Raw genomic sequence first — 72,089 nt, 5'->3', positions numbered from 1 at the left:
ATTTTTAGCAATGTTGTCTGTGAAGGTCTCCCCTATTTTCATATGGTCCTTTTTTGCCTCATTGGGCTGTTTGTATTCTTTTCTCTTCAGCAGTCACACAAGGTGGCATATGTGCAACAATAGAATGATTACTTCAGGAATGGTTCTGTGGATTTTAGGGTGTCACATCAATCCTATATCTTTATCACTATGACAAGCGTGACAAGGGCAGGACAAGAGTCCCGTCATTAATGCTCTGACCTACTCTGGAGTATGTCCTTGGCCATTTAGCATTTGCAGAATCTCTCATGGAGGTAAGGTGCCAACGCATGGACAGGTGGTGGGGTTTGGTGGACGGGCGCAGTTCAGGCAGAGGATGCAGCTTTTGACTCCCCGCCCCCTGCATTTGGATCCTCTCCTCCAAGCACACAGTGATGACGCAAATGCGCCAAGCTGGAAGTGGCTGGGTGCACCAGGATTGGGGGCATGGCCTCGGGAGGGCAGCTCCCTGTCACATACTTGTGGGAAGGTGGGGAGGGGATCCAGCAGCGGGAAAACTGCCATTTCCAGGGCAGCTTGAAGAGGGAGAAATAATTTCCTCCTCGGTGATCCCGGCACTTGTGCCACACTTTGCTGCCTCAGATTCTGCCTGCATCTCTTCTTTGCCGACTGAAATTCCTCTGAATTGCTGCACTGCCTCGACCTTTGTCGCTGCCACCACTGAGTGTCTTCTTTGTGCCTCCCCTTCCTTGCTGCCTGGTAATGGTCTTGCTGCTTGAGGCCTCCCTGCTCATTTCCCCTGGTCCAGGGCCGATTCAGCTGTTGTCAGAAGCGGATCCTGACCTGCGGGATCCAGACTAAGTGAGTGCTCGCAGGGGCACAGCGTTAGGCCCTGTGATGGTTTACAGGGATTGGTAGGTCTGGCTTGGGGCCTCGCGTCGTGGGGCTGCAGTGTTCAGTCAGAAGTTAGTTTGGTGTGGTTGTTGCTCTGACTATTGGGCGAGGAGCTTGTTTTGTTGATTGGGGGAACACATTTGTAACATCAGCGATTGGGGGCAGGGAGGCACTGAGTTTGATAGAATTGTTGGAACACCAGTGCTGCATATAGGCCCTTCTTTCAGCCTGTTGCCAGGGTTTATGGGCTATTGCTGCTAGTCAGCCACAGCATAGCGCCCATTCTTGCATGAAAGCTCCAGTGCTTCCCTGTGCAGTTTGCTAGTGTTTTCAAAGATTGTACATTTCTGGAAGGTAGTAATGGATGCAGCGCAGTTTAGGACACTTTCTGCCATGGCACAGGAGAGAGGGATGGACAAGGTGATGTCTCAATTTGGGGTTGCACAGTGCTATCAGGGACAGGGCACTCAACTTGGGGGGAGCAAAGGGGTCTTGTACAAAGAATGTTCCCCACAAGGAAGCCTTTCTGAAATTAGAAAAGTGAAAACAACAAAGAAGGGAACATGCTCAGGGTCTCCTTTAAGAATCACATTCATTGCAGTCCTGGTGTCTGGATCGGTGCAGACTCATTCTGCCGCTACTCTGGATGTGGATCCCGGGAATATGAGGAAAGGAGTGGGGTCTGCACTGTCAGAAAGGCCAATAAGCACAGCAGTCCCTACTGCCCCAGGGGCAGGATCCCTGCAGGCTCCTTCTGCCACCGCAGAGGGAAGGGTTGTGGTGAATTTGGATGAAGTGACTTAGTATGCACATGCAAATGTAGCAGTGGAACATGCTTCCACAGGCATTGGGTTGGAATCCGGTGTTCTCTGGGTGCGGTTGAAGGCCAGCGCAACAGGCGGTGTCCCTCCCTGGGGTCAGCAGAGGGGGGCAGTCCAGAATAGAACGTATGATTGGGTATGGCACAGGGTTGCTCAGGCATTCAGGGGTCAGGGTTACAGGACACCTACCACTTCGGTATCCCTGTGGGACAGGGGTCTCCCCAGCCTCTTGTTTGGTTGCTCCTTGGCCAGGGCAGCATGGTGCTAAGCCTTCAGGATTCCTAGGCATGGAAGGTAGAACATCTGGGATGGGAGAAGTGGTGAACGCAGTGGGATCAGGGAGGCTTCCCTTCCCAGGCCAGCTACCATGACAGGAGGGCCAGGAAGTGGTGGGACGATGCAAGATAGGCAGGCACTTCCAGCAGTACATATCACAAGTTCAGGTTCCGTTTACACCAAGGCTGGGCCTTCCTCAATTCTGATGCAGTCAGATATGCTTACTAGGCACATAACTCCTGAAATAAAGGAAAAGATCTGGAAGGATAAGTTTATTTATCTATTCTCTTTGCTAGAACATTTGGCATCTGAAGACAATAAAGAAAATAAGTCAAATAGAAACACATTGACACCCTTGCTTCTGCTCTGGCTAACTTCTGCAACCTCTCGTTCACCTCTGGAGCCTTCCTCTCCCATCTAAAGCATTCTCTTGTGCACCCCCTTCTCAAGAAACCCATAGCCAACCCCTCATGCCCGGCCAACTACCGCCCGATCTCCATCACTTCTTTCCTGGGCAAACTCCTGGAAAAGCTGGCCATCTCCCAGCTTAATCTTCATACTGACTCTGTTGGTTGTCTTCACGATCATCAGTCTGGCTTTAGACCTGCCAGAAGCACAGAAACCGCTCTCCTGAACGTCCGTGAAGACCTGCTCTCCAACCTGGACTCTAATATCCTTTCTGTCCTCATCCTACTTGATCTCTTTTCTGCCTTTGACATAGTCAAACATGCCACCCTGCTCAACCGTCTCCGTGATAACCTGGGCATCACCGATCAGGCCCTGGCCTGGCTGACCTCTTACCTCTCTGATCGACCCTCCCAGGTCCAACTTGGGTCCTTCCTTTCCTGTATCTCATTCTCTACCTGTGGTGTTCCCCAAGAGTCTAACCTCTCTCCCTGGCTTTGCACAGAATACCTGGCACCGCTTGCCCACTGCATTGAAACTCTTTGATCCAACTTTCAGTGTTATGCGGATGGCTTCCCTCTGCCACCTATTCTCCTTCTCTCATCTCTGACTGTCTGTCTGCTAACCAGGAGTGGTGTGCCGCCAATGATCTCTGCCTTAATGTCAGTAAGACTGAGATTGTCCTCATCGGCACAGCTGCACCCTCCTTCCCTATATCTCGCTTGTCAGCCTCCCTTGGCCCTCTTCCTGCTCTGAACCGTGAGGCTAAGAACCTTGGGGTCATCTTACACTCCACACTCTCATTCTCTCCCCACATCTCTGATGTCTCTAAGAAGTCAAACTACCAACTGCACCTCCTCAAAGGTATTCTTCCTTTCCTCTCCTTCCCTCAGAATCTTACTGTCTCTAGAACTCTGGTTCTCTCCAGGCTGGACTACTGCAACTGCCTCTTTCTAAATATGCCTGCCTCCACTCTCTGCCCCCTACAACTCATCCAGAACAGGACTGCGAGACTTGTCCTTGGCCTCAAGCCCTGGAATAGTATCTCTCTTCATTGGGTCCCAGTGGCTGCAAGGATTAAATTCAAAACCCTCTCCATTGCCCACAAGGCTTTCTGTGGCCTAGGTCCAAAAGACCTTCAACTATCCCTCCATAAATGCCTTCCGACTCGAGCTCTATGCTCCTCCACCTCCAACTCCCTCAGGGTCAGTCGCTTCTCTAAGCAACAAGTTGGGAGTAGATCTCTTTCTTCGGCTGGGGCCTCCCTCTGGAGCAGCCTTCCTGCCACTCTGATAATTCAGGAGAACCATCTCTGGTTCTGCAAGTGCCTCAAGACCTTCCTCTTTGCTTTGCCTTCTCTCTTCCTCTCCCATGCTAATCTCTTTGGTACTGCACTCTGCACCTGGTTACCCCCTGATTTCAAGCCCAGGTCCCTGCCCACCCTGCCGCACACATGCACTGTCTCCTGGCAACCCTTGCACTTGGTCTGTATCTGCAACCCTACAGTCCCCTTACCTGCACTTATCAGGCACCCCTTGCCTGTGCCTTAACCTTGCACTTCCCACCTTGTGGCTGCACTAGCTTTAGTGTTTGTATCCCATGCTCAGCACTTTCCACTTCTCCCGTCTACCTTCCACTTTCTCCCTTCCACTGCACTTGCAGGTTCTCAATGTCACTGGGTCTAGTACGATTGTTGTGTTTGTTCACCGTTGTTCCCCTCCCTTGCCTCGTCGCGCCCTGAAACACTTGTGTATGAGTGCGATACAGATATAATATCATATCATAATATGATACAAGCGTATTATAAATGACTTATCATAGCATAACAAAGATAATTGGACTTTGGGCTTTGCGATGTTTGCAGCAGTGATGGTTGAGAAGTATCCCCTGAGTTATACCCAAAGTTGTTTTCATATATGCATCGTATAGTGAGTGTGTGCATGGGGCATGTTTGACCTATGATGAGAGGTTTAGAGGGGCAAAAGCAGAAAGCATTGCCCTGGACTGAGGCAGTAAGGCATCCTAACATAACTGCCACTTAATGTCTCCCATTAACAAAACTACTCCTTTGCGCATTACTAAAATCCTGACTCCCATTACATTGACTAAGGGTAGCAGGGGCTGCAGAAGTGTCCGCCCCTCCCCTGAGTTGGGGTAATGGGGGTCATGGGTTGCAGGGGTGTCCCCCATTGCCATTAGATGGAGAGCAGTAGACAAGAAAGTTTTAGAAAAAAAAGAAGGAAAAAAAACGACTTTGTGTGCCGCTGAGAGGCTAAGTGCATGGGGGGGGCAGGTATGGGGTTAGAGGGCATGTGATCACTGCACCGCGCTGTAGTGGAAGTCGCCATTTGCGTGGTAGACATTATGGGTGGCGCAATAATCACATAGATAAGGCAAGGAGGCCATTGATATTTGCGTGAATTGCGCTGCAGCAAAACCTTAAGCTGCAAGTATTGGGGATCCTGGGTTCTCCAGGGTGGGACACTAATTTCGGATCAGAACACATTCACTTGATAGGAGGTTGTCATGTTGAGCGTTCAACAAAAACGCATGCTCCAAGTCCAATTTCAAGTTCAAGCAGCTTTGTTCTTGCTGTGGTGTTAGTAGCCACCCAGAAGTGCAGTGCCACAAACGGGCAAGGGAGAAAGAAAATAAATAAAATGGTTCTGGACCCGTGGCTTTGACGTGGCACTGCACAGATGGGTATGAGATTGATTACACGAGTCCAGCTGGATCTGTTAAGGGTATGGGGGTGACTGATTATTCGAATGACGCTTTGCTGTTGCTGACAGGTTTCTCATGTGGTTTTCGTATTCCAGTTTAGCTTCATTACAACGAGGGCAGCCACGGTATGAACAGTGCCGGTAAGGGATCGGCACCATTCATACCAGGCTGCCCTATTACGAGTTCTGCAAGGGGTCTGCTCTTCACGCCTGGTCAGACCAGACGTCTATAGTGGGACCCGCTAGCAGACCCGGATTCTAACAACGGGCCCGTCATTAACAAGCCCGTTGCTAGCATCCTCCCCATTTCCATTGAGCCCTATGGGGGCTCAAATGAGAATGGGGATGTACCGGGTCCAGGTCCAGTGAAAGGGAATTACCGGGTCCTCCAAGGTCAAAATGGCCCGGTAAGTCCTCTTTTGCGGGACACGGACCCGAGTTTGGAAGTAGCGATGCCGCTAAATATGGCATGGCTACCTCCAAACTCGTAATGAAGCCCATTTAATGTCTATTCCAGATATCCCTAGGAAGCAGGTTTCGACTTTAAGGAAGCAGAAAGTAGTAAGGGAAAAAGTAGAAAAAGAAAGACCTTCAAGGAGAATAGCATACCATTTTGCGAATCCCCACCCCATTGAATAAATTAGTTTGTTCCTGCATGTGCGTGGAGGGAAAGTTCTGCTTGATTCGCAATCCGTCCATCCCAAAGAGGGTTTCAGTTAACGATGCCAGGGATGAGAACACATACACATTGTGATGTGCTTCCTTCGATAGAGCACTATCTCAGCTCCAGCAGCTTGGTTAGGGTGCTCTGTTGGCCAAAGCCAATGTGGAATATGCCTTTCATCTCCTACCAGTGCATCCTGAGGATTAGACCTTTCTTGGTTTTCAATTAGATGGGTGCTTCTATTATGGCAAATGCATACCAATTGGATGTTCTGTCTTGTGCAGTTATTTTGAGAAATTCAACAAACTGCTACAGTGGGCCATTACGTGGACAGTAAGAGTGGCCCAGGTGCTTCATCATTTGTATTTTGGGGGAACCTGGGAACATGGCAGTGCGAGGCCACATTCCAGACTTTTCAGTAGGCTGAGGGTACCTTTAGCTACCTACAAGACGTATGGCCCAGTCACCACTCTTATGACATTTGAAGGCATAGAAATTGATTCAGTGCTGAGTGAGTATTGTTTGCCAATTGGGAAGGTGAGGAATGTCTGTGAGTCTGTGCGAAGCTGTATGCGTGACAAGAAGGTGACCCTGGGGCAGTCGCAGCAGTTAGTGGGTAATTTGAACTTCACCCTGTGTATAATTTCCATAGGCAGGACCTTTTCCAGGTCGATCCCAGGGGCAATGACAGGGATGACAGAGAAACATCATCACACAGGTTGTCCCGGGTGATGAATGAGGACTTGAGGGTCTGGGTAACTTTCTGGTCTGACTTTATTCAATCTAGGATTTCACCTGAAAAGGAGACTTCAAATGTGGAGGTGGATCTAAATACCGACACAGCTGGCAGTGTGGGCATTGGAGCAATTTTGGAACCCAAATGGTGCGGGAGACAAAGGACTCCCTAATTGTTTGGGTGTGGCTTGGTGCGGAATGTTACATGTGTGGAACTGTTGCCAATTGTTGTAGTGCTCACGATTTGGGAGGGAGCACTACAAGACAAGAGTATGATCTTTTGTTCTGATAGCATGTGTGGTGCAAGCCATCAACAGTCAGAGTACTTCTTGTCCATTGGTTTTGAGTATATTGAAACAACTGGTGTTGTTGTGTCTCATGTACAACCTTCGGTTCCATGCGCGGCATGTCCCTGGTGTGAATAATAAAACTCTGGAGGCTTGGTGCCCAGCTCTTTCCCTTTTGATTGCGGGCTCTTTGGTCGCTAAAACCAAGATAACCTATCAGGGTGCAGTTAAGGAATTCAGGGCCTTTTATCAGGAAGTGGGCATATTTCTTGCAATACTATGGGTGTTTGCAAGGTTCAGAGGTACCAACACTCTGGCGCATAGGTATGTACCTGCAAAGCATTTCTTTGCCAGTCTGCAGGGGGTGGACAGCCCGTTAGTGAATTTTTCCATATGCAAGGCACTGTCAGATTGAGGTATGCTGAGGGTGCAGAACTATGGCAGAATGCTTCTGGGCCCTTCAAAATTACTGGACATTGTTCTGGCCTCAGAACGGATGAATAGGGACAGATACACATGCTTGCTGTCCAGGGTCATGTTTGTTGCTGCATTTTTTGGGGTCTTTCACATTGGAGAGCAGGAACGGGGGGCCTCTCCACATTGAAGTCTGTGCTGACATAGCAGTACACCAGTGGATCATGCAGTATAAGACGGATCAGGAAGGAAAAGGCCCAACGCTATCATTGGGTACTTACAGTGAAACCCTGATTTGTCCTGTGTAGGCCATATCTGACTTGCTGTTGGCAAGTGGGGCGGGTGCAGGGCTGTTATTCAAACATCTGGATGGCTCGTGCTCATCTCGCTTCTGAGTCAGGAAGGTTTTCCAAAGGGGTCTAGTAGGTGCGGGTCTTGATGATTGGGTTTTGCCACTCACTCCTTCAGAATAGGGGCAGCCACCACGGTAGAGGGTTTTAGTTAAGACCACAGCAAATTATGAAATTGGGGATGTGGAAATCAAATGTACTCAAAGGTCACAGTCAGCCTCACCAGTTGTGCTTGTGCAATACAAGGCCAAGGCATGCGATTGCAGTGTAGCAGGGGGTGGACGATTCTGTCTCAAGCCTTGAGTGGATGGTTGTAACGTATGTCATTGTATATCTGTGGGATGTTTTTACCCATGCATCCAAGCCCTACAATAAAACTGTGCAGTACTGGTATGGAAAACATCATGATGGCCAGAACTCCCCAGAGAGTGCACAGGGAAAACATGAAGAATAGGCTGCCACCCATTTTTGCCTATGTTGTGAGCACAGGAGGGCACTGCCTAAAACCACCAGTGGGCTACAAACGCAGTAGCCTGAAACCATTGGGAATGGCAATGCTGATTGCCAAAAAAGCAACTCAGAACTGTGGGGAATTCATTTTCTTAATCCCAAAAATGGTTGCATTACCAGTACTCACTACTATCAGAAAGCCGGCGTTTTAAAACCACCAGACTTTTGTGTAAAACTGAACAAATGAAACAAAACCAGACCAAGGAAAGACTTGCTAAGAGGTGGATACAATGTAAAACTATATTCTGAAATGACTTGAAGGAAGTAATTATTTAATGTATATGTAAAAAGTGTCAGTTTGATTTGAATGTAGAAAACTGGGAACAAAAAGTGACATTTAGCTAAAACCTGGCTTAATGAAACTGGATTCTGCCTGACAACTACCCCCGACAGGAGTTAAAACCTGTTCAGCCACTCCCCTTGCCAAAAGGAGTTGTCACCTCTCTGATTAGATTAGGGGTGGAGCAGCTGGGGACTACAGGGAGTTGAACAAAGGCCTGTCCTGGACTAAGGCAAATGTTATATTGGGGGGCCGTAAAGTGGCTTCCTCTTAGGGGAAACTGGGAGGGGCAGTGCCTCTGCTAGCAGCTGAGCTTGGGGGAAGTGGATAAACCAGTTATTCCACCCTGTGATGTGGGAAGCCACACCCCTTTTTGACCAGGGCATAATTTTAAAAAGATAGATAACTCATAGTGCGGACTTGTCAGAATTATATAAGTAATATAATTTTTCTGTGAACATTTTAAGAGTCGGTAGGACCCTGTGGTGTATTCTGGGGGGTTGCTAGCGGAAAATAGGGTCTCACTCCAAATGTCTGCATGTTAAAAATCTGACACTTCATCAATTAATGTCCATACTCCTTGCGCACATGTGTGTAATTTTGGGTAAATGTCCGATATTGCAAAACCAGTTAAAAAGCGCAAAATTTTGTCATTTTTGAATGCAAGCCCCCAGGAAGATCAGAGGCGGACAAGCATGGACCATAAGGAATATATAATGTGCACATGTAATTTCAACAAATTGTATATCTGGGAAGGATGTATTTGAATCAAATATAGATTTGTGGGCAAACTGACCAGGGGAGGATCCTCTGACCCATAAACAGACTTCATCATGCTGACAATCTATTTCCTTCCCCCAATCATGGGAGAGGGGAGAATTGGGCCAATGACAAGTAGAGAGGGGCAGGCTTAGCTAGGCCCAGGCACACACCCATTTTCAAAACACATAAAAAGAGACTGCTGCGACAGGTAGAGACATTCAATTCCATTTGCTGCAGAGCATGCTGACCGACGACTTCACATCCAGAGATCCAGACTTCAAATCCATCAATCTCCAAAGACCAGAACTTTACTTCAGAACTTAAAGCAAGGGCCTAAAGCCACAAACTGAGAACTCTTCTCAACAGGCCTCAGCAACCTTAAAATAATTTGCGAACTATTCCACAGCCGGGCGAGCTGTTTGAATTCTTTTGCCAAGAACAATTGCCAGAGACCAGAGACCAGACCAGAGATCCAGAGTGACCCAGACCGCTGTGAGCAGAACCAGAGAGCTGACCCAGATCACTGTGAAGTGCCAAGACCAGAACCGGAGTCCAGTCCAAAACCTGACCAGATCCGTGGCGAGGCCTATTTCAAATTTATATTGTGAGTACCTAGCAGAACTGTGCAGAACCAATCTCTTAGTTAAAATAATCTAATCCAAGCTATTTTAGCCTAAGTAGAACTGCCTCCTAGAAATCGTATCATCTGTCATTTTTACAGCTGCACAACTGTCACCTGTCAATTCTGCAGCTGCAAGCTGTCACCTGTCATTTTGAGTTTTACTTTAAATCCGAAAAACGACCTTTACAAAATCGTTCATATCTCTGGAACCGTTTGTCCTAGGAACTTGCTTTAACTTTCCTCTGAAAGCTTAGAATCTCAGCTATTTGCCATCATCACGATTCACGCACTGGCGAATTTTGCCGCGATTTGTAATTTGGCCTGATTTCTTTACCTGTAAAAAGATAGCAGCTTTTTGCTTTCCTTTGCTAAAAATTTGTTTGCCTCTTAATAACCATCCCTGAATCATTGCTAAAGTGAGCCTGAGCTCATCCCAAGTATCTCTCACTCACCCTGAACCTCCTAAAGGGAATTAAAAGCATGTTCAGCATATTTCTCACTTCATTGCCACCACATTCAAAGCACTTGGGCCTGTGTTTTAAAACTCATACCTGTTTTCTCTAAGCTTGCTGGGGTGGGAATTGAATTTTGTATTGTCTTTGATTGTATTCCTGAGAACTGTGTGCTCCTCCTTCCATCTCCTTCCATTTCTTACATTGCATAGGGGAGGGGGGTGAATTGCCAGAGAAAAAGTGATTATCTTATCTTTTGCTAAAATCATATCAAGTATTTCTGTACTACATTTTATTCCTCATTGCTTTTCCCTTGAAATCATAAAAGTATTTTCGCTGCCTTATCCATCCTACACCAACTCCTCATTGATTATAAAGAAGTGTGCCAGTGTCAGATTACCCATTGTTGATTAACATTATATTTATAAGGGCGATATCAATTATTAATTTGTTATAAAAGCGCGGTATCTATATTTTGTTTTATTTCTCAAATAAACCTTTTAAACTTGCAAAACAGAACTACTTCTTGGCTCAGTGGGGTCAGGGGGATTCTAAGAGAGGGGTGTTATATAGGGGTAGTCATCCAGAACTCATGAACTGGACATAAAGATATATCAATAAGGGTTTCCATTCAGTATCCCAGACTATGCATTGACTTAGCTGTAGTGTTGAATTGAATCCCCTTACATATCTCACATGTTGTTTTCTCATCACTCTAGATGATGGCGATGAGGCGAATGGCATGGATCATCAGCCAGTCTTTCATCAGGAGGATGTTGACAAGTGTCTTTGTAAGGCCACATCTCTTAAAAGGTCCCTACATCTCAGTGTGATGGATTGGTGTTGAGGTCCTGCAGCTACAGCAGGTCCAGGAGGTCATGGTGAAAGACTGTGCCAGGTGAGGGATGATGGAAGTTATGGTGTCTGTGGTGAACCAGAAGAAGGATTTGGAAAAATGGTAGACATGATGAATCTTTTAATTGAAATAATAAGGGAGCATACCTATTGTCCCCTACTGCTATTGGGAATAGTCCTTGCCTAACAGAAATAAACAAGGGTACCCCTCTGCCAGGAAAAGTCCAAAATGAAATGTACACAGTCCAAACCTTTACTTCTAACTTGCCATATCACTGAAAGTAATAACTAAAGATTGCAAGTTTGTATTCTCTCTGGCACATTCCCTTTTGGCCTGCTGTATCTGAGGTCTTTCCTCCAGGGTTTCTCCACAAGAATGGTTTCTATTATCTTTGTGTTTTCAAAATCAGTCAATAAGTAATGTTAGTCCAGGCGCTCACAAAGTTTCTCATGAGCTCCTGTAGCTCGTAGTACACATTTTGTGTTACTATTTCCTGGTATATCCCAGACTTCCTCAGGACCTTACAGTCCATCTTATTTTCCTTCTGAATAAAGTCTGCCTCTGTTAGAACTTGGTTTATCTTGCTCCTCCTTTTCACTTGGTGGTTGCACCACAGCTGGGGCCTTTACACTGTTTTACCCCTATCATGTTCTCTTCTAATGACAGACTTTATACTTGAGCTTACTATCAAATGGCTTTCACTGCCTTTCCCTACAATGTTCCAATGTTTGACAAATATAACACTTGGCAACTTTCTGGGTTCCTCCCAGTACACACTGTCGCTCTTTCTCAGGGTTTCAGATTCATTCTTATATTTCATTTCATATATTGTTTGTAATCTCTGTTGCCTTCCTCTCTCTTGCACTACCCCAGAACCTTCATTCCTGGGGTTTAGATTCCTGGGGTCTGGCGTGGAGGCCGAACGGATTCACTCTGGTTCTGCTGCTGTCTTCCTGACTCTTCCACGTAGTCACTCTGAGGGGCTGGTGAACTTGGACTGTTCAGCATCACTCATCCAGCGTGAGATTTCACTGAATTAGCTCCTGTTGGTTTTGGTGCTGTTCGTAGCTCATGGCCAAGCCACTACAATGGACAGTCTCCTGGTTTCCATCCTGCCAGTGGATTTGCCCCTTTCTTGCAACACCAGTCTTCAGGCGTTCTCGGCAGACTTTCTCTCCTTCACTGACAGCTGCGAACGCCGTTGTTCCTCACTGTTCCGCACTTCCAAGGTGAAGCAACTTCAGAGGCCTTCCCTTGGTCTGGCTCTCTCTTCTGAATGCAAATGGGCATTCTGTTTGGCTTCAGATTTCATAGTTAATCCAGCATTACCAAAAGTCTACTGAAAAGAAGACGTTTGACATGGTACAGAAGATAATTCCATACAAGCAGATGTTATTACTTGTATAGGGAGTTCATCATGGGAATCAGAGTCTTTGTCCCCTAGAGCAGAGTCACTCCCAGTTAGGTTCTACTTTCCCAGACCACTATGGGGGGGGGGGGGGGTCGAGCGGAGCAGGCTCACCTCCATAACCTTACAGGGGGTAGCTCCCCCTGGTGACAAGGGGCAAATAATCTTGATTTTTCACATGTTCCTCTTCTCACTGATCGGTAGGTACTGCCCCAGAGCAATCATTGCATGGTCCCAAATCATTCAATGGACCCAGTGGGGGTGGGGAATGGTGGCACATCTCTTGAACATTTCCGCCCAAAAGCTGAACAATGGACTGGCCCAGCTGGCATTCTGACACTGGCATTCAGGATTGTGGCCAATGGTTTAGTGAGAAGCACGTCTTACTTCCATCGTGATGGGGTTTTCCTGAGCAGGGAACTGAACTCTTTTTGAGAAATGTCCTGACTTTTATAAATACCACTTGGGGTGGGAGAGTGGCCCAGACCAGCAGGTCTTGGTCTCTGTGGCAAGGGGTGCAGTTCAGAGAGGACAGTGAGTTGCCCCTTTGGGGGGGGGGCACTGTGCATGCAGTCAGCCGGTGGTGTTGGTTGGCTGCCTCTCACTGGGTGGGACGGGAAAGGAGGAAGTTGATATAGGTCCAGGGTATGGGGCCTCCTGGTACTGCTCCCAAAAGGGCGTGGCAGGGGGCCCGTGGGGGTGTCTCACCATCATGCACTGCCAAGGAGGCAGAATTGATCACATGTCATCAAAAGAAATTCAAACTAGAATTGATATGTATAATGTTTGCTGCTTCTTTCTGAATATTATTTTACATATCACATTTAAGTGTGCAATGCTAATAAATGTGGCCAGTTTTCTTCCAAGGTTGGTTTGTGTATGTTTTCTGCCCAGGTATGCTACCCCCTTCTCAGCCCACCGGATTCATCTCATGTTGGTATTTTCTCGAAAGCTGTTTTTTCTCTGCCCTGCGATGATGCGGCTCTGTGGTAAATGCATGGTGGGTGATACCATTATCACCCATACTGGGTATATTCTAACACCACCTGTCGATCATTATTGCTGTCTTTAATGCTCACTAGAAATGTGTGTTTTACGATGACTGAAATGTTTCAGATGTCCCTCCTGTGCTGACAAAAGAGGAGGGGATCGGACAGTTTCCTTCCTCCAGACACTTGTCCTAACAATGCTATGATTTCTTTTTTCATTATATATTAATGCTTTTTCGATCTTGTTTAATATAGCCCGAGATCACCACTGCGTACTCCCAGAAGGCTTGGGCCTTTGTACTGCCGTTGGACCTCCACCACCAGGGCTATTCTGACTTTTCTCTGCTGAAGAAAAGAAAGCAGGGAAAAGAAGTGGATGTTAAAATGGTCCTGCACTATAGGAAATGGAAACAGAGGTAGGGTACTTCAAGGAGTAAATATTGGGCCAAAAGCTCCTATGGAAAACATAGATGTAATTTAAACCTGTGTTATTGCAATCTAAAAAGTAATGGTACTTTGTTCATTGTACACCATGTCACTTCGTCGGCATGTGCAAAATGTATCGACTTTTTTCACTTGCATGTGTGTTTTTTAGTGCTTGCTTGTTGATTTACCTAAAATTATATATTCAATTCGTATCCATTCATCAATAGTGCACAATGTATTCATAGAACATGCAGGTGTGCTTTTTTTTAATGCAGAGACTACCACTGCAAGCGAAAGAACGAAACATTCAAACTTCGCAACATCTTTTTTACGCTGAACGATTTACGATGAAGACCATTACTTTTTCGTGTCAAGGCTGTGTTAAATTGCCATTTGAATGTTGAGTCTTGTACAGAATGTCAGAAAGGTCCAGCACAAATGTTCTTTGTGATGGAAAAGTCTCAATTTAATGGACGATTTTCAGCACCCTGTACAAAAGAATATAGCAAGCCCTACTTCTCGGAGAAGCATTTTCTGACCTGGATAGAGAGAGGAAAAAAGATTAATGGAGATTTCTGAAATCATATGTCTGCTTCCTTTCATAAGGTCCGTTCGCTTTTTATCACGAATCATGAAAGAGAGGTGTTTTTCCCCTCTCTTAAAATATGCTGAAGACTTTTTACTTGGGTGAAAGTTTCAAGCCCATGGGGTCTGAGTGCAAGTAAGCACTGAAGATTAAAATCATGTTTATATATATATTTCATTGAATAATAGACATTACGATTATGTTATAGGTTGCATCGTGCATGCCTGATTAACTATATACAGAACATGTTTATCATACAACATGCATTGAAAACTGATTTTAAGTTTATTGGAGAATGTTATTAAGAGCTATGAACGAAAACTATCTTGTAGACAAATGCCTGATTCACGAAGTATTTTTCAATTAGAACATCCTATTAAAGAATGCCTTGTGATTCAGGTCCAACATGTTTTAAGGAAACTTATTTGAGGATACTGTGTTGAAAAAGTAAAACACAAAGTAATTTAATATGCACTCGATGCATTTTCGTAGATGAAAAATAATAATGTATTTCTTGTACCCATATTCACAAAATACAATGTGATGAATCGTCCTACATTGCTGCAAAAGAAATAGTTTTAACCACAGTAGGTTGAATTGCTGGGAGCAGACCTGCAGTATCGTTTCTTGATTAAGTCTTGACGAGTAGTGTCAATATTATATTTGCCCTACTAAAGTACAGCTTCATTTACACAACACAATGGGGTGATCTTCGAAGCATGACACTTTAAGCTGGCTAATACATAGTTTTGGTTATCTTTCCAAAACATGTAGTCCTCTTTCTCAAGTTGTTATGACACATCTGAAACTTAAAGAGAACCACTATAGGGTAGAACACACCTGTTGCATTTTACAGTGTTACAAAAGGGGAAACCACATTTGGAAAACAAATGACCAGGAGAACTATGTTAATTTCTGTGTCTTGTGTTCAGTTGTCACTCAGAGCAACTGCCTTTAAGAGAAGGTCAAAAGCAACATGTTTTAATTTCTATATTTTTACGTTTTATAACATTGCACATTACAGAACAGCTGCTTTGAAGCATGCAGCTAGGTGAATAGTAGGATAGGAAACACAAGCTAGGGGGTTAGATAGTGCTAATAATCATATTAAAAAAAAATCCTTATAATCAGAACGATTAGTATACCCCAAGCACATTATTACCCATGAGATAGGTGGAGGCACTGGGTAGGAGACTGAACACCCAACCCTGACATTATTGTCAGTACATGCTAATGCATTAATTAATTAATTAATTAATATATTAATTAATTAATTCATAGGTATGGTCTCAATGCTCTGCAGGATGTACAACTTCTGAGGTACCAAAGTCCAAAATATGGGAAATTAAGAGAAGTACTAGTGTCTGCATTACAGCTATTACAAAATGATGAGGGGTTGGCCAAGTCCCCACTAGCCACCCATGTCTAATTGGCATGTGTATGCGCGGGCAGAGGTAGTCTAAAGACTAAACTGGAGTGGTGAGTCAGAGGATAGTTATTATGTGTGTAGCTACAGTTCACATTTGTGTTGTGAAAGGTGGCTGTGTTCTTATGGCAGAGGTGTTGTTCAATGTGTCATTCGAGTTGTGTGTGCAGGCGGATGCATGTGGGTATGCTGTCGTCTTCAGACACAATTCTGTAAACAAGGAGTGCAATTGGTATAATTAGTATCTGGCGAGGGGGGTGGCACCTTCCAGCCAATGGTGAGACTCAGAACGGGGACATTACCAGATGTTAATCCCGCCGCCCTGAGCATCTTCAAGGCTGGAGGCCACCATCTCCCCTGCTCGGGAATGAGGCAAGTGGCATCCCGCCCTTCCTCTCCTTTTTCCTCATATTTCCCTCCCTCCCGCCCCACTTACCCTATTTATTTTGGTCTGGATCGGGAGCAAACGCGCCGGGTTCACTTCTGTCCCCTAGACGTCTGCTCCCCATCTGTGACACACCACCATGGAAAGGGAAGAGGGACTACAAGTAGTCCCTTCTCCTGTTCCATGGCGGGTATTTTATTTTTTGTTTGTTTATTTTTTTTCAATCTTCTTGATGGCTGCCAAGTAAAAGGATAAGGGGCTACACATAGTTGTTTCTCCTGTTCCATTTTGGCCATCTTCTTTCTTTACTTTTTTTACTTTTTTCATTGGGCGCCATGAAAAGAGAAAATAGACTTCGTTTTCCATTCCATGGCGGCCATTTTTGTTTGGTTGAGAAACACTTAAGCCTCTCGCAACCGAAAAAATACACTATTAGTGCCCTGATCTAACGGACCGTGGGTACTAAGAGCAATAAGCCACTCAATGGGCGGGGGGCATTACCACATCAGGAAATGCCCCCGGGCCTTCATTAAGGCCCTCGCTTTGCTCAGCATGTAGCTATGGGCCCTTGAGCATTATCTGATGCAGTAATGGCCTCCAGTCTTGGGGCTTATTGCTTAAGTGAGGTGGTTCCACTCTAACGATGCCTAGGATTAGAATATTCGCTATATTTGAAGCATTGGTTACAATTCTACATGATGCCCAATCATAAAATGACTCTTAGGAACTAGGTTTAAAGCACAGTCATGGCTAGGTGCCAACTGCTCCATTAGCCAGCCTAGTGGGGGAGAGGCACTAAAATTACTTAATTATGTGTTGGTTTATTACTACATTGAGACAGTGGATTCCCCAATACTAGTCACCTTCAGCCTTAAAATTCATTGTATATTCAAGGGTCATAATGGGACAGTGTCCATACTCCTACCCTGGATGCCCAGCGTTCAAATCCAAAGACCTGACTGACGGGCTGAGCCAAAAAGGGTCTCTTATGGTTTTGTTATGGCCTAATGTCCAGTGCCAATGTGTTACAACCATTGGAACCCACCACTGCCAGGGTTCCACCTCAATGCAAGTTGAATTTTATAATTGAGGTAGTCAGTAAGTTGAGAGTGGAAGAGCAAAGGTTTCTACTAGGTGTATGTTTTCAAAGGCTTCCCTTCAGGTACTACTTTATGCCGTAGGGTTACAAGAAATGTGTGGGCCATGCCTAGTGTTTTGTAATTGATCCTTTGTTCGATAGGAATCCACCACACCTGCAGAGGCCGGTGAAATTGCATCATAGGGTTTCATGGCACAGGTCATTCTTCCTGCTTTATTTATGAGTAATTGCAAGAGGAGGATCAAATTGCAATCTGGGAATCATATGGGAGGACTTGCAATGCCCTGGTGCATTTCAAGGCCAGAAGGGCCTCAGTCTTATGCAGCAGTGAATGATGTTCTTAATCACATTAGGTTGCTAATGAGTTGCTTGCAACCTTCGATTGATTTGTGGGCTACACCAAAAAAAAAAGATTGCCAAATAAAATGCACAACTTTTTATCTTTAAGGATGGCAATGCAGTCCATAATGCATAGGTCATTTCAAACCTTGGTGAGGGTAATTTAAAGATGATTTGGATCACAACTTCCCATTAGCAGAAGAGAGTCAATGGAAATTGTACACATAAAAAATATGTTTTTCAACATATTCAAAATATAATGTTCACTCTAGTTTTTGCCTTATGAAGGTTTACATTTGGGCACTGCTGGTATCATGATTGGATGGAATTTAGTAAAAATCTCCAAGCCACTTCTAAAGGATTGAGTAGGTGTTATTTCCAAATAAAAATAAATTTTATTTTAAAGTGCATGATGTGCAATTTGCATTTAGCCACATGCAAATTACCTGCACGTGAAGATTCACAAACAGTCCCATACGCATCTTGAACAATTTGTACATCATACGTTGTGTGAGCAAATAGTCCTGATTTACAGAATATAAGTACCTCCTTGTAATTAAAGTATGACATGGTAATCTGAAAAATTAAAGTAGACACTTTTTCCTGAAAGTGGTGTTCAACTGAGGAATGTGAAAGACTTTCAGGGAAAAATGTTTTAAAAGTTCAATTTGTATCTTCAGATTTGCACCGTTTCCAATTCTGAGTTATGTCAGTTGGTAAGAGGGGCACATTGGTACATGAGCAAGTGCTTATTTGCAATTCCTGGCCATAAACTTTGCACCGCACACCCACACCCATTTTGCATGTGCGAATTGGCTGATAATGGAGGTAACAGTTTCTTCTATCATTAAACTGCTGATCTGCATGTGCACAATAGCACACTTGCTCTCAGAACATGTGCAATGAACTTATTTTGGGCAATGGGTCACTTTACGAGGGGGCATTGCATTTCACGTCTGCAAATACACTCGCTGCCAAAACAAAATGCTTTACAATCAGAGCATTTTTATGTTGTTACAGTATGATAATTGGAAGCCTCAAAGGTCATTATAGATCTGTGCACATTGGCATTGAAGTATAGATTCAAAGAGAAGAGGGAAATGTTGTAGGTGGTAAAGGGATATGAAAGACATAGTCCCTTGGTAAGGATCATCTCTGAAAGATGAACTCTGTGAAAGAGAGGACCAAGGAGGGGAGTGAGAGAGTTTGGCAAGTTGCTTGTAGAGGTGTATTGGCAGTTGTTGCCTAACACAGCCATAATCAGAGAACAACATATCACCCCGACATTAGACGAGATTGTGGCATATCTCACAGGCTCCAGGTTCTTCCACAAGCTTGACCTCAATGCCGGATACCACAACCAACTAAAATTACATAATGACGCAAGATACATCATGACTTTTTCGACCCACCTTGGCCTCAGATGATGCAAATGGTTGTTTTGGTTTAGCAGTGTTTCTGCAGGCGATCCAGGAGGTGATTCAGGGCATACCAGGGGGACTAAATGTCAGTGAGGACATCCTTGTGCATGCCAGCACCTGAGAAGAACACCTCAGTAGGGTCGAGATGGTACTTTACAGGTTGGAAACGGCAGCCCTCACCATTCACAAGGAAAAGTGTGAATTCCTGAAGGAAGTGTAGAGGAAGTGTCAATCATGATTCACACTCCATCTGCCCCTTTTAAAGTACCACTTCACACCGAAATATGTGACGTGTGATGAGCGAATAAACCAGCAGAGAACCACAGTTGGGCTCTGCCCAGTACCTATCAGAATAACAGCACCTATTGAAGTACCCACACCTAAGAAAACCTTGTCAGTAAGGTACCCATTGAGAAAACCATATCGACAAGTGAGACAGAATGACGATTGTCAGAATGTAATGCCTGAAGAAGCTAAGAAGATACTAAAGGAAGACAAATAATGACGTCATGAGGACCCAGAATGACTCACACATATAAGATATAATGACCTGAGAATGATGACAAAAGAGACGAAACACCATGGATAAATAACATCCTGAGCCTAAAGTGAAACAATTGATGTCAAGATGTCAGAAACTTATGCCATATGCACGATGAAGATATTCAATTAGTTTAAACGTGTACATATGCAAGAAACTACAAGAAGCCAAGAATTTGTGAGGCTTGCTTATGCATAGTAGTAAGATAGATTGTGGCAAGCGCCACCTGTACATATATCTACCTCAAAGAGCACTTTATGTAAGTATACTTCCACTACGCACAAGAGCAGAATCAACCAAAAGGTTACTAAAAGTCTCAAGAGGAGAGTTTTGCAGCAAACAAATCGAGAATTAAAGACAGAGAGAAATTCTGACGAAGGCAACCATGCCAAGAAGACAAGGTTGGATCAGCTGGAAACCGGCCAACAGTGGATACAATTAAATAGAACAAGAACAGATTATCCTCTTCAGGGACGGTCAAGATAAGACACAGATGGCAGACGACTGGCAGAATTAAATCAAATGCACAAAATTGCATGACGGAAAGGCCGTTTTCACGGTGTCGAAATCACGTGACCAGACAAGCAGGAAGAGATCAAACTTTCACACCTATGCATGGACCTTTGCCATACCCAGTAGCCTTAACCTTCCCAGACCAAGAAGCAGACTCGAGGCCAACTACAAAGAAATAATTGACACATGACCACTGAGGTGATGATTGATTGTAACATTAATTGGAGGGAAGCTGGGGTGCAGACGAACTCCCGGCACCTGGCTGGCTATTCTGCACACTGATCAGCACAAGTGGAAAAGTATGAATGGAGTTGATGCCAACCCAATCATAGTGGACTGTGTAATCGGGGGTCCTGTAGTTAGTGGAACCAATGAGATGTTGTACTTTTAGTGACGTTTACAGTGGTCATTTTAAAGGAAGGGCTTAGTTGCCCCACCTGACATTGTTTATCCAATCCCCTCTCCCCGTTGCCATATACAAATATAGTACCTACATTAAAGTTACCTTCCTAGAACCAATCAAGTTGCATGCTAAATTTTAAGAGTTACACCTCAGCGATGATGAGTTTTTGGTATAAATGTTATGTTTTTTTCTGAAATTAATTGGAGTTGAAGTGAGAAGGAAGATCGAGCGATTGCTGATATCCATTGAACTCCCCGTTTTTTAACCTGTCATTAAACGGACTCCCTTTGCAAAACTATTGAGTTGTCATTATTGATTTGGTGCAAGAGTACAAATCTGCATCCCCATCCATCTCAAGGCTGCTGTTGCTCATCTTAAAAAACTGTTTGGAAACCCCCAGTCCTATGGGCCTGCTGGGGTCCATCCTGCACAGAAGAAATCACTTTCTTTGGCTACACGTTCAACAAACTTACTGTGGCAGATTTATACCAAACCTTGCCACCATATCGCAAACCCTGAGGGAGCTAACCAAATCAAGCACCTAGTGGGAATAGAACATGTGCTGCCAGGAAGCCTTCGTACAGATCAACGAATCCCTACCAGCGGACCCCACAATGGCATACTATGATGCCACACTACAGACAGAAGTATATGTCGATGCCACCCCGTCAGACTGGGAGTAATCCTTGTACAACCGTCGCACATGGGAGAAGTCAAACCAATTGCCTACGCATCACGTGCCTTAACAGCAACAGAACATAGATATTTGCCTATAGAGAAGGAGGACATCACAGTCCTATGGGGTTGCAGACACTTCCACATATACTTCTATGGGTGTAAATTCAAGACATACACTGACCAATGGTAGAATACCTGCAGGATGAGTGTATGAAGAAAAATATGTGTTGTCTCGCAGAATTGATGATTATTTCAATAATGAAAAAGAGAGGATTGAAAAGAAAAAAAGAGACCTGAAAACCAAAGTATTATTGCAACAGATAGAGGGAATAGAGGTGGGAATACACAGTTTCGAGGTCAGTTTGTTCCACAAAGTAATGTGCTGACAAGAGGGTCATTGGTGAGCACAATGCCCGATCCTTCAACAGAGATCGAATAACACATATGGTGTCATGGGTAAATGATCCAGAGGCCGCCCTGGGGTAGGAGGTCCTGGTAGAAGCCAGTTCGCTCAAAATCCACAGTCATTCTCGCAAGATAATCAGCAACCTAGTATAGATAGCAGAAATATTTTTGATAATCCTTCAACTGCCTATCTTTCTGAAGATATTGTTTTCAATGACATTGTTTTGTTAGGACAGCCCGAAGCAGGGTTTGGAATCAATGCCTATTCCCATCATTCAGAAAGGGCCCTACATTGAAGGTGGGGAATAGGAAGCGTCTATTTTTGATAGATACAGGAGCAGAGAAGTTTTCCATTGATCATTCACGGGTTCCAGACATTCCACTGTTAGGGCAGAGTAACATTTCTGTAGGGTTTTCTGGCACGCCAGTGGTTAGTCCAGTTTCTTTACAGGTACCGATTTCACTGGGGCCATTCATGGATCACTGTCCATTTCTTCTAACGACAAATAGTGGTGAGTATTTGTTGGGGTTGAATCTGTTGAAGGAATTAAATGCGGTAATTCATTGTTCTTCGGATGGAGTACATTTGACGATTTCACCCCAGCAATCTTCTGTCTCACAGTTTTTGACTAGACCTTTACCGCCTGAATTTAGTGAAGTTCCGGCGTGCTTAGTGCGGTTGATGACAGTGATGGCAGCATTTTGCAAATTGAGCCCGTTAAAATTGTTTTGAAACCAGGAACTAGGTTGACACCTATTCCACAATATAAGATTTCAGTTGATGGTGAGCAAGCTCTGAAGAGCATAGTTTCTGATTTTGTCCATCATGTCCATCATGGAGTAATCGAGGAAATTTCAGGAAGTTTGTGCAATAACCTGATTTCATCGGTGTATAAGAAAGGGGATAATGCGATTCCTTTCCATTTTATTATTGATTTGCGTCAATAAAATTGTTGATTTCCAATTGTGCCTGATGTAACCACGACATCAATAATGATTCCAGCTTCTGCTACTCATTTCAGTGTGGTGGATCTTAAGAAAGCCTTCTTTAGTATTCCCGTACACGTGGATAGTAGATATTTGTTTGCGTTCACCTTAAGGGGACACTCATTTGCATTCACTGATGCACCACAAGGGTACATGGAGAGTCTGAGCATTTGTAGTAGGGCTTTGAAAGAACAGCTCAATACACTTGAGTTGCCTTCCACTTGTACATTGTTGCAATATGTTTTCAACCTTCTCTTAGCTGCAGACTCAGAAATTGCTTGCAAGAAAGGTACTGTGTTGTTGCTTATTCATCTAGCAGAGCATGGGCATAAAGCTTCATTAAAAAAGGTTTCAGTATTGTCAAAAGGAGGTTGTCTATTTAGGCTACCTGCTGTCAAAGGAGGGAAGACAATTGACACCTGAACGGATAAAAAGCATCTCTAGCATGTCTGTCCCAAATACACAGAAAGAGGTCAGAGCCTTGATAGGAATGGCTTCTTACTGTAGACAGTGGATCCCTAATTTTTCACTAGTGATAAAATGTTGGCATTGACAAAGAAGGGCATTTTGTTGCCATTACCGTGGAGCTTGGAACACCAGAAAGTTTTTGATCTGCTCAAGACTGCACTTTGTTCAGCACCAGTTTCGGGCACTCCAAATTATGATAATGCCTTTGTTCTGTATGTGCATGACTATGATGGATGTGGTTTTGCTGTGTTAATACAGGAACATGGCAGAAGGATAGACCGTGCTGTTATTTTTCATCCACACTTGATCCTGTTGCATGCGCTTTGCCGAGATTTTTGAGAGCTGTCAATGCTGCTGCTGCATCCGTAAAACAATGTGAGGGTATGGTTTTAGGTCACCCTTTAACCGCGATAGTACCCCACTCCGTAGACGTTCTATTAAACAGAATGCAAATGCAACACCATACTTCTGTACAATTAACAAGATACAAACTGATCCAATTTGCACCGCATATTCAAATTAAGAGGTGTTGCATATTGAATCCGGCTGAATTATTGCCTCTTCCGCAAGAAACTGCTTGCAGTGAAGAAAGGTCACATGACTGCCGCTATACCACATAGCAAGATAGGATTGATTTAAATGATACACCTCTGAATGTTCCACAAGGGGAGCTGTTTTGCGATGGCTCCTGCTTTAAACTTCCGGATGGTACATCCTTTGCTGCTTATGCCATCACCACATTAAGCACGATTATGGAAACCAAGAGAATCTTGCATAACTCCGTTCAGGCCGCAGGGATTATCACACTGACTCAAGCTTGTGAACTTTCTGAAGGGCTTAGAGTAAATATATTTACAGATAGCCAGTATGCCTTTGGGGTGGTTCACAACTTCAGTAGACTACGGGCAGAACAAGGTTTCTTGACCTCACACGGAACAAAAATCCAGCATGTACTTTGATAGTTCAGCTACTCTCAGCACTTGCGATTCCTACTCAACTAGCAATCATAAAGTGCGTTGCACATCAGAAAGTAACAGATGATGTAGGGAGAGGAAACAATTTTGCTGACAGGATAGCTAAACAGACTGCTACAGATTCATGTTCAGAAATGTATATAACAAAAGAAGCTATGAATATTCGTACAATAGATGAAGGAATCAACTCCATAAAAGATATTCAAGCTGATGCCACTCCAAAAGAACTTAAACACTGGGCTGAGGGTTTAGCAAGTTTGAATGAGGAAGGTTGTTGGGTGGACAACGATAGAAAAAGATGGATGCTACCTGATGCATATGTCACTGCCATGATCACAATGGCTCATGGTCCTACTCACATATGTGCTAGAAAAATCTGTAAATTACTAGAACCTTTCTCGGTAAATGTGCACGGGCTTGCAGATCGATAAATGGTTCCATTTGGCTAGATACGCTCAGAGTGCCAGACTTGTAGAACGCCATAATGGTATCCTGAAGAACAATCTAGGAAAGGTTTCTGCTAGCAGTAACTTGAAATGGCCAGATGCCTTTCTGGTAGTTTTACTGTCCATGCGGACAACCCCACAGACTAGAACTGGACTCTCCCCCAATGAAATTGTAATGGGGGAGACCAGCTAATATTTGGAATTTGCCTAAACCCAAGAAACTGAAAGACGTGGAGCATTTGCTTCTTGCTGAATACTGTGACCAGTTAACTCAAAACTTGTATTTGATTTATCAACAGGTGCGAGAAGCCCTCCCAGTTAAATACGAGGGGCCAGGTCATCGACTTCGACCTGGGGACTGGGTGCTCACAAAAGCTTTCGAAAGAGCATCCAGCTTTGCACCGCGTTCGAGAGGACCGTTTCAGATCTTGTTGGCCACACAGACCGCTGTACGAGCCGGAAAGCGACACTGACTGCCTCCCATACCGGTACCGACTCCGGTTTGGCTAAATGGGGATTTACCGGTCCATTCCGACATTTACTAAACCATTCCACATTCCCATTTGAGCACCCATAGCGCTCAATGGGAATGGGGAAGGCGCAAATAACGGGTCGGCGTATGCCAAGCCCGTTATTTGCACCCAGGTCCCTTAACGTGTCCCATCCTTAACACCTGATCAGACTAGGTGTTAAGGAAGAGACCCGCTAAGGGACCTCGTAGAAGGGCGGTAAGGGATTACCGACACCGGTCTCCTTACCAGTGCCCGGTATCGGAATGAAGGCCAATGTCTTCCTGCCATATGTCCAACTTTAGAGGGATGTTGTGCGCAAACTGTAGGCACATTGGGACCAAAAATACATGCACCTGAGAAAATGACTAATGTTTTTGTGATGAAGGATATTACTGTCAAGGATCAGATGGCGATTGATATATCTGATGAATGTGATTCAGGATGTATGGACATTGAAACGTGGCGTTTTAAGTAAAGCAAATGTTTTCAGTAAAGCTCTTGGCTTAGGGCAAAAGGAGGGTTTGTTAAACCGAAATTATGTAGTGCCTCCTTATTATGAATTTTGGCCTAAACCCATTCGCGTTACGCAGGAAAAACTGTGTTGCAAAGTTCCGATTTTTGGGTTAACTTTGCTGCCATTTTAAGACCCTTCCGCCATTTTGATTTTAAATCATGCTCCATGTTCTAAAATGGTGAACTGTGTTTCATCTTGCAGTCGAGCTGAACAACCTTTGAGTTCTGTTAATGTTTAAGTTATCCGAGAGCCGACTGTTTAAGCTATGTAAAGAAAACTTGTGCTTCATACGAACTGCATTTCAATTGTTGTCTGGGCTCACAAGCCTCATCCTTGTATAAACACCAAAACAATGAAGAGTAAATGCCAATCGTATGCCTTAGCTGAACTGCATTATCATAACTCTTGAAATAAGGCTTACCGCGAATCCGAGAACCTACAGCATCATTGTATTTTCAAGGAAATGTAAAGCTGTATAATCCTTTGCATAGTATTGTAACATCTGTCATGTGAACTAGGCACAAACTCTAGCCCGTGAAATATATACCTGGGGAGAGGCTAGACAATATTGTAGAACTTGTATAAATATGCCTGCGTTTAGATGTCCAGCACTCTCTCTCCTCACTGTGTAGGCTGGTACACACTGTGAGGTGTTGGGAGCCAGATAGCTATCTGTTTTGCTTTGTAAACTGTGCAGTAATAAAAGATACTTGTATCTTTTCAGCCGGTGATTGGTGTATTTCATTTATGGTACTCAGCCTCAATATTTCTTTGGTATTTCATGTGGACCATCAACCTCTTGGGAGAGAGTGGCACCCTCACATCAGCGAGGGAAAAGGCTGAAAACTTCACTACCACCCAAGTTGGCATTGTGGTGAATCGGGTCCTGGGTGCCTATTATGCCTTCTTTAACCCTTTAACACATCTGGGTCATGAAGGACGTCAGCAGATCTGGGATGACATCACATCTGCCATCAACACGGAGGGGTTGGCAGACCATCTGATTAAGACTGTCAGGTAGAGATGGGAGGACCTCAAATCCCATAGCCATTCAAAGGCAGAGGCCTTCACCACAGAGCCCATGTTGGTATTCCATGCGGGCTGCCTCCTGTTGTCACACAACCAGCTGCAGGTCTTCAAGAGGTTTTACCCGGACCTACACTCCAAGATCTGTGCACAGAGAAGACGTCTGGGCGCTGCTGGGGAGTACCCATGTGGAGAACTGCTCTACAGTGTATGTTTGGCATGCCTGATTGCAGGTGCCCTATTCTGTGTGCAGCATGTGTGTGTGTGTGAGATACAGCAGTATGCTGCCTTATGCCAATGCTGGACATATATGGTGGCAGACATTGTTTTCTGGCATATGCATGGGTATTTGCAGAATTTGTCCTTGGTATCTTATACTGGGGCACATGCTGTGTGTGATCATGGACCAAGTGCATGAACAGTACAGGTGCTGGCATGCTATGTGTGGCCATGTGACATGCATTGAGGACAACTCCATGTGTGGCACAACTGCAAGTGAGTCCATCCACACAAATCCGCTGATTGACATATGTGCATGGATGTCTGTGAATGTAAAGTTGGAGCATTCACGTCACATGGACGGAGATGGTATATGACATTCCACTGCATTTGATTCACACGTTAATGCATGTTCATGCAATATGTATGCGCTGGCCTTCATGACCTAAGCAATGGTTCCTCAGAAATATGTGCTAGTACATTTTGCTTGTTTGCTGGTCAGGCTGGGCTGTCACAGATGCATGTTACTGACTGTAATTAGGTGGACATATGCATAGGTGCAATTCCCATGTCCCTGGTTACATGTCATACTTGTGTCAATTTGGTATTTGTATAGTGGCATTGCATGTTTTTGGTTATGTGTTTATGGCCCAGTCAAAATATGCAGCGTTGACGTGTGCGTGGCATGACTGTGATACATCATTGATGCTATACTCATGTTGCAGTTGTTGTGCAGATTGTGTGGGCGTGCCTTTGATGCGCTTTGTGTGTGTTTGTCAGTTGCTGGTTGACACATGCTGCATGATTAGTACTGTTGATGTTGTGTAAGCCCCACAGGCATTGACAACAATGACTGATGTCAATGTCCTTTGTCCCATTTTCCACAGTTGCTGCAGCTCGTGAAGATGGTAGAGGCCTTGCTCTGGAGCAGAAGGGCAATGACTGAGCTACCAGACATAGGTGCACATCCCATCCAGCTCCCATTGACACCACCTCTTCTAAGGAAAAGTTGGCTGGGGGAGCACCAGTTCCATCAGACTGAGCTGCTGGGGGTAAGTCCCTGGAGGTTGTTGTGGTGGGGGACTCCCCAGCAGCCATGGTCCAGGGTGCAAGGACAGTGTGCCATCAAGGGAGGAAGGCACTGTAGAGTCATCCAAGCAGATGGAGGTACTGGAGGAGGAGGAGGAGGAGATAACTGAACACCAGTGCACGCAGTCTGGTGGGGGCATCCACAAGGGTGTTCAGGCCACACCCCTGGGCCAGGGACACGAGGATGTGCAGTGCACCGTGGAGGTTGCTGCAAAACCTTCTGTCCCTGGTCCATCTGCTGCGGGAGTGACCACCTTCCTGGATGCCTCTACCCAGACCAAGCCTGTACTTGTGCCCACATAGAGCACCCCAGAATCAGTGCGTGCCCTTCTGGCTGGTCTGGCGAGGTGGACGAGCACGATTCATGATACTGTGTCAGCTACTTGTGAGGAGCTGGCTCCGCATTATGAGTCAATGCGCTAATACATGTACCAGCTGGCAAGACCACTGCTCTCGGATGGTCTCTGTGCACTGGTACATTCAATTGCCCCCTCCTCTACTTCTTCCTCTGTTCCACAGTTGTCCTCTAGGGAGCCTTCATTGCCACATTCCACCACAGGCCCCTGTACACCAATCCCACCCACACTGCCCAGTCTGCTGGTGAGTACATCCCTGCCTCTGGTGGAAGTCTCACGTGTGACAGATGAGGTGGTCACTGTGCCTTCGCAGGCACCAATAAATGGACAGCCAGTGGTGGGACAGCTGGCACTTCAGGACAGTGCTGGCACTGTGCCCCCCCCTTGACATGTGTCATCCAGATGGCGGGGCTACCTGCACAGGTTGCACTCAGCCAGGCAGCTGCAGATGAGGAGTGTACAGAGGCACTCCATGCAGGGCCAATCGACAAAGAGGAGGCAATTGAGGTAGGACTTTATTGGCATTTGGCAGGAGGAGAGGAGGCAGCTCCGTAATTTGGTGTGTCTATGCACAAATTACAGTAGGCAGCTGATGGCAGAGCGGCAGCGGGCTAAGGAGGCAAGTAATGAAAGGGCCAGGCCAGAGGAGTCAGAAAGACATGCATTGAGGTGGGCTGCCATCCTGGAGGAATGGAGGAGAGGGGGATGATGGAGGGTCTGCAAGACCTCCAAGAAAGAACTGAGGTCTGCCTGCAGGAGGAAGATGAGGAACGTGATCTGCTCTGGAGTACACTTTGAAGGACATGTAGGCCCACTGCCTGGCTACATAGTTATTAGTGTTAGGTTTCATTTTGTGTTTTATTTTCCTCTCATCCCTCGACATTTCACCCTTCCCATGTTTTGTTTTTGTTGTGTGTATTTCGGAATACAGTTTTATGTTTCATAATCAGACACTTGTTGCAGTCTCTTTTTGTCTATGTGCAAGATCACTTTTACTATGTTTTTGTATTGCATTTCAACTATGACTGTCACCTGGGTTGGGGACTTACTGTGGATGTGTGTGCTGCACTCATCACTTGTGAACTCATTCTTCGGTAGCTGTATTCCACACAAGGCATAGACCCTCACACGCACACATCTGCAGTCACCCACAACCTCGTCTCACATCATGTTGCACATGAGAAACTGACATGAAGGATTCTGCGATTCTTTGTTATTTGGTCTGCCTGTGCACATTGTCCATTGTTCTTGACTCGCACACTCTCAGAGAGCCTTCAAATCACACAGCCACATACCAGTCGGACATGTGTCACTTCCACTTTGCCACCCCTGAATGCCTACCTCACTGAGTTCCTTGATTCCTTTGTTCGAGCTACTATGCAGACACACATAACATGTGCCTTAGTACAATCTATGATGTCTCAGACTTGGGGCCTCCACAGGCATTCCCATACAGCGCTTTGAGTGCATTGTTTAAAGATGTGAAGCAGGGACGTCATTTGGGGGTCGCCAGAGGTCGCAACTGCGACCTCTGTGGTCTCCCTTGCGACCTCTGTGGTCTCCCTTGCGACCTCTGTTAAAAAAAAAGAAATTAAAAAAAACATTTCGTTTTTTTTTTTTTTTTTTTCGTTTTTTGTAATGCAAGGTCCTGGAGTGGCTGGCTCTCATGTTCAGGCCCTTCAAAAAAAATAAATAATAAGACAAATAAGAACAGGAGTGCCACAAGTCTAACACTTTCAGCACTGACCCTAAATAAGAAAGAATAGGAAACCAAATAATGTGTCTTTCTGGAATTCTGTACAATAATTGCTAAACTCATTAAAGGTTTATTTCAGGCACACTTCAGGGGGTGAGTCACTGATTTAGTCTGTTCTTAAACGCCTCAACTCAGCCTTTAATCCTTCTGAGGTCGATAAATGAGTACCAAGACAGGTTGGGTGATATTGGGTGTATATTTTTTCTATATAAAGCGCTTAAGTGTAAGTGCTATATAGTAACACATCATTATCATTTGGTCATGGACGTCTGCTTGCATTCACAGTAATTTGGTAATATGGGCCTATACACACTGACCTTAACGCTACATATGGCAATCCATTCTTGCATGAAATGTACATCACATTATAGTGATATCGTAAACATATTTTTCGTACTGTACATTGCTGTGATGTCACTTCCTGTTTTGGCAACGGGTGAAAGGTTCGTGTTCCATCGCTTCCGGCGATATCACTTCGGGGTGGGGTCAAATGATATCAGTTCCTGTGATGTCATCAGGGGTTAAGGGTCGTGTGATGTCACTTCCGCTACCCCTGGCATTTTGGTGAAATGACGTCCCTGATGTGAAGGCAGGCGCTCTGTTACCAGTCTTTAGCTTCTCCTCCTAATGCACGTTTTCATGACTTCATCAATCTTTAGGGAGGCTAAGTTTCTTTGTTTTTTTCAGGCGGGTCTGCATTTCTGTGTCAGGTGTGACAAGTTAATTAGCTCTGAGAATTCTGGTACATGTATTTTTCACACTTGATTTTGCTGGCAGGTGACTGGAAACAACTCGCTCCATAGCACAAATCTTCCCCTTGATGGGGGGAGGGGGAAAGCCATGGCTGTGGCTCTCCAATGTAAGGCATGATGGCCCTGCTGCACTGCCTTGTGAGCCCGGGACTCCTGGAACAATGTTTAAAGATGTGAAGGCAGGCGCTCTGTTACCAGTCTTTAGCTTCTCCTCCTAACGCACGTTTTCATGACTTCATCAATCTTCAGGGAGGCTGAGTTTCTTTGTTTTTTTCAGGCGGGTCTGCATTTCTGTGTCAGGTGTGACAAGTTAATTAGCTCTGAGGATTCTGGTACTTGTATTTTTCGCACTTGATTTTGCTGGCAGGTGACTGGAATCAACTCCCTCCATAGCAAGGGAGGGGGAAAGCTATGGTTGTGGCTCTCCAATGTAAGGCATGATGGCCCTGCAGTTGTTTCCAGTCACCTGCCAGCAAAATCAAGTGTGAAAAATACAAGTACCAGGGAGGGGGACTGATGGGTGGTGTGGGGATTTGAAGGTGCTGCCTGGGGTAGTGGCAGAGGTGAGGGGGTTGGTGGGTGTTGTCAGTGCTATAGAGGGCTGCTATGACTTAGGGGTGTCTGGCAGCAGTTTACAGGGGAGCTTGTGCAGTTTTACAGGGGTGCACCTGTTAATTATGGCAATGGTTTTGGTTTGCGTGGGGATGTGTTGTGGGCGTTGCTAGCGCAGCTTGGTTTGCTTTGCAGGCCGGGTGACTTTGCACTCTGGATTCCATGAATACAAAGTTCTTGCAAAGGGACTTTTATGTGCAGTTGCCCGCAAAGTTGTTGTACACGGAGAGTACTCTGCATGGTGTATGCGCTTATTCTATAAATCAGGCCCTTTGTATTTGAAGTGGAGCAAAAACCACCAGCACTTTGTGACTCCTCCAAAGCTCAGTGATGGCTGTCACTATATAAAGAAGAAATAACACTTCCTTGGAATCTGGCGGATTTGCCTTTAGTTCCATGGGGGTAATGCTGCATATATGGCTTGTCGTTTTGGGGGATTTGCAACTGGCATATTCACCAAAGGTAGAATAAGACCCATTGGGCCTCATTCCGAGGTCAGAGGTAGCCATGCCGTTTATACCGGCATGGCTACCCCCAAACTCGGGTCCGACACCGGGTCCCACAAAAGGGAAATTACCGGGCCATTCCGACCTTGGAGGGCCCGGTAATTCCCCTTGCGTGGGACCCAGAGCCGCAAGTCCCCATTCCCATTTGAGCCCCCATAGGGCTCAATGGGAATGGGGAGAATTGGTAGCAGTGGTACCATTCATAACGGTACAGTTGTTGCAATCCTGTTATGCTCGCTGGTGCGCATCTGCACGCCTGGTGTGACCAGGCGTGCAGAGCGGCACCCGCAAGCAGAACTTGTAATGTGGTGGCATGGCAACAACGGCCCCGGTAGCACTACTGGCACCATTGTTGCCTTACCGCCGCAGACGTAATGAGGCCCATTGTCTTGTTGAATTAAATCTTCCTGCTAACATTGGATTGCTGTTTCTTGAATACATAGAGACACTTTCTGCTGTTTTCCTTTCTGCCTGCGTCCAATGTCAGAATGTTTGACATGAAATCATTATCATTAGTTATTGGCTGCTTTCTGACTTCCATGTGCTAATAATAGTTTGAGCTATGTTAAAACCAGTAAATTGTCCTGGATTACAGAAATGTGAGAATGCCAGACTGTGCTTTAGCAAAGCCTGTCACTTTTGGGTGGTGTGACATCGACAGAAGTGTTGAATCAATGAGTAGCTAGGAGATAGCCTCACCTTAGTGAAAGTGTGCCAAGATCTCCACAATAATTGGGACATTTCTGGTTTCCAAACACTGTAGTAGGGACCTCATTCTGCCTAAACATTGTGGATTCATGAGGCCTTGAATCTGCTCGACACCACATCATTAGTTGCATGAACAGCATTTGTGCACAATGGCACCTCCTTGAAAATGAATGGTGGCCGTTTGAGCCCTGGAATTTCCCCTGACCCATCCAAACATCCAAACAAAATCCATAACAACACAGGCCCCAAATGGTCGCAGGCCTGTTAGTGGTGTGCATTTAGAATATCACCTGTTGGCCTGTCTGCACTTGGTCATGCTTCCATTAAGGGAGAATCTGTAAGCTAATAAAAGGAATCTCCCCTCGGAAAACACCCAATAAAATTGAGGTAATACCTTTCAGAAATGCATGAGGGAGGTTCTAGGTCCAGAGCATTCTGTTTTATTTAAGAGGTTCAATGTAAGTGCTAAAATCCACAGTCCAAGTTCTGTTATGTGGCACTAGTAACATCACAATGTACTAATGTGCAAAACCATTGTACAATTAAATCTCACTGATAATCATTCAGCCTGCGTGTTTCACGGTCACCTAACTTCATTCACCATAATTCCACCAACGCTGACAGTCCATCTGAAACATTCTATATTAGAGGTCATCAGCATGCAGCGTTTATATGGAATCCTGCAAATCGAATCCCCATATACCGAATCTTTTATCATGAAACCCTAAACTCATTACTTTGTTGCCAATTTCAGTTTAATAAAGAAAGATGGATGTGAGTAGAAGAGGTTGTCGATGTTTATGTGTATCCATGCAAGTATAAAGTTTCAAGATTAGAAAAAAATAGGTTTCAACTCCTTTTCTCTTTTATTTTTTCAATTCCTCCTGCACATTGTCCAGTGGTCAGTTCTCAGGCCCACCAGAGATGTCTAGTAGATACTTCAGGGCATATGAGTGAGAGCAGGAAGAGTTCAACATTTTTCTCGTAACATTAACCTTCTGCATTAGTCTGGTTAGTCCAACTCAACCTCACACCACCTTTACACATCCAGAAAAAAAGACAAAACAAAACACAAAGAAAAACATGTTTGTCTCTAACATTAACACTATTATCAAGCCTGAACTGCTCCCAGATGAGAACAGAAGACTGAATGAGTCCTGGCTGCCAAGCAGGGTGGCAGGTTTCATGAAATCTGGTACATGAACTTTATGCAAATGTGCAACAAAGGTACACACAAATTTGAAGATATAAGAGGGATCAGCATAAAAAGTAATGAGAATATCAATTGCAGGTCCAAATTCATTGTGTATGCAATAATATGTACATGCAAACAAGCATATACAGGCAATACTATACATGAGTTAAGAACGAGGATAAGTGAACACTTATCATCAATTGGAAGTCAAGACGCTACGCTTCCACTTGCACAACATTGGCAAAAGAACCATCAAATCTACAAAAAGCAAGAGATCAGATTTATAGGTCTACAGAAAGTGACCCTCGGGAAAAGAGGAGGCAATGAAAAACTTCTATTGAGACAAGCGGAAGCCCGATTAATTTGCAGGCTCAGAACGTTGGATGTTGGCTTGAATATGGATAATGAAATGGCATAGTTCTTATAGGGACTGGTAATTGCAGCTAAACTAATGGTCACCTTATGGCTGTATGATGAGAAAAATGTGATGTACTCTTCAAATTAATATATGTTTGGGATAGATTTGTTATTAAGAATGACTTTTTTACACTGTACCACATACATATAAGATACATAGGAGGGAAATAATTCAACTTTACACATCTTCTGCTGTGACTTATTTATTGTAATGTAACAGTACAATATTCATATCTAGGGAATACTTTGAACACATGAATAAACCGTTTTCGTGAACAGTCCATTTTGGAATTATGGCAAACAAAGTTCCTAAGACTGTTAGCATCATGAAGGCTAGTGTACAGTGGTTTGAAGATAACTGTTTAGTTCTCAAATGCTGAATTACAAACTTGTTTTAAGTTCCTACAGACCAAGTGTCACATGATCAACCTAAATTCAAAACAGACTAAACGTTACACAAATACACTAGACAGTGTTTTAAGAAAAACTTCTCTATTATTAAAATGCCAACTTTAAAATAGTATTACAAGCCAGAAAAATACCATATTTCTTATGAATACATAAGACGGTTATGAAATTGGAATAATTACCACACTCTGTGCCATCAATTTGGGCAATTTGGTTTTGGAATTGGCAAGAAATTAGGCATCAACCTAGAAGTGAAAACTTACAATTTTCACTTTCTTTATTCTGGATACAAGGTAGTGAGGCAGAAACTACCAGTCTATGCAGTAAGATTAAGTGCAGAGCATGCATACCGATCGAAAAACAAGGGAATCAGGATTTCTTTGCAACCTACTTAAAACAAACTAAATGCATAATAAAACCATAGGAATTTTGAGTAATCAGTGCTTTTATTTATTCTCTCTACTGGGTTCCAGTTTTGAACTGCCAAGATACTGGGCACCAACCCAGTCGTAAAACACTGCTATCTCAATCAATTTTTTGGGATCACGCCAGTGCAGTGGAAAATGACAGTTCGGACTGTAATTAGACATGCAGAGCATGGGCACTGAGCAGTGGTCGAAGTGTAAGAAAAGAAGTAGTGAAACTATTTTCCCTGCTAGCCTGACCGGCTCCCCACAAACCCCATTGCCATGCACCCTCCCACGCACAATACAAACCCCCAAACACATGTGCCTACTGTTCAGGGGGAACGTTCAGTGCAGTGCACTGAAAGTGCAAGTTTCAAACTCTTCCTACAATGTTATTTTAAAACAAAACCGTTCCAGAATGGTTTGTTTTTAAAATAAAAGTATAGGAGCTGTAAAACTTAATTTTAAAAAGTAGAGGAGCACCACTCCCAACCGCTCCCGCTCACTTCGACCACTGGCACTGAGCGATTAAACAAGAAACATAGGAACTCCTTTGTAACTCACACGTACTGTCAATTCACCGACATTCAGGACAACCTGAACAGATTGGCTCACTAAGCTATACATGGATCTAAAACCAAGACTTGATGCGAGACAAGGAAAAATTTAAAAGCAAAAAATAACAAAAACAAATTAATTTAGTTTTTATCAAATAACATGTTAGGACCTTATAGCATGCTTTATATTGTGAGCACTGGAAGTAACACATTGATAAGAGGGACATGAATCTCCCCTTATTAGCAGATGTTAAAGAAGTTTGGGCAGCAACATGTCAGACACAGATAGAATGTCAAGTTCTGGTCCCAAAAGATGGCATCCTCCAAGGCCTAAGAGTAGAGAAAGAAGTAAGACAGGTGGTTACAACCGCTATACAACCGCTATATACAAGCGCAGTTCCAGCCGGCTTTTCCAATAGAATGGGAACGCCAACGCGAACGGTCTGAACACGATAGTTTGCAGGTAAGCCCTAAGCAGCGAGATGGTACTACAATAGATGCCCTTGATTCTGATATCACATTAATTATTTTATGGGGAAACTCTATTAATTTACGGAGGTGAATTGTAATACACTTAACTAATAAGTCTTCGGCCATCACGAATGCGGATTGGCATTTAAACGCGCAAAACGTAACAAGACGGGAGTATAATAGATGCCTTGATTTTGATATCACACTATGTCATGGGGACACTTCGCTGAATTTCGGAGGAGATTTGTAACATATTTATCTAACGAGTTTTCAGAAATCACGAAAGCAGACTGGCATGCAAGTACGCACAAATAGGACCCGAAATAACAAGGGTTTGCACAAATGAATCAGCCTTACCAATGTAGTACTTACGAGCACATGATTGTATGGGGAACAACTGGATTTATTATTGAACACAAGCCCGGATCGGTCAAGTGGCACAGCGAGTAGAGCGCTCGCTTTGACATCTGTGCAGAGCCTGCTAACGCAGATTCGAATCCCGGCGGGCCAAACTCAGCCTTTCATCCTTCCGAGGTCGATAAATGAGCACCACACACCGTGGGTAATAATAAGCAGCGCTCAGATACCTGAGGGTTCGTAGCGCTATATAAGTGCCTAATTATTATTATTATTATTATTATTATTATTATTATTATTATTATTATTATCTTTAACAAGATGTCAGTAACAATAATAATATCTATAAGTGTCAGGTGTGTCTCTACCTTCCTGATTACAATAGCAATTTAAGGCCAGACCAATATGTCAGTGAGAACTATGCCTAAAATAATTTAAAAAAACACAAGCAAATTTTACAATTAATAACGTGACAATACATTAAAGATGGGATTAACCGAGGAGTGTTGACTGATGTAAAGACAAAAGAACATATGACTTAAGCAAAAACGGACACAAGAAGCAATGGAAAGATCTACATTTTTATTTACCTGACCATGTTTGGCATTCAATTACATTTGACTCAAACTTAGGGTACAACATGGGAGCTCTAAGTGAGTTTATAGTGGTTAACATTTGAACCACGTGGATGTGAGTGAGAAACCTTTAAATTGGATGTGCGCAACCTCGAGTAAATGCTATTCAAAATAAACAAGTGAAAGTGTGCTGCAGTAGTGAGAGAAACAGGTGACTTCTCACTGTCACCTTATAAACTATATCCAAACAGAGTTTTTTTTTCTCACATGCCTCGCGCACTGTCAAAATGGATTGTGAAACCAGTTGTAAAAAATAATTGTTTTGTACTAAATTGAAGAAAAGTCTGTTTCCTGCACAAACTTTCAACTCTAAATTGTTAAGTAACCACGTTATGTCACACAAAAAATATATATTGGTGGATAACACAACATTTTTCAATTGCCAAATAGTACATGATCCTCACGTGTCACACTGTAATAGTTTCAAGTAGTACATGAACCTCGTGTCTTACACTGTAATAGTTGAAGATACTTGCCTTTGACACTGCTATTTCAAAAACCTCATGTTGAACACACTCCAAACATTGGCTTGCAAATAATGGCCGACATAGAACTGCAACATGCATCCATTGGTATTGTGGAATAGGTAAAGTTGCCACAAAACTGCTTAAATGCAGAAAATCTAATCGCAGATTCGTGCTTAGAAACTGAACTCGGGTATTAAGTGCTTTATAAATAAACTGTAAACAAAGAACTATCTGGCACTGTTTCTGACCACATAAAGGTTTTAGTGAGTAGCTTTGACGGCCCTCCCTCTGCATCATTTTAGAACAGAGTTTTGGTGCACTGGGCAGCCCAAAAATCGATTTCAGCACATAAGTTGCAGAAACTCTCCACACTCCCGAATGTGCGGCCACCTCCCTAGCTAGTTACATTTTGCTAACCAGCCACTACTCATTCCCAACATGAAGTAATGGACCCAGTAAGGAGCCAATGCTGGAGTTCCAAAGACACAAAGTAATCTTTGGCCTCAGATTGCCCTGCCCCAGTCAGTATTTAATTGTTTTAGTTGGCTAGAACTTTGATAACAATTTGCTGAACTCCTTTCAGTGTGAAGGCCTTAATGCTCGGTTTTATTTGTATGGGCATTCTCCATTGGCTATGGATGTGCAGGGTGAGGGGGATCACATGTCCTCATTTGATGTCTCATCGTATTCTTTTTGAATGCTCCATTGCCGCACCAGCCTTTTCAAAACTTATTTTGGAAAACTAAAAACTGAGTTACAGAAGTTAAACGTGTAAAACATTACACAGCACTATATTGTCAGACTTCATGCAGTTTACAATTTGTAACTCTTGCGACATGAAACATTAAGCGTACTACATTGCTTTTTAATAAATGACCAACCTTAAGCACTGCTTGAAGAGTCAATTACCCCAGACAGTAGTTTGCTTTGACCCTTCGCAGCTTCTGGAATTCACACATTCATTTACAGTGCAGTTTAATGCGAAGCTTGGCGAAAGCGAAGACCAGCACATATTTTTTACGTGATATGCTCACATTTTTCTTTGCCCTGTGTTGCAGAATTGCAAGCAAGCAATCTCAACTCTGCTGTTCGCTTAGATGTAAAATATGGGTTATGGTAGATAATAAAATTGAATAGTAAATCTGTTAATATTACTAATATGAACTACACTTATGAACTGGTATTAATTAATTTTGAAATAGCCCAACGAGTGAAGGACAGCACCTTTGTGCCTTAAAAAAATAAACATATATACAAGTATTCAAGGAAAAAACTTTAGCTGCAGGGACGTTAAGATGAGCAATGCATCGTAACAAAATGCTTCAAATTCAAGGACACAACTTTAGTCGCACAGACGTTAAGCTGAGGAATACATTGTAACAAAACCTTTGACATTCAATGAAAAAACTTTGATTGCAGGGATGTTAAGGTGAGAACGCAACAAAACCCCTGAAATTCAGCGAAAACCACCTTAACTTTGCACCCCCTGTTGCACAGCCTATCACCACAATGATGACCTCACAGATCACATCACTGATGACATCACTAACTAAATGTTGTATGAGAACACTGATGACATTACAAATGACATCACTGATGCCTTCACTGGCGACAACACTAATTACATTGTATATAATTGATTAGATAAATAATTGTCTTCTTAATAACTTTCTTATTTTTAACATATCTTTACAGAACTTTGCAGTATGGGGGTGGAGGTACGTGTCCCTAATCACTTTTGAAATTTTGGTCAAATTGGATTTACAGAATTCCACCTCCAGAATTACCTGGTCACCAGGGTTGTAATGCCCCGGTGATTCCGGCAATCATGGAGGCGGAATGGTATTACGGGTCCAGCGGCAGACTGCCGGTTTTTCCGGCACGGCTACCGCCGGACTAGTAATGAGGCCCATAGTCACTGAAACAACTTTGTGGAAGGAACATTATTGTTAAGTTGCACTAGTAAAAACCTATGGAATTCATTGGAAAAAAAACATTGTTAAATGGACGTTAGGGTAGAAAGATAACATTGAAAAAAAACAAAGCAATTCACCAGTTATGTTAAGCTATGCAACCATATCCCACGGCGCCACCTACCCTTGTGCTATGGTGTTATGGCACTTTCATTCAGTTTGGCCTGAGCTCATGCTGCACATAAAGTAAGCATGCCCCAGACAATTAATTTTTCATACATGAAGATGAACTCTAATCTTAGTGTCATTTTCTGGTCATGGTGTTTCTTTCTGACTTACTAAAGTTTCTGTGTGTGTGCATCATATTTGTATGCATTGATGTTCTGCATATGTATTTCTTGTAATAACACATGTGTGTAGTAATTGTTGTTTTGTTATCTATTAATTCCAAGCTTTACATTAGTCATATTTTGATAGGCTTGGGTTCATGATTCTACTGGCCAACATTACCAGGTTAAAAATGCTCTACTTTAATGGTCCATGATGCAGCCATTGCCTATGTGTATGCATTATTACATTGCTGTATTAACAACAACACTTCAATAGAAAGTTTCTGTTTCTATAAGCACATTTTCTGATAGATAGAGTACTTTGTGAGTGGTCTCCTGACCACCCTTCATATATTGCTAGCCATATTCTAAACTGAACCACTTTGTAGGGACTTTTCATCAGAATTGTTGCCATATGTGATGTCATCAATGATGCCATTTGTGATGTCATCTTTTATGTCCTCGGTGTTAGTCTTGGCAGTGCATGATGGTGCAAGTTATGGTGGCATGGCTTACCCTAACTGGCAAATTTCGATTTTACATTCCAATCATAACATCCCTTTCACAAAGTTTTGTTTCAAGTAATTTCATAGGTTTTTTTATTAGTGCAACGTAACCATAATGTCCCTTTAACAATGTTTTTTCAGTGAATTTCAATGATTTTATAGTGAAAATGTTTCATGATGTTACAGCACTGTATATACATTATTAATAATTCCTTTTTTAGCATATATGTAAGAACTATAAACTTCCTTTTACAAACAGGATACTTTAAAAATAAATAAAAAACAACACATTGGAGAAACCATTCTTTCAGGTCCTTGCCAAGGCTCCTTGCACAAGTTTGCTGCAGATCTATGTTTTATTTTTTGAAAAGTGTCAAAATGTAGATACAAAAATAGTTATATAACGTAGCTCCCGCTTGACAAAATCCATTTAACCTTTGCACAAACGTACAAAGTTGGGTCTATAATCTTTTTGAAAACATGTGTGTAGATTTGTCAAATGCCACCAAAGTTAAAAGCCATCTAAAAATGTTGAGACCCATCTCTAATTTTGCCCCCTCTTGACAAAATCTGACCAAACTTTGCAAAAACATTAAAAATGGTTTCAAAAATCTTTTGCAAACTTGTACCCAGATTCATTAAACAGCACCAAATGTATAAAATGTTAAACATTTTGAGACCCCCTCTTTAATTTTGCTCCGTCTTGGCAAAACGGCATCAAACTTTTCAAAAGCATTCGAGATTGGGTCTAGAATTCTATTGTAAAATGTCATGCAGTTTCTTTGAATGGTGGCAAACTTATGAGCCATACAAAAACTGCTCTTGACCGACCCTGTAATGCAGAACTATGCATAGATGTCCTCGAAGCTTTGCCAAGTTTGCAAACATCACAGCAATGTCTCTTGACATCGCAGAAGAAAAAACACCAGATTTTTTGCTTGTTCAAAATTAAGTTATGCCTTCCGGCGTTGATAGATCCTGCAACGTGGCACACCAGATGTCACCTTGAATATTATAAGTTCATACCGGAAATGCTTTATTTTTGTGTATTACCATAATATGCCAGTGATGGTTACACATCCTGCACCGCATCTCCAACACACATCTTCTCAGATGCACTCTCCTATATGTAGTGTATGGGAAGAACAGTGGCTGTGGTTTAACATTTTGTATTGGGTGACTTTTGTCACGTTCCTATAAGTCTTCATTATAACACATGATTATTGAAGCCCACTGTTCTCCCCTACAGTGATAGACAAGTCATACCCCCATTTTGCTTTTAGTAATGTCAAGGCTGCATCATTGTGCATTTGGTGGGTAAGGGAATTGTAGCATGTAGAGAAGAGGCCTCTCATATCCCACTACTTGGAGAACAGATTATAAATCAATGAATTTTAAATGAATCTCTTTGAAGCACGCGTTGCATCGGCTATGCAGCATCTGATTTCTTTAAGTTGCCAGTTAGGCTTTCGGTCGAGCTGGGCCCATGTTGACAATGTTGTGGAGGGCTACATAGTTTCCCTGCAATAACAAACATTTGCCTGTCACAAAATTGAAGCATTGACGCCTCACCCACTTTACTGCCATCCCAAAAAGGAAGTGGTCTCACCCATCTCTAGATTATGATGTTTACTGAGAGGAGCTTCAAGGGGCAGGTAGCAGGCTATTCTGATTAACCTCTGTATCCTCGTCCAATTGTGCACAGTGCTTTCTGTGATTGCCTATTTTAATCTTGTCATGCTCCGTGCTATACACCAACTGTTTGTCAAAGTTAGTCCACTATTGCTCCATACTTGGTTGTCGCATATGCTGGATGTGGAAGCAGTATACATTTTATGTGCAGGAACTCTAGGTTTGGTGTCTACCTAGACAAGTGTTGTGAGCATCTTCTTCATCTAGGATGGCCTTGTAAGCTTTTTTTTTAAGAGGAGCATGCCAAAACCTCAACTGATTTTCAGAGCTATATTTATTTTGATTCCTTATTCTATATCCGTTAAGGCCAGTTCTAGTTTGTAAAACCAAGTTATATCTGTAGAAATATCTTGCCAAAGGGGGTGCAAATTCATGAAAACATCTAAGCCTTGATTTAACCTAATGCCCAAGTATTTTGACAGCCAGCACACTAGATATTCATAAATAGCTTTTTTGATGGCCGCTCATCAAATTCAGAGGATTTTAGACAATTAATGTCATAACCTGAGAAGATGGAGAAAGAGTTAACTATTTGCATGAGTTTGTTTATAGATTTTGACATGTTGGTAGGTGTTACTAAATTATACTCTAAATACAACATCATTTCTGCACACCATTTGTTTTTAGCTATGGCTTGCATGGCAGCATGATCTCCATTGCAAATGATAATGGTTCAAGAGTATGTAAAAAACGCAGCAGAGTTTTGGTGCCGTGTCTGGTTTTGCTAGCTATAGTAAACATCTCTGATAACCAAGTATTACAAATAATGCTGGCTCTGGGGTTAGTATGCCACAGTTCAATGTTTTTTTTACGATAGTACCAAAATGCAACTCTGTTGAGACCATCTCAGCATCCACAGACAGGGCATGCGTAGGAGTAGGTACATCTCTCGCCTGTCAAAGAATATGTAGCAGTTCTCTTACATTTCCCTTGCCATTGGGCTCGGGATGTTGTCTATTTGAGAAGTGGTTATTATATATGAGAGACATCATCTCAGCATTCTTCTAGAAATGGTTTTCACTAATATCTCGATAGCTACATGATACCTACATGATATGGGCTTAGTATGTTACTCGTCCAGGCTTTCGAATGACTGGAAGAAATGTTCTTACATTCCACTATACGGATGCAGTCATGAGCCACATATTTTGTAAACATCTAAAGGAATCTGTTGTCACCAGTGCGCTTCCCGGCTGCCATGCTGTTCAATGTTCTTTTTTTGATTGCTATTTCGGAGGGCACTGAATTGTAAGCAAACTAGTTGTAAGCACAAGCGTGAAGTGAATTGTGGGGACAGGTAAATAATGAGAAGGTAAGCAAGCATGACCCAAGCAAGGGGCCCTTAAATAGTTTCTTCCAGCAATATATATGTACATGGTACTGTTATTTATATTTCACTGAGGCAAATGTATTGTGTGGGGCACATGGTGGGCTACCTTAACCTGAGTGGAGGAAATATTCCTGAACTATTTTTTCTACCAGGTGTCTGAAAAGTCTAACATTCATTATCTGCCACCTGAGCATGGGTTTGTCAATAGGCAATGTTGTATCAAGAAAGGTTGGTGCAATATCAGAGAGCCCGACCGGCAGTTGGCTGCAATCTGTCACCTTATTCAAAGGTTTAGTCAACAACTAAAGCATTCAACTCTTGTAGTGGCAATTTAGGATGCAGGAAATGAAGGCACATCAACTGGCGGTCGGGTTTCCTTATGGGCTGCAGTTGTACTAAGTAATGGGCCTTCCTGGCATCTTTCAAGGTGCTCTATCTCAAAGCATGCAATGAGGTACTAAGTCTGAAGGACCAGACTTCCATAAGTCCATCGCTAGTTTGAACCCCAGTCTAAAGTGCTGGAGGTACAAAGTCTACCTCAAGTCTACCAAAACAATGGTTCCCAGACATCCACTCACAACAGTGGCAAAGTCTTAGGACGTAGAGTGCCTCTGCACACGTTATTCATGACACGAGGTGTCTCAACATGGCTGGCGTCTTTCTCAAGGCTGTGGCTTTTGACTCGCCTTGAAAACTAGAGCTGCCATCCTCTGCCGAAAAGTATTTGTGCCCAAAGGAAGGTGTGAAGCCCTCATTCAGATACTGGGGAAAAACCTCACAATCAATACCAAGCCATAAGCGTAGTTTAATGTCCAGTAGCTGTAGGTATGTAGCTACTATGTTAATTCTGGGTAAAATGTCTTATCCATTCCCTATCCCAGTGGCCCCAGCTGATGAATTGTCTGCAATTTTGGAGCAAGGTGGCAGAAATATATTTTGGTTTTTATAATGTATTTAATTTGAATGTGATTTGCAAAAAACTAGCTTTACACATATATATAATTACATTTACAAAAACTATTATTTTTTAATGCTACTTTAAATTCTCAATACTTAAAATATGCAATCATGTCGTCCATTTGAGCCACACTCATTCACATATCGATTACATAAAATAGTATCTTACAACAAAATACATTCTATATCCCAATTGTTAGCAGTGGCTCTATTTTCTTCCAAATGTACACACTGACTTCTCATTGTTTAAACAATACAACTAAAATGCATCATTTTATGCTATCGTCATGTTCAACAAACCTACCTAACTGTGCCATGTAAAGTGGTCAATTTACCTTGCATTCCATTAGACCATATCTAACCGATTCCATTGTTGCACTTATTTTACAGAGTCGTCATGTTCTCTCTGGAGCAGGGATTCTCATGTCTGGGCCTTTAACCATTAGTACTGGATGTCTATTTGTACACATACTCAGAATAAATCTTCAAAGGTTAGGATCAGGGCAAAGAAGCAAGTAATTCGTTTATTTGTTGCATATTCTACCCAGTTTTCGCCTATGACAACTGCAGGGTTTATAGATTTCTTGGGGTTAAAGTGCATCATCTTGGTCTTTTCCCAGATTAACAACTACATTGTTTTGCTTCACATATTCCAACATACACTCCAATAATCATTCGGCCCCCCCAAAAGTGTGGTCCAAGATCATTAAATTGTCAGCACACATAAAACAACATACTTTGGTGGATCGAGGTTTGGGGGAATAGTTGTTAATGTTCCTCAATATGCTAGGCATATCTGATAAGTAGATGTTAAATAGTAGTGATGCCACTAGGCACCATTGCTTTATACCCTTATTGATGGTGATTGAGTCTGTGGTGTAACCCCTACAATCCAGCCTAACCCTAACACTTGTATTGTCATGCAAGCACTTGAAAGCATTCAAAATTGGACTGGGAAAAACCCATAATTAATTTTTTTCTCAGCGTTTCCTCTAATTTACAGTGTTACATGCAGCACAACAATCTATCAGAGTAGTGTAAAGACCTGGATTTCCCTTTTTCCTGGCCCTGGTTATCAGTTTATCCATCAACTTTAAGTTATGGTTTACCCCTGAGCCTGGCCTGAAGCCTGTTTGGAAGCTATCCAAGATCTGCCCACAATCCACCCATTTTTGAACTTTGTCCAACTCAAATGAAGAAACCAATTTACCTGTAACATGAAGTAGTGAAAGTGATCTGTAATTTGCTGCATCTCTTCGTTTCTTGTTTTGAAATACTGGGGTTAACATTGCTTTTCTCCACTACGCTGGTATTAAACTGTTTGTTGATACCTTATTGAACAATAACGCAATAATAGAGGCCTGATGCTCAGGATGTTTCTTTACATCTCGTTGGCGAGCCCATTAGGACCAAGGGCTATTTCTCTCTAGATGCTCTTTTTCAATTCTAATACCAAAATCTCTTTGCTCATGTTCGAAAGGCTCCTTACACTCTGATGCATTCCAAACTTATTTTGTATTGTACTCATTCCATTGAGTAGAGCTAATGGAGTTTACTTCATTAGTTCTTTTTTTATTCAATACATTTCTAATATTTTGGAGTTCCTCGCATTGGCTACCTCAGCCAAATGTTGCAATTTAACTTCCTTCTGGAATAAATGCTGCCATTTTATCCACCTCCTATACTTGTTCTGAATCACCCTCATTGACTTACGCTTGGCGTTAATCTTAGGAGTACCGTATTTGATAGAACTAATGTTCCTGTACATCTCCCTCTTAGCATGCTGGACATCGTCATCGAAATGTTACTTAAGTGCAATTTTATCTGATATTGTGTAATTAACTTACTGTATCACCTTCACCGCAATTACTTCCTTCAACCATTGCTCCATTTAATCCACTGACAAACCACCCAAATAATTCAAGTCAATCAGTGTGGGATCTGTGAGAAATTCATGCACTTTCCATAAATTACCAATTGACCAGTTTATTCTGTTTCCTCCACAATTAATATTAAGATCACCAAGTTCGTCGTGTGCTGGGTTTCCACTATCAGCCTCCATAACCAATTTTAGAGTACAGTGATAGCTGTACTCATTGTTTGACATTTCCAAGCTTTTCACCAATGGCAACAAATTCTGGTTCACACAAAGATAGCCAAGGGTGGCTCTTTTATCATTTGCTTTCCATATTTGTTGACCCGGGCAATCACCCGTGGCTCTGCCATTCATCATGGCGAAACCCCAGTTGTGTAAATAATCTCAGAGTCTTTGCTGATAGTTGGCAGAGCCATGTGCCATCATACTGTTTGTGTTCACACTTTCTGTTTCTTCACATCCCTTCTGACTAACCCATTGTGTGATCAAATCACATCCAATAATGACTAGGTCATTACTTAGGATATTTTTCCCATCCGTAAAAAAATCATCAATCATTTTGAAAATAAATTCAGTTTCAATGCCCCCGGGTGCGTCATAGATATTTACCACAGCTAATCACAACTTACTCCCTCAGTTTTTGATGACCACTGTCATAACACTGGACTCTCCCTCTGTGATTTTGTGCTTGCAGACCCTCATATTATTTTTAATACCTATCAATAAGCCTCCACTCAGTCTCCTTCTCACTCCTTTCCTAGTAAACTTCTGAAACACTGGGTAATCCTCTATACAAAACTAAGTAGTTAACCAACATTCTTGAAGAATAAAGATATCATGTTTGTGTAATATACCAAGTGATCCTAGTTTGACAAGAAGGTGAGAGTAACCGCGCGTATTCCATGATGACAAACTCACATTTCACTTCTGTGGTTCACCTTGCATGGTTATAGTTTCAAGTACTAGTTTCAAAACTCACTGGATTTCACTCTGTGTAACATAGCATGATTGTCTGCCCCCTGCACAATTACTAAGAAGCCCCTCCATCCTCACAACTTTGTTTATCACATGACCTTCCTCTACATTCAATTCATATCCCAATTCATGCAATTTAATGCTATGGTCATGAATTATTTTTGACGTTTCAATAACAGTTCCGGATACATTCTTATTGGTGCATTTAAGTGGTTCCACAAACTAAAAATCAGACAAATCTAGTACCCTCAGTGGTGGAATCAATCTCCAAAATTTTAACAAACTGGATCTTAGGTATGTTTGAGTCCTTTTGTGTATTCCATTTTACAGTGAAAACCTTGACAGGGATGGTGCTGTCCCCGATGTTGTTACTTTGGGGATCATGGTCACCTCCCCATCTCTCGCTGCAGATGGTTCACTCCGGGCCCCTGTAGTATTTATCTTTTCTGGACCCAATGAAGCCTCCCCCAGAGTATCATTTGCCAGTCTGCCCATTGACGAGATATCACGTTGACCCCTTAGGTTGCCCTCATCGTTGTTAGAATTGTCTGTATTTACTTGAACCAGACAGCTAGTCAATAGTTCAGGCTGATGATTTCTAGCACAGCGTTTTCTACTGACCCTTTTCCTATTCTTTCAGGAGGGTCTTTTTACCAACAGTCTCTATGGTGTCTTCACAGCTCACACCCTCTCCCTTTTCTGTCTTTTCCAATTGCCTCATTCTTTGTTCTTGTTACTTTTTCTGTTTCTTCGTTAAGTAGATAACAGAGGACCCTGATACACTCTCACCCCCAATCAAATCATTGACAATACTGTTTGCTGCTTGATGTACATTATCACCCGCCTGTGCTCCAATGGTCAGCGCTGCCTTAATTGCTGCGTCAATCTCCTCTTAATTTTTGTCAATTTTTCTTGCTGCAGACTTTACTTCCATAACATGCTCCAAAATCGTACCACACAGATTCAATAGGACTTTCTTTGCAAACTGTAATGAGGCTAAGGATGCCTGCAATTCACCACTCCTTGTTTCCATGTCCATACTACATCTAGTGCAATTAATAGAATTTCCCACGTACACATTGGGAGATACTGAAAGTCTCTGTGATACTTCCATTACGACCTTCGGGCCCTCACAAACGTTAACTTGTGATGCTTCTGTCGAACTAATATGGGCCGCATCTGATTTTGTTGATGCCACTATTTCACTACCGGTACCGTCTTGTAGCGACTAACATTACTTTAGTAGGGATTTGTTGTCTATTGGTGGCTGTGAGGTAATAGTATTCTCCTCCTCCATACTGTTCCCAAGCATAACTTAGTCAGCCTCGCCCGCCGCCACCCCCCCTTTACCTGCTGTAATATTCTGTTCCATTTTATTTCCCGCAGGTAGAAAGAAACCTGTGATTTTCCCTGTAGGCTTTCAATTTCTCACTGACTCCTTGCTGTTTGTTGAAATACTCGCCGGTCCATTCATTGCTGCTGCGGGTACTTCTGCAAAGATGTTCACAATTTTTTTGTTAATCAGGCCCTTATTCTTGATATATTGTGGTTTATGTCTCAAGTTATAGCAATTCGTTTTTGAGCACACTTTTCCAGGCATGCTGTCGCTCATGAGTTTTCCCGAGGTAGGACGGCTCAAAGCCTGTATAGCTGTCTAGCCCGCAGTCACTGACTCACTGACTGCACTGCTGGTATTTTTCACTAAACCTTCTGAAAACACACAGGTGTCGAACTTCGGGCTGTATACTTCACTCAAATCTGAAACTAGCGAGTCAATTGTACTCACCACCACTGCCACAGCAGATAGATACTTAGTCCTTGCAGTCCACTCCTTATAGTTGTTCTTACTATTCTTCTTTAGGAGTGATCAGATGTATGGTTCTCTGCCCCCCCCCCCGGTTCCCAGATGGACCACAGACAGAACACTCTGTTCAACACTCAGTTTGCAGACGTTATGCTCCAGGTGAAGATTTGAAGTATGGGGCCACCTCCAATTCCCACTGCCGATAGACAATCACAAACTGCCACAAACAGACCACTCTGTTTACCACTCAGCTCGCTAAGCAATGCTATCTCACTGGTGTGCTGGCGCGCTGCTCTGCAGACTTTATGCTTCAGATAAGGATTTGCAGTGTGGGGCAGCCTCCAATTACCACTGCCGATAGACTACAACAAACTGCCACAGACAGACCACTCTGTTTACCACTCAGCTTGCTGTAAAACGCTGTCATACTGTCGTGCTGTCACGCTTCTCTGCAGACTTTATGTTTCAGATAAGGATTTGCAGTGTGGGGCAGCCTCCAATTACCACTACTGACAGAATACAACAAACTGCCACAAACAGACTACTCTGTTCACCACTCAGCTCACGGTGCACTACCATCGCGCTGCTCTGCAGACTTTACGCTCCAGGTGAGGATTTGTAGTAAGGGGGCCCCTCCAATTGCCACTGCTGACAGACTTCAATAAACTGCCACAGACAGAGAACTCTGTTCACCACTCAGCTTGCCGCACAGCGCCATTGCGCTGCTCTGCAGACTTTATGCTCAAGGTCAGGATTTGCAGTATGGGTTCCGCCTCCATATGCCACAACTGACAGACTACAATGAACTGCCATAGACAGACCACTCTGTTCACCACGCAGATAATTGTGATCAGTGGCCCCAACTTGTAAGCCTTCCCAACTTCTTGCAAGCTAGTTTAATTTGATCCAGTTGTGTCACACAATGTTGGAATGTCCATGTCCTGTATTTCCGTGACTCGGTTTTGGTCACCCAGAGGACACTTTGCTTGTGCCACCACTTCACATGTGGATGCAGGAATGGGGGTTTCCCACCACTAAATGACAGGATTTAAAACCTGATGTCTATTCTTTTGAGCTTGTCTGAAATTTAAATAACACAGTTTGTTGGAGGCACTCAAGTCACATCTCTTTGGCCTTTCCTACTATCAATATCCATACCATTATCTCAACAACAAGGACCTTACAACTACCTTGCCCCACTTGCACAAGGGTAACTCTCCAGGAAGGGTTGAATGAGCTCTAGTGGGTGCTCTGTGGACCACCTCCTTAGGCTGCAATGTGTAGGATGGGACCACTGGAATGCACAAGTCTCCTACCCTGTGTTAGGCCTATTGAACAGTGACATCATCAAGCATGGTCTCGTAAAATTAACATTTCTAAGACATGGAGAACAATGGTTAAGTGTGTTAAAAGCCTTGACAAATATATCAAAGTTAATCTCTTACATGTCAACAAGAACAAAACATACATAAAAGAGAGAATAATGTTTCGTAAGTTTAAATATATACACAAAAATATTGAGAAAGTTATGAAGTTTATTTTATAATAGAATCAATGAATGATTACAATCATTTCTTTCTTTTTTCTTCCCCCTTTCTTCTTTTTTAATAATGCATAAAGTATTTCAATGGGACTGTGGCAATAAAATAGTAACAATTTAAAAAAGACAGTAAAACTATCCCTGAAGAAGCTCACGATTAGGCCCATGATGATTTAAATGAACCTATGAGTGAAACATGTGTAGGCCGTTCTAGGAGTATAGACTGTTTTAGGAGTATAATTACAAAACATTTACTGCAATATGGTGTAGGCTGCTCTAGCAGTATAAATACACAAGAAATCATTGGAAGATGTATTGTTTTTGGCTGTTCTAGGAGTAGATTGCAAATACAATACATGTGCAATGCAGTGAAGGTTGTTCTAGTAGCACAAATACAAAAGAAGTATTGCAAGTTGTATGATATTTAGGCAATGAGAAGTGGAAGGTTACATGAATCAAGTGGATGATGTAAGAAATTGGTTGTTGATTGAAAAAAGTTAAGTTGATTTATTAAAGCTTGTTACCATGAAAAACAATTAAGTTGATGGAATAGTTTCTGCAAAAGTGAAGACATTAAAAAGCATGTGTCTCTGTAATCTATCTATTGATGATGTCCACTCTCAATTGAAGGGCCACCATCTGCAAAAGTAATTGTTAAAGTACATAGGATAGGACAGTGTCTGCCACTGCTACAGGATGATGCATCCTGATTCAATAATATTCATTGACTGAGGTGTAGCTTGAGCACGGTCTGTTGACCTTACTATGGAGGAAATTGAATATGATAGAAACACCCATGTGGAAAAGAGATCTGTCAGATATGGCATCCCAAAGTCAAGCAGGTGGAGTCACAACACCCAGAAGCTGATGTTCTAATATCGACAGATATCTATGCTCTACTACTGAAGGTCACCTAATATGCAGGCTTGAAGAAAAGAACTGTAACTTACCTGTGTAGTTAGGATTTGGTGGGTGTTACATGTATTATTTTGCTCAACATGTATGTACCTTGAAAAAATGACTTGTTTTTCTTACCAATTACAAAATGCCACTGTTATCTCTTTGGGAATAGTGCAGTTGCTGGGGCCCCCAAGCCGTATTGCCCTTTGGTTAAACAGGCCATCTTAGACCAAATGTGTCCTCATGGGTGTTTGTGGGTGGAAAATCCAAACATATTGTTTTGTCAAGTCGAAGACCTAGGTATATCGTTAATGAAAATGTCTCAATCCACTTGATGCTATTATAATATGATAGTCATGGTTCACAGGTTATACATTCTTAAGAGGTTGATCTGTTTGCAGAAAAAGGGACTGAATGTACGAGCAGACAGCAAAGCAATAACGTGTGTTTATGTTAGTTGTTGTTAGAATGTGTATTTAACACACAGCTTTATCTTTTTTCTTTCTTATTTTTTCATTCCATTTTCTCCATTGTGTGTTTTGTGTTTTTAGTTTAATTAACCCATGACTCACTGTCCTGTTTTTTGTTATCTACTTGGTCTTTCAGAGGCCTACCAATTCATATTTCAAAGCCATTTACTTGGGGTTTACACTCGGACTAGGTGCTCTGTTAAGCAAGAAACTTGGTTGAAACCTTGCTGTCAAGTAACAGACTACACTATAATATTATTATTATTATTATTATTATTATTATTATTATTATTATTATTATTATTATTATTATTATTATTATACTGGGTAGCCACTACACAATGTTTGCTGTTTATGGGGGCTGTAAGAACACCCTATGATTTTCTTAAAGTGTATTTCCTGGAACATCAAGGGAATGAATAATCTTATAAAATGCAAAAAGATAGCCTCTTACATAAACTCTCCAAGCTGGTTTGTAGCACTGCTTCGTGTGACTTGTTTACAATGAGGTTGGACTGGATACATCATTGTTTCATCATATGACTCAAATTTCGTGGAGTTTTACTTATTGGTCCATAAAATCTGCTGGGAAAAGGGATTGCCACAGAAGTGAAAAAGGAAGGCTGTTTAGTGACACTTAGGATGTTGTGGTAATGCTAGGCAACACCTATGCACTTTCAGTTCCCACAGGCAGTGCACAATAAGACTGGACTTCAAAAGTATCGTTCACAAGGTTTTAGTCACACAATACATTAAACAAAAGGGGTGGGGGGAAACAGAAGACAATTATGAAAACAAAGGTGTCTATCACCCTGTTTGTTATATCGTCTCAACTCCCAATGCTGTTAAAGATTTTTCAGGGGTCCCTGGAACACTTGAATGTCTCTATCTGGTTATGCATTTCCCAGGTGTTCCCGAACCCAGTTGATTCCCTTTTACCACCATAATTGTTGGTCTTGTTGACAGACAGATGGTGTAGGCATGACTTCTCTGTCAGGGTGAGATGGGGCCAGGGATTGTCAACTCCACTACTTAGCACTCCACTTACTCTCAGGGTCATACCTCCTTCTTTCATCAAGTTTGGGGATTTCCACCCTTGTCTACCCTGATTATTTTTCTTCTGTTCCTCACCCAAACTCTGGTCCAGCTGCAGGCCAAACTGGCCCCCGGAGCCGCCCTATTCTGTATGAACTTGGGATGGCAACTCTTTGTCACTGCAATCCTACTTTTGCCACCTGTTCCTAGCACTCCCTCCTGTGGACCACCATTAACACCTGATGCTACACCTCCTCCTCCTCTGTCCCACCTCCACCTGTCATAAAGGCTGGTTTGAGATTAGTTATGACTTCTAGATGCACATGGCCTCACTTTGTGTATTGGGGGTGGGCAGACCAAGCCGTCATGTGTTCTGTCCACCATTTCCGTTTGCCCTCTGCCCCTCTCTAGTGCTGGATCCCAGTCTCTTTAGTCCTCAGTCTGTGGACTGAATTTAGAAAGCACTCTTGGTAAGCTTTTTAAAATACCCTAAATGTATAGAAACCAAGGCATTGCAATGAATTGGCAAGATTGTTTACGCAACAAGGGAAGTGCAAAGGTTACTAGTGTCTGGGGAATGAAATTGACTCTGGCTAAAGGGAAGTGTTTGTTTTTCCTCTCTAGGATTTTAGGTCTGACCAGTTAGACCTCCATTCCGTCTCAGTTGGGGAGGAGGTTATTTTTACTTGCCACACAGTGAGGAACAAGGGTGGGTGACCATGTGATCATCCCCACACCTCTCCTGAGCCATCATCCACTGACTCAGTATGGCACCCCTTGTTCTCTGGACTCAGGCAGGCATGCAGCAAATTATAAAAAAACAAATTCCACAAGGATCTATTTCATTGACTAAAGAGATAAACCTAAACAATATTTGGAGATTGGAACAACCAACGGATGGAGAATTTATTTTCCACACGCAGGTTCTTGGCATCGACTTAAGTACTGTTTTTTTTCAGAATAAGTGGTCCCAAGCAGCTTAATTCTGATATCAGGAATAGTCAAATATCGGACCAAGCTTCGGCATTTGTGGCTATTGCACTGAATCCCAATGGAATTATTCACCCGGGAGCTAAAATCTCTTCTTCACCATAATGATGAGCTAATGGGGATGATTAAGAAATAAGCTGACATGTTGATTAAAAACAGTTGCACAGGCAGTGTGAGTGGCTGAATGTTATGTGAGTCCTGTAATTACACAAGGTGCAGTTTCTTGAGGAGTAGAATCAGAAAACACTGAAAGACTAGACTGCACGAGGTTTGTAAAACTCAACAAAGTAACAGGCTTGGAAACACATATGGGTCATGTAGATCTGCATGGAACGTTTGGAAGTGGTCAAGTAAAAATATGACCAGAATACGTTGTCATGGGTTAAAATAAAATACATCCTTTTTTACTGAATGGTTTGCAGTTACAGGAGGGTAAACAATTGGAGCCAGCTATGGAAGTGAAACTTTCATTCCACCATTCCAGAATATCCTTGGTGAACTGACATATGAGCTGAATGAGATTAAGCAACACATCATTTCATGAGGACACTATTAGGAAATCTCCTCTACCAGATCAGAAAGCTAAGATTATCAGATTTGGAGTTAAAATGCAAACCTGCCCACCTTGCTGCAGCCTTTTCATGGCATTTGGTGAAAATGCTGTTTTATTGTATTTGCGGGGCATTTTTAGGGGAGTTGTTTGGTATACAGATAAAAGTGATTTTCAAGGTAGTCTGATTTGGGGAAGACAGGGGTGTGGGACAATATGGGGCACTTACCCATCAAAACCAATTCTGCAAAAGAACAGGGACATGGCCATGAGATGCAATGACCTAGATCTGGTAACACAATAGAATGAGACATTACTAAAGTGTGACTTGTCACTGCTGTGACCTCTCTCAACTGGGGATGGTGTCACAGACCAGAGAGACAACTGGTTGTGCTAAATAAAATAACGTCAGAAGCCATGATACACGTGTGATATTGGATGTAGACGGAGGACATGAGATTAGGGTCTTTTTCAACATGCCTAAAGCACACACCAATTTTGATGCTATGAAGTTAGTATAAACCTACTTCATTAGCAGGAAGTTGCAAACGTGTGAGCCTTATACAAACTAATTGGAATACCCAACATCATTTTCTTACTAAACAGATAGAAAGGGTCATCTCTAAATGTGTTGACTCCGGCAATCAAACATTTTCAGCAAGTAAAGCACATTAAACCACATTAATAAAAGAATTCTGATTCTGACGGAGTGGAACAGTTTTGCATCACCAATAAAATCCATCTTATTTTATCTTATTCATTGCTGAGAAGGAGCTTGACCGCTTTGAAATGAAATTCATATTGAAAACCATTGAGGTAATGAGAGCCCAGCAGAAGAATATTTAATTTGTGAAGCTACATTACATCTGTATTGCTTGAGTGGTGAGATTTGGACAAGGTTAATGCTGGGCAAACATAATGAGACATAAATGTCTGCTATATGTGATGCACCTCATGCCAGCACTTGAATAAATTGAAATCTGAATATGGGAAAGCAAAGGTGTTCACTATAGAGGAGCAAAACTAGTTGTGGCAGCGTGTAGACCATCTGCTGCTTATCATGAACATTCTTTCAAGAACGGTTCCAGGGCTAATACATTAGATCAAATGGTTAATCTCAATCTGCAATTAAAAAAAAGTGAAATAAAAACTACAAAATCACAAGTCATCCCATTCTCCTCTTTGTGTAAAATTCTTCATCTTGAGAAATGATGCTTACGATGGTTGCAATTTAGGGTTAGAATAAAATCAGACATTGGTATGATAATGATATACAATACAGATGAAGACTTGCCGTACCTGCACACATAGTTAGGTCAATGTAGAACCACACATTGCGAGAACCAGCAAATTCAGTGGAAATGACAGACCTCCCCAATTTGAATATCTTGCTGTTAATGGTGCCTGTGAAAATGGGAAAAGGACTATGCTTTTATAGTCGAAAACAAGGTGGATGGGCATCCTCAAACTTTCAAGATATCCCGTAGAATTCAGAGTAAGCCGAATTCTTTCTGAGATGAAGCAAGGTAATTTCACTTTTACCCCCTACCCCACACACTCCTCTGGAATCAGAGACTCTCTTTACAACCATAACAAGCATAAAAGACTGGACACCTAAACCTAAACAGATTTCCTACCGGTATCAAGGGCCAACCCAAATTTGCCTCATTGGCTCTTAGACAGAGTGGGGTGGATATCTGATTCATCATATGAAAGGAACTGGATCTTTTTTTATTAACAGCTTTATTTGGCAAAAATAATGAAACACAGTATACTAACAACCACTAACAACCACAAACACAAGCTGCTTTAAATGGTATGTGCCACTAATTGTAAGGAACATCTCCAGAAACCTGTGTGATTTCTGCATTTCAGTGACTGCCAGCAAAACCAAGCTTCACAACAATGATGCAAAAAGGGAATACACAGCCCAAGTGGTCCATTCATACAATTCTTATCAAAGTGGCCTTGTGAATTTGGGTTGTAATCTAGACTTTGCTACACAGTAAAAATGTTTCCAAAGCATACAGATTATATCTCTGAACTGTACTGCAAGGGCAATGCAAATCGCACAGCTCAACCGAGTATACTGGATTCCAGAAAGGATTATAAGAAGTATGTTTTGGAACTGCTGACCCGGGTTGGCAGATTAGGTCAAATGATATGGGATTTCAGCAGAACAGCCTCCTTCTGGAAGCAGATGTTGGACTCAGTCTGGAGATTATGATTTTTCAGATCTCATCTAGTGTGATCACTCAGAACTGGATTTTTGAGTACCACTGGCTGATCATGAGCAACATGGCTGTAAATGAATAGATATTGAAACTGTGGAAACCCTGTTCAAAATCTGTGGGGGTAGAGATATAATTTCAGAAAAAAGGGGACGGAGAATCACTTCCATGCCATTTGGTCTCATTTTCTTGCTGGTTTTGCCTGATTCTTGCCATTGGTACAAGTTATGCCGTTGGTTAATGTCATTGCATTTCATTGAATTTCTTACATTTTCTGTTATATAAACTGTTGAGGAACTAGTAATAGCTTAAGGGAAGCTTATTAATGGCATTAATGGTATGTTACTTTGTTACTTTCAGACAAATTAGAAGAAACTTCCACGCAAAAGTATACCTGCATGCAGTAAATACAGTATGCAACAATATAAAATCCCAATGGCATTCTATGAGACTCCAAAATAGGGACTTGGAATATTGTGATTGGTGATCACACTTGAATGTGTATGTGGTAGCGAGGGTACAGAAGGAGGCAATTGCTTAACATGTTTGACTAGGGTCCTGGTGGAGAAGGTACCTGTGCTAAGGTCTTGGGGTCTCTCCTGCAATTACAAAGAATGCAACATTGTCCACTAAATCTAAACCTTATAGATGGATATTAGCACTGGCAAAAGATCAGAAGAGGTAGTATGGCAATTACAACTCATTCAAGATGAAAGAAAGAGAGAGGAGACAGTGATCCAAAAAGACAAATGGGCACGCAAAAGGGACAGAAGAAAAAAGTGCCACTACTTTTTTGTGTGCACAATTATATAGTGGCATGCTCATAAGATTGGACAATTTGTAATGGATACAGATCAAGACTACACAGACATTTGACAGCTGACATTTCTTACAGTGGAGCAATTGTCTCGGGAGGAGGGCTCAGTGAGCGACATGCTCACTTTAGCAACAAGACGTCACGGAGCAACACAGGTTCATATCAGTATGAGTGATGTGACAATTGTTCAAAGGATCTAATCATCTAACTCAGTGCAGTTTGCAATCATTGTTTTTACACATGCATGATTATCACGAAAGAATGAATGGTTTGCATAGGTGATCAGAACATGTTGCACATAATGGATGGTATGTCATGATATTATGTTGCATGAAGTAAATCATATCTCTCTAAATTATTCCAATAAGATAGAGGTTAAAGGACAAATTTGGGATAAAAACTGGGTCGCCAAAAGCAACACCTCTTCTATATTTCTAACATATCCACTATATCCCACCTCACCCTCCTTCCAGCAACCCTTCAGCTCTTCCTCCAACCATTACTTCTCCGTAAACAGGGATCCTCAGGGCCTTTTTGTGACAGTGTACATTGTCCTATGAAATCTAGAGTAACGGATGACCAGGGCATGACAAACTGCTGGATGGAAGAGAATGTAACAAGGGCCACCACTGGAAGATCAGTTAAACGCTTCCTATTACAGAATGTGCTTTTCTGCTGGCAGTGCTTTAGGTGGGATTCTAAATCGAGGGGGGCGGGGGGCTTCTCCTTGGTGGGCATGGCCTAAGTAAAACTGTACTTAGGCCATGCCACCTAAGGAGAGCCCCTCTCGCCCAAGGGCGCCGGGTGGGCGGGCTGGGAAAAGGAGCAGTGCTTCGGCACACTGGCATTATTACCCTTGATGCGCCCATCCCCTCCTTTTAAACAGAAGAAGGGGCTCAGCGCACTAAAGGTAATAATGCCAAAGCTCACAAGCAGCAGGCAGCCCTTTCAGGCAAGGAGTCGTGTGATGCAACACTTTAACCACATGCTCCTTGAATGAAAGATCTGCCTGCTGCTGATGGCTCTGTACTCAGAAAGAGGAGGATGGCTGGACTGCCCAGCTCTCCTTTCATTCTTAAGTAAAGTCATCTAGCAGCATGAAGCCAACGTGTATAATGTTGCGTGATGACTGTTTACTTGGAAACAAAAGGAGAACTGGGTAGTCCAGCTCTACTCCGGTTTTTGAGTACAGAGACATCAAGCAGCCCATGTAGCCGAAGTGCTGCATAGTTACACAGGCTGCTTGCAGATGTTAACACTTTGGTTTAGAAAAAGGAAAAGGCAATGCCTTTCCTTTTTTTCTAATCCAGATTGCTGACACCTGCAGGCACTCTTTGGAACCACAGCACTTCAGCTACACATGCTACCTCAGGTGTTGGTGTGGCTGGGGTTAGTCTCAGGTGTACCCCGGTGGGGCCCCGGCTCGGGGGCCCTTTTTGGAGACTGCTGGGGTGTAGCCCTGGCTAGACCTGGCCCACTTAAATCCATGTCTGCTGGGGAATGTCTTAATACAAATGCCTATGCTTTGGTTCTCCCGTGCAACTGTTGCTGATCACCAAGGATTGAAGAACTGTGAGACCGTAAAACAAATACTACCATGGTCTAGCCCCCCTTGGGCAACATGTATCAGTCTTAGACAACCCTAGACAATCTCCTAAGGGGGGGTGTGGATCACTATGTCTCCCCCTGCTTTCGTATCTCAGGGCCTATGTGCACTGTGTTACTTCTAGATTACTCCTAACAGCATACACCTATCTTACTCCTATGCTTTGCAATAACATAAGACACAAAGAAAACACATGAATTGATTCAATTATAACAATAGAATACATTTATTTATACAGAACAAGGAATGATGCAAGCAATCCGATAATTCAAATATCGGATTTGTACCTTTTATGCTTCTGGCACAAATCTACCATGCAGTGAATAACTATAAGCAATACAGGCTTCTAATGCAAGCATGTGATTAGCTGGATCTATAATATCTAATGCAATATACATATGGCAAGTACCAGCAGTCAGCATTCCTCTCCATTCCACATCATACTTCACTCTCTCTCTCTAAGACAATCCCTGTCTGATTTCCCCTTTCCTAAACCCAAAGCTCTTTGTGAGTGTCTGTTCTAATCAGTCAGTCAGTCTAGGCCATAAACCATACTTCCCATTTGCATGTGCATCTCTCCCCTCTCCAGCTCTCTTTGCCAAATCTCTCCTCTCCTGCTAACTCTGCAATCAGCCAGTCAGTGTCAGGACCAGGCCTCAAGATCTGGTCACTTGAACTGCCTCAATGCCTCATCTCCAACAACTAACGAACTCCGCTTTCTCCATATCTCCATTATACTGTGCAATGATGTATACAAATCCCTATGGTTACTTTAAGCATTCCTTCAGTTCTCTGTGTGTCAGCATTTCTAAATATAGAGCAATGCCCGAAAGTCTGTGTTTGCTTGTACTTTCACTCTGTGTTCTGGTCAAACACTGTGTGTTCTGTCAGTGTGACATTTCAAAGCATATCTCTGTCATGGCCTTCTTCTGTCTGCCTGCAGTACACCATCTTACCATATATTCCTCCATTCACTGTCATTCACTATCCCTCTCTCCTTGTAGGCAAAGCTCTGCCTGCTGCTCATGGTGCTGCCTCCCACTTTTTCTGTCTGTGCGGCACACAAGCCATGCTGGTAAAACAGGCCCTCTCTACTCGGACAAGGTTCATCTGTGCCTGCAAAGAAACTGTTTACATTCATTTCTTTAACACTAATTCATAACTATTTTGCATAGGACCAAATGGCGCTTCTGTGTCTCCTTCCAGAAATGGCATTAGGAGCCAGCTACATGCTTTCTAACGTTTACGCTTTCTCTCCCAAATCCAAGTGCCTCATAATGCAAACTCATTGCATTTTCTAAGTGCACACCCATACATGTCTACCTCTTACATACATAATATATAAATATCTCTACATGTGTAAATAATATATAACATGTCTCTAAATGGCTCTACATGTCTCTGCGAATATACCAGGCCTCATTCAATCTCTATAGTGCCTAGCACATTTCTGTCAGCCTAGCCACTACATAAATGGCATAATACATAATTCTAATAGCATCTCTTTCGACATATATGGAAATAACATAACTAAGCAAACCCTTCATATAACAGGGCCTATTTCTCTCTTCAAATCCATGGTAATAATGTGAATAGTATAATGTTACTATTTCATGTATTCCTAATCAGTACTAATCAGATGATGGATAACTAAACAGGATGAATGGATAACTGGATTCCTACAGGGGTAATAATGGGTAATGGTTCTGTAACAAAGGGTAATGATTCTCTAATGATAACAAATCAGGCCTCTCCATTCTATCAGGTTCTACAGAACGGGTCAAAAGCACCCTGTGGCTCAGAGGGAGATCCACAACAAACCACTTAAGCAACCTACAACAAACTAGCTGACAGCCCTCCACCTCCCCAGGAAAGCAGTTGAAGATACAGTACCCTTAAACATCTACTGTCCATTGCAAAATCAGTGATAGGATTTGGTGGCAGTTGCGTGCTGATACCATGTAGCAATCTCTCTATGACCCATAGAAAAATTGACATAATGCTGCTTTGCTTGTTGCAAGTGCTCTCCTATACCTAGTTACTGCTGCCTGTAAGGTTATTTAGCGTGTTACAACACAGAGTACAGCACTACTGCACAGGATCAATGTGTAGCATGTTTTTTTTTCTTTTATGCAGTACCACTGCATGGGTTTGGTGCATTGCTATGATGCAATTGTTTCAAGCTATGTGTTGCCAGTGTAACATGGACATATAAGTGAGGGCAGGTTATTCAGTCAAAAATGATTTTTACATATAAAATGCAAATAATTTTTTTTCACAGTTAAAAGCACACATTTGTACATTCAAAATGCGCACTATTTTTCAGCTGAATGCCTATGTTGCAAGAGACACATTTGAAAATTAATAAACTAACCTCATTAACAACTAACCTGATCATAACCCATTAATAATAATGTGGTCTCCAGTGCAACATGAATGGAAAATGACAGGCTCTGAAAGTCATTATTTAAATGCACATTCAGTTTTTTTTTTCTTTTTGCTCTGCTGTTCTGTCCACAGTAACTGCAGGAAGCAAAGACCTCTAATAAGCAGGAAATAGGTTTGGTTACAGTTGCAACTGTATAAGCCAAGCCATTGTGTGCAGAGGGTGGTTAGGGCATGATAGAATTTTATTCGTTAGGATCATTTGGTAGGAGGTAACCAGAGTTTTCTTGTATAATCTCAAGGAAGAAGCTGGGGAGAGACATCTTGACACAGCTCGGAGAAGGACTGAGTTGATAGCTGGGGTTGCCTGATTCCTAAAACATATTCAACTTGGTTGCAGAGACTGGGATTCCCAGTCAACAAGTCCCAGTTTGAATGACAGCAAATGCTTGTCCTTGCTGGGTGAACCCCTCCAGAAGGCGAACAGCCAAAGAAGTTGCATGCTGAATAAGCCTGGTAATTATCTCGCTGAAGTGTGGGGGCTGAGTGTGTGCGGAAATATTCAGTCAGTGTAGGAAAGGAGATTCCTGTGCTTTACCCACGTGTTTAATGTTGCAAATTGAATTCTTGTTCCCCGCCACTCTCTTCTTAGTGTATCACAAATAATGCTGTTACTGTGCTATTTCATTTATTTCTGTAAAAGAGTGAGATCGTGTTTAAATGCAACTTTTATAATACACAAAAATATCTGAAAGCAGACAGGTGGTGTGTTTAATTTTCTCTTTCATTTGTGATTTTTTCCCAAAACAGTGCTGATGATGTGGGGAGATGTTTAGACAGTGCAATTGTCATTTTTAAGGTAGCTAAAAATAAGATTTGGCTGCAGCTGTGTGCACAATGTCATTCAGTATGAGCAATTATAACTAACTGTGTGTGTTGTAGTCTGCCGGAGGTCTATGAATCGGCAGAAAGGGAGGCCCTGGACATAGCTCACCAGACGTAAATAAGTTGGTGATAAATACCGCATGATAGCTCGCTGCCGTAGATAAGTCAGCGAGAAATTGCCCATGGTGGCACACTAAAAATGGAAATGTGGTGTTCCTGGTCTCTCTAGTGATTACACAAAAAAATCTAAACAAAAATAAGGGTTTCTGGATATTGGGGCCACAAATAAAAGAAAGGAATTATACTCACCAAAAATACCACCAACCACGCATACCAACCACGCATGTCTGTGTAGTGAAATAATGCATATCCACTGTATTATTATTATACATAACCCAATCTGAATACAAGGAGTGATTGTTGCTGAATTATTTTTCAGCGGTAAGAAAATACTGCAAGGCCCCAAATCTACGCAAAATACCCAACATATTTATGGTGCGTTGCTGGCCGGGAAAGTGATCACAGAGCACCTACTGGGCGTGGCAAGTGTGCCTCACACTGCCATCTGTACATTAAAGGGAACCCATTTCATAATAGCAGTGTGTTACTAAAAACGAATTTCAGAATGTCACAAAGGGAAACCACATTCTCAGACCTAGTGCAATATTTAGAAGCAAAGTTGTTTGCACATGGGATGTGGTCGTCGAACAGTACCTTAGAATGGCATGACCGCATTCAGGGTGAGGTGCAGAAAGAAAAACTAGACAATATTTTTGCAGAAGGCAGCATAATTCAGGTCTGCCTTACAAGATTATTGAATGCAGCCGATAAAAGTGCAGAGAAAGACTGTTTAATACGGCTATGCGCCAAAATATGGTTTATTTTGAATAGGTCCCTACGAATGCAGGAATATGATACCCAGCTATTTATCAGGTTAAAGACTGAATTAGATGGGGCAAGAAAAAATCAGGAAATGTTAAGCGCAGAATTGGATGTATGCCAAAAAGACATGCAATTAAAATGCAGAGACTTTGATGCTCAGTTATCCAAAAGCAAGAAACTATTTGAGGATACTGAGCAAGAATTGGTACACTTAAAAGCCTTAGTGGACCACATTAGACAGGATAAAGATGAGATTGTTTCAGAAATGCAGATTTTACAAAAAGAACATTTTGAAAAAGAAAGTGATCTCCAAGGTGCAGAACAAGAAATGGTTAAAATGATTCAAGAAAAAGACAAGAGAAACAAAGAATTCAATGAATGCCAAATGCAAATGTGCGACATGCAGGAGGTAATACATAAAATGAGTGATGAAAACAACTATCTGCAAAATGAAGCACGCAGGCTCCTTAAAAAGTGCAAAGACTTAGAACAACAAATTGCACTCCCAGGTTCCAGGAGAGGCGGCAGGGTACCACATTCAATGGAGTGGAGGTGAATTCTAGTTCTGCCCAAAGAGCTTGTGCTCCAGTGACTGGGCCGGTGACTGAACTTGGTTGCAGCGCCCTTGGGGGATTTGATACTCCCATTATGGGCAGCCACCAATCCCATACACCTGAAACCAGGATTGAATCACAAAGTAGTGCAATTCCATGCATTGCAACAAGTAGCCCCATAAAAATAATGAAATCCATTAAAGCCCTGATCAAACCATTTAAAAAGGGAGGTGAATGCTGCATTGAGGATCACTTAGAAGCGGTTCATGACATTTTTAAAGCACTCCAGATACCTAAGGAACAGTACAGACAATATTTTCATTAAACTTTAGATGCCCCGACGGCCAGCATCATAAGGGGATTAAATGAACAGCAGAATATGACATGGGTGGAGTTTGAAAAAGAAATTAGGCGTCATTTTTCTCCTTTTCAGTCATTGCAGGAGGCAAAGAAAGTCGCTTACACAATCACTGCTGGGCCTAATACATCCCCTCGCCAATTTTTACAAGACTTAAAAAAGAGCATTTTCTCGCTTTGATGTATCTTTTGACCAAAATGCCAATGAGTTTAAAACTGCATACTTCTATGGGCTACAGAAAGACATCATATCCCAATTGGTCCGTGAATTTGACCGTGACAAGTCCCTTGAATGGATTGTACATCAAAGCACAAAACTATATGAGGTACTCTATTGTCAGGGTAGAGAAAGTGATAAAATGAAAGATACTAGACCTAAATCTAAAGAACCCTCAGCCACAGAAATGGAAAACATAATGCTGCTTTGCTTGTTGCAAGTGCTCTCCTATACCTAGTTACTGCTGCCCTCAAATCATATAACCACATAAGATATGTATAGTCAGATATCATTGTAGTCGACATGTATTGCATTCATGCTATTTTCCTCACAATGGTGACCCATGCACTAAAATTGGTTGTTCTCCATTGAGTTCCTAGGTTGTAATTTGAACCTGGGAGATCAAAAGTGCCTGATGCAGTCACCAGCTCTTGGTAAATGACTATACCTCTTGCCTTTCTACTGCCCCCATATTCATGTCTGTGGTTTTAATTGACTGCAGATGAATGAGGGAGGGCCTGATGAGTGTGCAGCATGTTAATGTATGTAGGATTGGCAGAGGGCCAGAGATGTGTGGTTGAGAGAAGAGGAAATAGACCCTTCCCTTGTTAACATCAGAGGTTCATTGCCAATGGCTGATTGTCTGTTGTGTGGGCTGAAATCAAGTTGCTCCCCTATCCGCAGATACTAAATGAGCTCTCCCCATGGAGCAAAGTGATATGGCTGTTACTCTTCAGGACATGACAGCAATGTTAGCCACAGAAGCTCACTTTGCTCCGAGTTATATAAGTGATCTTGCAGCAAAATGCTTTTGCTGGGATGAGTACTGTTGCATGGGAAGGACCACGTTGTGGATAGCCTGATGTGGGACTGCAGCATCTGTGCAGTGAGCAAGCAAGATATCCTAGTGAGATGTCCACCTGTTATTCCAATAGAGTTGCCCAGAGCGTTTTGAAGCAAAGTAGGAACTAACGTAAGGGGTCCTGTGAGATATCCCTCTGGGAAACATTATGCTGTTGCATAAGTAGTTTATTTTTGCAAGTGGGTCATGTTGGGATTTGCTGATGCCCCCACCACAGTCAAGGCCATACTGTTCCTCTAGGCAGTTATTAGGAGTGAGATGTGCAATAAGTCTCTGGTTTCTTATTATATGTGTCTGAATATTGTCAAATTTATCTCAAGGGACATGGTTGATTTCCTCAGGCATTTGGCATTGAACACCTCTGTGCACCACACAAGAGAAATGTCCAGGTTGAAACATGCAATCATTTGCAGAGGGAGACCTTGCACACTTGTTTCAGTTTGGGTGGGTCATTGCATACTACCGCAAAGGCGTTACTGAGGAGCTAGCACGCAGAACTGCACTCTGTAATTGTGGGAAGAAGACCAATGATGGAACTTTCATCATGGTTGCCTTTCCATTAGAGGGGGTGCGCAGGGGTGTAAGTAGGTGCCATGCATAAGTGGGTGGGAAATAGGCAGGCAGAAAGAAGAAAGTAAATATCAGTATGAATGGAGGAAGGATACAGTGGTTAGGTGAGTTCAAGATTGGCCAATGCCAATGTGGCCTGAAAGCTTGAGGAAGTTCTCTGGCCTGTTGCAAGCCGAGTGAGTGAAGGGCAACTCCATTGTGGCATGCAATGTTTAGGCATTGAACGTGGGGGAGGTGGTGTTGGTGAGCTCTCCAAAATATACGATTGGACTGCAGTCATCTGGTATTTTCTCGACTTTCGTGTTCTTTTCTGGTCTTTGCCAGGGAATGGTGGGTTGCTCAGTGGGAAGTAGGGTGAACAGCATCAGCATTTCAGTTTACAAGCCAGTGAGGCGCTGTTAGCAGATTCCTCAGCCCCCACCTCTGGCACCTCAGACACCCTTGCTCTGTCATGATATACTGGGTACAGAAAGGGCAAAAGTGCTGTACTCTTGCCCTTCTCCTGTCAGTGGTGCCATTTGCACAACATGCTTGCTGTTCCAGAAGGAAGTCTCCCCTGAGGTTACAAGGGTTCGACGGACCTGGGAGCTTGGGTGAGAAAGAAGCCTTCACCTGCGTTTGGTAAATAAACACACCTGCTACCTGTTCTCCTGCTGACATCTTTTTTATGGTGCATTATTTTAAAAGACAGAACTGTGCTGTTTCATAGAATGGGGTAAATGAAAAGCAATCATTGGCAGAGCCAGCCAACAGTTTGACTTGTGTGTAGGCAGGCCATAATTGTATGACCTGGATTTCAGATGACAACATCTGGAACATGGTTTCAGTATCTGGGCTTATGATAGCAGTTCCTGGCAAATGCATATCTAATACCTATAGACAAGCCGGGTGGTTTTAGCAGTAACAGATGCCAGGACACACATGCTTTCACCTGCAATTAAGCCATTAAAACATTAGAAGACAACTTGAAATATAACTGGCACGCCGTCCACAGCACAAAGTTTGAAGTTCCTGCTTATGGGAACAAGCTTAGAAGAGATCCCAGGAGGATGGGTTGTGGGCGTGGAGGAGCAGGACATGGGTGATTATGGCCATAGGGAGTGGCATGGACTTGGTGAGTCAATCGGTGGGCATATAACCAAGCAACAGCCGCACGCTGTATGTCCCTCCTCAAATCCAATCTCTTTTATGTCTCAACTACAGTGCAATGTTTAAGCTAAGGGGCAGTGCCTAAGCAAAACCTAGCAGCCACAACTATGAGAAAATTCCCTGATTTCTAAATGGGAGTAGTCTAATTATTAAAATGTCCAGATTTATGTGTGGAGGAAGGGCCGGGTACAGTTAGGATGGGGGAGTTAAGAGGTGTATGGGGGAAACCCCATAAGAGCAAGTGGGGGGATTAAAACGGCAAAATAGGTAAAAGGGATTTGATTTGCTGAAAGAACATAGAGTCATTGCAGGCAGGCTTCTCCCCGCACATATCTGATTTTGTAGGCGGATTGTAAGGTATATGTGCCCACTCTCAAGCAGACGTGGGATACAGTGACCAGGTGTGCAGGCACATAATCTGATTTATATTAATCAAGCAATATTACAGTGTTGTCTCAGTACCATTCTCTGCACATCTGCTTATTTTGCAACACGTGCTCCTCCTGGGTCCAATCATCTCTACCATTTCCTCTGTACATAATCAGAAACACTACTAAACTTTTAGCTGAATTTTGCTGCAGTACTTACATTCTTCAGGTTTGTATGCGTTATCATTGTTAAACTCAGGCGTATCCCAGCTACTTCCCTCCTTATGAATTGCATTATAATATTGGTGTTCTCATCCAGAGGTGTTGAGGTCAGCCCCTGCAGCATTTTAATAAATCAGCTGGCCGGAGGTTTTACAGGAGGTATTAAAAGATGATAGGCTGCGGGCTAAGTGGATGCAGCACACCAGTTAAACTGCAGAAGAAATACTGCAACCGGACACATGCACCGCATTTCAAGGCGACTCATTGCGACAGGTTTATGAGCAATATTTGAAGAATGGAAAGAGCGGAATGGAAAACATGCCAAAGGTGCATGAAACTCGAGTGAGCACAGGGGGGGTCGATGGCTAGTTGAGGAGTTGTTAAAAACAACGCCGCTGACAGCAAATCAATGTTATCCTATTGGGTGTAGCAGACTTTGCCTTTTCAAATATGTGATGTGATTCTTGAGCGTTTATTACATGCCAGCTTTCCAAGTGTTTAGTGGCTTTGAGCAATAAATAATCAAGGGAATGTGTATGCACCCGGGGTGATGAGGCATGGGGGAGCTTTGCAAAGAGGGCCCCTTTACACTGTTGCACTCGGAACAATGGCTCACTGGCAAAGCTGTTTAGTCGTCAAGTGGCAGACGCTCGGACCATCAATCATCTCAGAAGTATTGTTTCATAGATCAGACGCCGCCATTTTGAATCCACCTGACAGCAGCGTTCATATTCTAACGCAGTGCAGTTAGTGATCCACAGTTGTTCTTGAATCACGATTTACTGAATAGTAACTGAAACATTAGGACAGAGTCAAATAAAGAGGAACTTGCAAATAATTCATATTTAAAGGGTGCTTTGAAGAACACTGCCGACTGCATTATATTAACAGGAAGTATATGAGTTTTATAAAAGGTTAATTCTGGATTTGTAACACATTTGGTTCCAAGATAAGATAGATTTTGTACAAAATGATAAAAAGGCATTAAACCTAGTCCTTCTGATTTTCCAAAGCTGTGGAAGCCGGACTATTGAAAACAAACAAACAGCCAGGGCTCATGTCGAGGGTACACGCGGGTGGATGGAGTACATCCACTTTTTTCAGAGGGTGGGCTCAGTCCCTCCCAGCTAAAATGAATGTCATCTTTGATTTTATGAATTAAAAATGAAAGCCTATCTCAGGGATCGAAAGGAAGCCGTCAGGCTTGGAGGCCTGTCCCTTCAACACTGCACTTTATAACCTGATGAAAAACAACAAAAAACTAAAGTTGAAATCTCCCATTTCGGTACTACAAGTTCCTGGGTAACGTTTGTATTGGTTCTTGGAGTTTAAAACATGCACAACTTTTAACGTTTTCAAAAACACTATTAGAACAAAATATCCTCCCTTGGTTTTGTGTGTGCGTTGATTTTATGAAAGGCAATGCCATTCGTCCTGTGCAATGTGGGTGGTTATGCAAAGCCAATTTAATGAAATGTGCATGTTTCACATTGAAGTGCTAATTTCTGGCAGCGTCGAGTTACATTGCGTTTGTTGACGAGTCCCCCCATTTTGCTTTTTTAGGACTTGACCACTGATCAACAACATAGCCTTTTATTTGGGATGGTGCCCTCTTAGGGAGGTCTACCACCAGGTGTGCTCACTGTACCCTTCGCAGAGGGGAAATATCAATTTTCAAAGGTGTCTGGTCCCACCCGCAAGAACAGCCAAGCACTGACAAATTAGATAATCGCTCACTGAAAAAGGCCACCAACAACAATACCAGACATGTGTTTCTGCCATGTTTCGCTTCATAACTGGGTGAAGATGTGCCTCTCTAATCACTGAGAGCACAGAGGCAATGCTTGGAATACCCTTCTAACTTAAGCTGAAACCCCCAAACGTCTTGCCAAAACTGAATGAGCGCTTCCACTGAGAATAGACATGGCAAAATAACCTGTACTCAATGATAATTGCCAGTCGGGAGGGAAATGGGGGGTGTCTACAACCAAGTTGTAGCTCACTCTATCTTTTGAGGAATATCCATGTTCATGTTATTCCGATTTTACCCACGTGGACAGCCGAGCAACAACATGCTAGGTAATTTTTCTCTTAACAAGAGTACCAACAGCAAACCTAGACATGTGTTTCTGCCTTGTTGGGTGTTATAAGTGAAGTGAAGCTCTGTCTCTCTATGACCAATGATCAAGGGGTCCATATCTCCTTTACCATTTTAACTGCAGGTGAAACCCCAATAATTCCAAACTTACCAAAATAGTATGAGTCTCTCTACTGTTCTGAGAATGAACACAGCCAATCAGGTTTGTGCAGTGGTGTCCTCGAGTCTAGATTTGTGTGCAAACACGGAGTGGGAGTTGAGAAGTGGGATACAAAAGTTACTCCTAGACACGTTTTTTGACCTAGGGCCTCATTACGACCGGGGCGCTAACCATGGCGCTATTTGCACCATGGTTGCCACCGGTAAACTACCGATTCTGTCATGGTGAATGGCAGAATTACTGCCTCATTCCAAGGTTTGCGGGGGCGGTAAATCCCCATTCGCCATGGCCCTTCCCCATTCCCATTTGAGCCCCCATAGGGCTCAATGGGAATGGGGAAGGCGGTAATTTACGGTACCACAAATTGCGGTACCGTAATTACCTCCAAAGTCCCTTTGCGGGTCCCGTCCTTAACGGCTGGTAAAACCAGCCATTAAGGGAGGACCCACAAAGGGACCTCGAAATTGGGCAGTAAGGGATTACCGCCACCAGTGCCCTTACGGGTACCGGTAATCCCTTACTGCCCGGGTCGTAATGAGGCCCATAGTGTAGGACTTTGAGGGCTCGCCCACCAGGGCCGATTCCTGCACAAAACATTTCAAGGGCACCAATACAGCTGGTGTCCACTTCATGCTCCTTCGGTGCTTTTAAAACAGAGCCTTCAATCAACAACCCCAGGCTTTGAGAATCACATCTCTTGGTTGGTCTGTGAGACTGCTTAGTTTGAGCTGGAAAATACATCTTTACCTTGCGACTACAGTGGCTGAGGTACACAACACCTACCATGGACTCCTTTACAATACTCTACAATGCATGCTTCCAGCAGACAAGACAGACACAGAGCTCCAACAATGAGTCAGAGGCTCCTCCTGTGTGTGATGATCAGTCAAGAAAGGCCTATTAGTACCCTGCACAGGGGGGAGTCAGCCAATCAGGAGGTTAGGAATTCAGGCTGAAACGGCCGATCTAGCCCGCGTTCCAAGATGCCTAATGGCCGGTTCCTCCACCTGCCATCTTCCCCCCACCATATGCACCCTTTTTTCAAACCCCCTTCCCAATTTACCGCATTTGCGGCAGTGGTGAATGCCACCTCTGCAGCAGCTGCTGCTTCTGCTCCACTCCGTGAGGCTAGGATGGAATTGGAAGAGGGGCTACATATGAGCCCAGCCTACTCAATCCATAGTGGCCCATCTTGGGATGGTATTTGCTTTCTGTGAACAGAGCGCTGCAAGGCGACCCATTCACGAAAAGAAAATACTTTACATTAGCCCAATTCGAGCCCGTGTCAAGGGAGCTAATGGCGTTAAGCACACATTCCAAGGGATGGAATGAGTGTTAACATCCTGTGGCCCTCATTAAAAGCCCTTTCTTCGTCCGGGCCTTTAATCCATTGCAGCCTTTGGAATCGGTGCTTAATGTCGAGCCCGTGTAAAGGGTGCTAATGGCGTTAAGCAAACGTTCGAAGGGATGGAATGAGTGTTAACATCCTGTGGCCCTCATTAAAAGCCCTTTCTTCATCCGGGCCTTTAATCCATTCCAGCCCTTGGAAACGGTGCTTAATGCTAAAGTCCAGTCCAGCAAACAATCATCAGTTCTATTAAGAATCATTTCAATGGAGATTGCACTTCATCTGGCAAAGGGGCTCGATTTCAAGGTAAAAGACCACAAGTTGCCATTTGAAATGGAGAATAGTAATTGATTACAGAGGTTTCAAGCCTCCTTAGAGTCTGCAAGCAAATGTACTAAAATACATTTTTATTTCAGATTCATTACAAGCTAATTACACCAGAATTGAAGAACTGCATTCTTACATTTCAGGGACCATTTCTTCAAGTTTGGTTTGGCTAGCTGCAAACCATTCAGGGAGAATGATGCACAAACACTAAACCTTTATTTTGACAGACAGTGAAGCTAACAACTGTGTGTCAGACGATGAGACAGACACTTTGTGGTGCAACTGGATGGAACAGTTGCGTGATATTTGCTTTTAATAGTATTGCATTTTGCTTTCCACAAAAGCTCATATTAGTCTGTTATATGCATGACATGGGTAAATTCTTCATTGGTAATTATATACGTAGGAGCCGTATTACTACATTTAAACCAAGAAGCCAGGAACGTCATTTCACCAAAATGCCAGGGGTAGCAGAAGTGACATCACACGGCCCTTGACCCCTGATGACGTCACAGGAAGTGACCCCACCCCAAAGTGATATCGCGGTAAGCGATGGAACACGACCTTTCACCCGTTGACAAAACAGGAAGTCGCATCACATAGCATTGTACACTACGAAAAATATGGTTACGATATCACTATAATGTGATGTACATTTCATACCTGAATGGATCGCCATATGTATCGTTAAGATTA

Source organism: Ambystoma mexicanum, chromosome 6q (genome assembly GCF_040938575.1).
Source record: "Ambystoma mexicanum isolate Mex_15411 chromosome 6q, UKY_AmexF1_1, whole genome shotgun sequence".
Classification (NCBI taxonomy): domain Eukaryota; kingdom Metazoa; phylum Chordata; class Amphibia; order Caudata; family Ambystomatidae; genus Ambystoma; species Ambystoma mexicanum.
Note: the sequence above shows the minus strand (reverse complement) of the source record.